Raw genomic sequence first — 72,089 nt, forward strand, 5'->3', positions numbered from 1 at the left:
GAGGATTAGTATTTTATTTTGAGGGAGAATAGTCTGGGAAATATTAGCTAGTTAGAAATAAACTAAATTGAATATCAAGGTACCTGAAGTTTATTCTTGAATCTTAAAGTGGCAATGTGACACTCATCTAGTTATTACTTTTAGATCTCCATTTTCCAATATTAAAATGAATCCATTAGACTAAGAGTGCTCCATGATCCCTTTCTACTTCTCATTCATTGAACAAAGACTGTTAAACTCTCTTCAGCATTAAAAATGCTACTTTGATTACACCCATCAAAGAAATCCAACTTGATGTTCAACTTTTCAATATTAATGACCTGGTAAAAATGTTAGTGTTTTTAATAACCAATGACACACTTTCCCAGAGACTGAGGCAATGCTACTCTGTTGGTGTATTTCTGAAGTAAGTGTGTTAGCTTAATTGTATGGTGTCAACTTTTAATGCTGATAAAGGACTATAGAAGCTAGAAGTTGGATGTTGACCCCATCCTTGCCTTTGCAGTACCATTTTCACTTCTGAGCTTTCAAGGGCAACCCCTCTTGCCAAGTCCAAGTACGCTTGCAGGCCTAGAAATCAAGACAGAGTTACTAAGCGCACTTACTTGAACACCCTTGAGTGTTTTCAAGCCAGAGTCTAGGGAGACAAAGGTGAATACCGTGGATTTGCTCCTTTTGAATGCTTGTAATCTGATGGAAACCGTGGACAAAAATATTTGTTACCATTGTGATGACAACAGAGTCCATGTGCCATAGAGGGCGGGGACACATGAAAGTCTGTCTTGTTCATCACTTGTCCTTGATGCTGGCATGAGGCCTGTCACCTAATAGACGATATGCATTGTTAAACCACAAAAATTCAACTGAGTAGATTTTAAAGATCTGAGTCTATTAATTGATTCATGAATTGGGCAGCATCCCATCTAGCAAGTAGAGGGGGCCTCCAAAGGGCCACAGAAAGGATAAAGCTTTTAAAGGCAGGACAAGGAAGTCACAAGAGAAAAAAGGTTTATTTTGGGTGAGGTCACCTTAACTTTGGGTGTAAGGGTCTTACTAGATGGATCACCCCATCTTCCTTTGGGGGATGGAGAGGGTCCATGTGACATTACCTTACTGGTTGCTAACCCGTAAGTTCCCAAATGACCAGTTTGGATCACATTTCTGGGGGAAGTTGAAACTGCCATTAGGTTAGGTATTTAGCCCTAGTTTGGTAATGTGGCTTAATATAAATGACTCTATTCTGGGCTTGTATTTTCTTTCTGACAGCGGGAAAGGAGCCCCAAATTCCAACAATGGCCAGGAAAGTCAGAGTAGCTCTTACAGAAAAGGGTGATATTTAAACTGAGCAAAGTGGTACCTGGAAATAGTGCAGGTGATCAGTGACTGGCGATCAGACTGACACACTGGGACCTGCTTATAATCCCAGCTTTCTCCCACCTGACTCCTTCCTCACCCTGGGCAAAGTACTTCCTCTCTCAGGGCCTCCTGCTTTTCACGTGGAAAAGGAGAAGGGATTGAGCAACATAATATCTGAGAGCTTTTGTTCATGTGTGTGTGTTAATTAAATGCTGTAAAGTGTGCAGGGGAAAAAAAAAATATTACACAAAAAATGCAAGTTTGCACTAAAACTGAGCCTCCTGTGGATAACAGGCAAACAACATTAACAGGAAACCAGACAAAACCAAATAGAAAAAGGTAGTGAAAGTTTTGGAAAACGGAAGGAAGAACAGTTCCAAAGCAGCTGTGGTGGCTGGGGGTACCAAGTAAAATTTGAGGAAAAACACTGAGTCGGTGTGAAGAAAGCAAGTAAGGCAGGGGGAGGCAAGAAGTAAAGGAAAGCCCCACTTGTTAGATCTTTCCCTCCCTGGGCCTTTTTCTCACCACCTGTCTCCTCCACCTCCCCACTTCTGTCAGGGTTTTCCGTCCCACCCCCCAGCCCCACGTTCAAATTCTCTCTCCTCTCACCCCCACCTCCCACCCCCACCCCAGTTACTTCTCAAGGAGGGAACTCTGGGTCGCGCGTGGAACAGCTTCGCTAGTAAACGCTACCCTGAGACGTTGCTTCGGCCGCAGATCCAGCCCCCGGGCTCGCCCAGGGCGCAAGGTCCCATTACCAGGCTTGGCGCCCCGGGCGCTCCGAGCCCCGACCTGCAGGGCGCGGCCCCGCCCGGCGCCGGCGCCCAATGCCCCGCAGCCCGTAGACACCGCCCCTCGGCCTGCTTCCGGCCCCTCCGCCTATTTTAGGGCGCGCGTTGCGGGCTGCCTCGCTGCTGCTGCTGCTACTGCTGCTTCCCGCCGGGTGCTGCTCCCTCCTCCGCCTCTCCGGCCCCGCCAGCATGGGTCCCCGGCGTCGGGGGCTTGTCGCCGCCCTCCTGCTCCTCTGCTGGGTGGGCACCGCATACTGCGACACCCCTGCCAACTGCACCTACCCCGAGCTGCTGGGCACCTGGGTCTTTCAGGTGGGCCGCAGTGGTTCCCAGCGCGACGTCAACTGCACGGCTATGGGTAAGCCGCGGGCGCTCCGGACTCCCTCTCCCCGCGCCCGCCCCCGACGCCTTCCTCCCCGGCCCTGAGCCCTGCCCCGGCGAGCCCACTCGGAGCCCCCCGCCCGCGGCCAGCGCCAGCTGCAGCCCGGCACTGCGGCTGGGTCGGAGCCCCCTGGGACGCCGTCTCCCGAGCCAGGCCTGAGAAGGCAGAACTGAGAGGCTGAGAACGTCTAACTTCACATTTTCTTGCTTGTTCTGTGGCCTGTGTACTTTTTTCAGAACTTTTTTTTGCCCCGCTTAGTTTATGTTTTTTGGTTTATGGATTGTTTTGTTTGGAAGAGAGTTGAGACCTGCAGTCTTTTTTCCCCCCATAATTTTTTGTTTTTTGGTTTTTGGCTTGTTTTCTTTGGGAGGGAATTGAGACCATACAATCTTATGATCTTCCTGTCCAATCCGCAGTTTTTTATTGTGCCAATGAAAAATGAGCCTAACGTGAGGTAGAGCAGGGACATGGGATAAGCATCATGATCAATTTTTCCTACCTATCATGAAAAATGCCAAGATAAAAGCCGTATAGGAAGAACAGGAGGGACTCCATCTTAAGGCTAAAATTACATTTTAAAAACAAGGGAGTTAGGAGGTAGTATTCCCAAAGTACCTAGCCAACAAGCAATCCTATCTTAAGGCAGAGCAAACAGTCCTAAGTGATATGTTCCTACTGCTTGAGGGTAACCACATCTTGGAGAAAAGGATCAACAAATACCTTGTGTTAAGTTTATCTTACAGAATATCTAGAGGACTGCGGGTGGTGACATAATATCTGTCCCTGGAGATAGACACCATGAGACCACATGTCAAGCCCATGCCCTCCCCCAGCGCTTTGTCCCATTCTTAAAATCGTTAAAAGACAGGAATCTAAAGCCTTTTAGCAGGCCTCCTCTATGAGGCTGCCCTCACTACCCTTAGTTGGGAAGGGCTGCTAAGATCTCTGGTTTGGGCTTGTAAGTTCCTGTCACCTGGGTGACCGGGACAGGACTGCAGCTGTAGGATCATGCTCTTTCGTAGCCTGCCCCAAAATCTCCTTTCTTTGCCTTTGGGAAGTTCTCAGAACATAACCTCACTCCACTGCTCTGCGGCTTTGTTCCCACGCTGTGCAGATTCAAGCAGGCACTGGACTGCAGGTGACCCTGGCTTTAGGAGTTGGCGAGGGATCTGCCCTATGCTGTGTAAGAGTTCAGCGAACTTTCCTTTTTTCCTCTGTTCTTCCTTTCTCTCTCTGGTCTGCATGGCTACTGCCATCCACTACTCTTGCTTTAATGAATTCCTTTCTTACCTACCTACACTCGTCCCACCTGTTCATGAATTCTTGCTCTATCAAAATTAAGCCTCCCCCGATCCCCGTTGAGATTTCACCTAGTGTGCAGGGGCTGCCCAGCCACAAAGACTCTAGAGAATATAGTTACAAAAGTTTTCTTTTATTAGGTGGTGAGAAAGAGCCCTTGTGCCCAGAAATTCTGATTTGGATGTGTGTGGAGGCTACTAGACCAAGAAAAGTTTTGTCACCACTCCACAGTTTTGTGTATCACAGGGAGGTACATAAAATTCTTCTTGTTTTTAAGTAATTCTTAGGCCAATAATTACATTTGGAAATTTCCAGAGCCCAGCACAATGCCTGGTTCATGAAAGGGTTTCAATAAATATCTAGTGTTTGAACACACTCTGATATTCTACATGTTCTCAGATAACATGGCTCTACCAAGGACAAAAAATTCAGTAAAGGAAGTAGAAAAACACACAATCTCAGGTCAAAAAAGGCTTGTTCTGCCCAAAAACTTAACCACCCTGTGGCTTGTGCAGAGTGAGTGAAGCTCTCAGATGCAATTTCCGTATCTGCAGAACAAAGATTGCCGGGTCATTCCTTACTTAAATAGATTTGTTCAACTGTCTCGACTCCAGATGACACTGCAGCATTTTGTAATCCTGGGCTTTCCAGCCATCTTCTTTTTTCTTTAAATTGAACCTGGTAGTCCAAAGTAGAGGAGAGATGAGGAATTGTACTGTTCTGTCACGTGCTGTCTCCTGCTTCAGAGTATTCATCTAAAACTTGAAAAAAAAAAACCTGTCTAAAGTATGGAAACCTCCAGAAGCGCACAGCAGAATCCTCCTCAGGCAACCTCTGCCTTTAAACCACACCTTTGACCTTAATGGAACAAAGACACCCACAGATCTGATCCCCCATCTTCTGAAGGTTAAAAGTTTAGTTCCTGTCAGCACAAACTAGCTTTATAGGACAGAAACCTAATGTCTGCTGAATAATTTGAAAGGATTCAGACTATAAGATAGTGAACTGTAGAGCCACTGAGGAGAACGATATAGTCCCATTTCTTCTCTAAGAGGGTCATTTCCTTTTTTTCTTTTTTTGACCTTAGTGGTCTTTTTCAATTACTTTTTGACTACCATTTTGTTTTCTCCCTATTTCCACCTGTTAATTTTTATTAACATCCTCATTGCTCCTTTTCTTCAATGGAAAAATTTATTTGCTGTTTGGATGCTTGAGGGGCTGTGCTTTCTGGAGTCTCTCAGCCCGCTGGGCTGCTGGACATGCACATCTCTGTCTTTGGCGCCTTGACTTCACAAGCTTGCCTGAACCTCCCCTGGAGCACAGGCAACAAGGCAGCAAGATGGAGACTGATAACTTCCCAAGCCAGACTTGCCCGATTTGGGTAGCATGAAAAGAAAGCAGCTTAAAAATAATGGAAATAAATGATAGATATTTTTCCTCCTATTGAAGTCCAAATAATTTTCCTCTGTTGTGCATTTTCTTTTATTTAGGACCACCAGAAAAAAAAGTCGTGGTGCACCTTGTGAAGTTGGATACAGCATATGATGACTTTGGCAATTCTGGCCATTTCACCATCATTTACAATCAAGGCTTTGAGATTGTGTTGAATGACTACAAGTGGTTTGCCTTTTTTAAGGTTAGTTTTGTTGGAAAGTGCATTTGTATTTTCAATGATTTGATATCTTTTAATCAGGAGGCCCTCAGAATAATAATTTTAGATTAAGAAGATGACCAATATTAACACCGCCTTCCTTAAGAGATTAGTGTAATTTTGTCACTTTATTTAAAATTATGATCTCAGTATGTTAAAAAAACAAACCTGATCTATATTTGAATATGTATAATCCATCTATATTTAAATTTACATTTTGGTAAGTATGAGTAAATTCTTAACTTATTTTCTTTCTTACCTCATAATTTCTAAATGTCTCCTAGTCACTTGGCTTTGTACTGAATCTGTAGGAAAGATAGAAATATTATAAACTTCTTTTCCTTGGAACTGCTACACTTTCTTATCGTTGGCTCTGAGAAATTAACCTAAATGACTCACTGAAGTAATCTAATGTACTAAATGTATTAATTACTAAAGTAAGATAAAGATAGAAAACTGGAGTTCCTTTTTGGGCTATTAAAGTAAATCATAGCCCAGTCAGTCTGGCTTGCTTTCTTCTGGAACTATTGTCCATTTTTATATTCTAACACATTGTTTCCATTTGCAGGCATGCTTTAGGGTAAAATAGTTTACCACAGATTATAGTCTATGCTATATATCTTTCTGAAATTGGAACTTTTCCTGTTGAAGTATTAAATGGTTTAAGTAAATTGAAGACACAAGCCTGAGACTAGCTGGTTCTTATTATAGAGTATAACTAGAGACAGGCTTTCATGGGATAGGTCTTACAGTCTTGGGAACATGTGGTAGTAGTGTCCAGTCGCTGGGTTCGTGGGAAAGTGGGGAATGACTGTCAAAGATGACAAGAGACAAAGCAATAACAGAAGACTAACATCCCAGTTTGTTGTGATTTCTCACATGGTTTGCAACTAATTAAGAGGATATGGTGTTGCATCTGAGCCAACTGTATTTATGAGAATAACTGCCTTTTTTTTGTAAGCTGTGAGGACCCTCTTTAATATGAAAAAAGAAGAGAGAGGAAAAAATTGTCTCACTTCACCTTAGATTGATTGGCTAGTCTGATAGTCAGCTGAAACCAGTCTATCCAAGCAGCTGTTGAGGGCCACCCTTCATTTCAGTAGTTGGAGCCCATACTTGTCTGGTCATTAAATATTTTAATATCACTACTGCATACTATGACTTTAAAAAAAATAATAAGAGTATCTATGTGAATTTTTAAAATTGGAGTGCATGTAATTTGATCTGAATAGAATTCTTGGTCTGCATATTGATCAGCCTACAGCTTTACAGATGTTTCATATGCTGTCTGTTTAGAGCCCTTCAAAAGTTATCTGCCTTCAGATGGAGAATCAATTGCAGAAGAAATTGGTGCACAAGAAAGAGATATTCAAGCTGATTGTTACTATGTACCTTCCTCTTTCTTCCTGTCCCCCACCTCTTCCCTCCCTTCTCCTTCCCCTCCCCCTCTTGTCCTTTCTTGCCTGACATAATAGCCGCTTCAGAAAAATGAAAGTGAATCAATGAAGTGGAATTCAGTCGAGAAACAATAAATGAATAATTTATTTAAGTGAAAGATAGGTAATAGTATATAAATAGATGAGTAAATAGTTGAACCCACTTGGCTTAGAAAACTTGTCATTCTTCACTTTTGTAGAACTGGGGAAACTGGTGGGGACACTTGGTAAGTCACCATTTAATTGCCTAAGCCATAATCAGAAATAGTAAAGGGTAATTTCCCTCCATTAATACTTTCCATCAGGTTGTCTGCTCTCAGCTTAAATCGGCGTCCAAAGCTGGTAGGGACAGGGGGAGCAGCTGGGGGCTGAAGGAGGAATCAGAACACCTCTTAGTATTTATTTTTAAATCATAGTATAAGAAGATTTGGTATTTTCCCGTAGCCTCAGAACATTAGTTTCGAGTCAATAGAAAACCACTTTTTAAAGCCAAAAAAGGTTATAAGTATTCTCAACCATGAGTAGGAAGAGTCAGTAAATACGCTGTTGTAAGGTGGAACCCTACCTAATCATGTGCACCTGGGCAGCATTCTCTCATTAGGAATAAAAATATGAAGAGTGTTCTTCCATTACCGATTTCAGTCCAGTGTTTTAAAGTGCCTATTTGACCAGAACCATCATCAGGACCGTGTTTTCTTTTCCTGCTGGAAAAATCAGCCAGTTTGATTAGTTAGACCTTGCATTAAGGATCATAATTTTAATAAGTAGAGTAGAATATACTTAAGATAATTGGTTCTAAAATCTCCGAACGTAATCAAGTAGGTCCAGATAAACATGTTTCACAGAGTGACAAAATCTATGTTCTTTTAGCAAATCCAGTGGAAGGTAATGGGGAGCAGAGTTTTAAACAATTTTAGAAAAATGACAAAGTGGTGTTGACTTCAGATAATAAGGAGGTCAAGCACTTTTGATACTTGTTGACACAAAACTCTTGCTGGATTTTACCAGAAGCATCAGTATTTCCTGCCTTCAGTAGTGCTGGAGAAACCATGCTGGTAACTCAGAAAAAATACAAACCTATTTAATGAGTATCTAACACATGAGAATTAGAAAGTATTTGTTCAATGAAAATTTATTTTTAAAAATGAAGAATCATCAAAACTTAAGTAGTATTTGTTATTCAATTTTAACTGTCTCATGTGAACTACAACATAGTTTATTCAGCCTACCACCCTTACAGGAGTATCTGACAGATTTTCCCCACATATATCTGCCATCGTTACTTTATCCATTGTTATTTCGCAAATCATCTAGATTCCCAAATCTCTCTGTGAACTCATGCCAGACCCGAGCACTTGTTTCCTCTTGCCCCTTCAGATACGCTTTTATCAGATGGTTTCTTTTTCTTCCTCTTAGAAGTTGCTGAGTGTATGATAACTGCAGGTTATTCAAAAGAAAGACACAGGCCCACCATGATGTCACTTCTGCTAGGACAAGTGACCAAACTGGGGCTTCAGCCCTAACCTAATTGCACTTTGACCTCCTTCAGAAAGGTAGTCAGTCAGGAATTTTCTGGCCAGCATCCATAATATAATCTGCCACATGTGCCCTCTCTGTCCCGAAAGAGAGATGAGGTACGCCACCTACTGAGACCCTTTTGTACAACCTTGATCCTTGCCTCCTCTCACACACATGGATAGTATTGGAACATGTATAACATGACCCTTTAGGGCACTGACTAGATAGATCCATGCTGTACTGCATGATGTATTGATAAAAGAAACCTCTTTTTGCATGTATCTCCTGCTATAGAACAGGTATTTGTCTCCAAATGAAGGGGCTTTGGAGCAGTTTACCAAAATTCCCCCTAGGTTATTTGCTGGCCATAATCCTCAGTAAGACAATGGATAAATTCTGTTTTTCTTAAACATAACAGCCGTGTTGATTTCAGTTGACAAGGTAGTCTGTTAGGCTCCTGTTCCACCTTCTGTTCCCTGCAGAGCATCCTGCATCTCAGTAGAGCAGGCAGCTCCCACATCATTCTCCCTGCATTACACCTTTGAGGCATTTGTGATACCACTCTTACTGCTAGGAACTTGCCTTATTAAAGTGTCTCCCTGGAAGATGAGCGTGTTTCAGGATTTGAAGTTTCTGAGACTTTTTTCACCTTGGTTTTAATTCCTTGAGAAATTGGGAGTGGCGTGGTGGTAATCTGTCTTTTTTTTTTTGCATGTGACTACAAGCTAGATAAAAATCTTTAAAGGAAATAATTCTTGACACTGAAAATTTTTGCATAGTTGGACAGGAAGCACTAGGTATATATTCTTAAAAGATAGTTTTTTCTACTCAACTTCCTGCAGGCATTTCAGTTATCTGAACATTTTCTGGGGTTGACAAATGTAAATGCATTTAGGGCCCACACAGGCAGATACCAAAGTATTTAAAACACTTATGTAAAACAATATGGAGTAATTAAACCTATGGCAAAATGGAAACTTTAGAGATGTGCAAATTAAATTTTCTTAAAAAAAAAATGTGCTGACCCAAACAAAGCAATGCTATCTGCAGGCCAGTTACTTAAGATCATCAAATTTTAATAGCATTTGCCATTTGGTTATAATAGGCACAATCCAACAAATGTGCACCCTTAAAAGTACCCACAGATTAAAAGTGGACAGCTTCTTACATGAAAACACAATGTCACAAAACAAAATAAGGGAAGTTTAACTGTGACTGACTTTATGTGATGTGTGGGTACATGATTTCTTTTTGTTCTTTATACTTTTATGAACTTTGTTCATTTTTATGATGAGCATTATAAAGCTCCTCTGTATGTCATCCTATCAAATTGCCCAATGAAGGAAGTCATGAAGAAACTAAGCTCTGAAGAATACCTTTAAGTTAAATAGACTTTCTAACCTTTTACTGCTTCTCATTTCACTTTCTCTGAGGCTATATGATGCCGTAGAGAAAGAATTCAGATTTGATTCTGAAGATCAAGCCACTCAAGGGCTGAAGATGTGTGGAAGGGAAATGAGATTTACTATGGCTGAAAATGTTATTTGATGATAGTCAAACAAGCCTCATTGATTTCTAATTGAGTTTTTGTTTGGGGTCCACCAGTCTTAGAAGCTCTAAGCAAAAAAACACTTACCAGGGATATTTCTGAAGTCAGTTGTTACTCAAAACAAGAACATTATGTTGGGAAGTCCATGCCAGATTTGTTTGTCCATTTTGTGTGCAAGTGACTAGAAACTCCAAGCTTGCACACAGTAAGAAATGTCTGTGTTTCTACAATGAAGGATTTGGGAATCTTGTACCATTTTTCCACTGTGCCTTATCAGTTCCCTTTTAAGATAGAACCAGCTTTAAGACTACTTGTTAATGGAATATCTACTTTTTAAAATACAGATTCAATACACCAAAATCAGGATTTCCTTTTTCTTTTTTTCTTTTAAACAAGTTGGGTTTTACTTTTAAGAGTGTTTCAATTTAGGTTAAAAATACAAGTTTAGCACTTAATGCATGCCTAATTATTTTATTTTCTTTAATGATGATGCTTAATCTCAGTATAATGACTCAGTTTACCATTGCAAACCCTTCATAGGATGTCACTGATTTTATTAGTCAGTTGTCCATGCAACTGGGAACTGTGAGAATATATGATTTGCCACATCTGAGGAACAAACTGGGTGAGCTCCACTAAAATTTTTTTAACTTTCATTGAAAGCAAGCTTCCCTCATCCCTGGTGGTTTATGCAAATTAATGTTTATTTATTCATCAGGAAGAAGGCGATAGAGGCTGGAGAGATTATGGTTTTCTCACAGATTTCTTGCTTGAGCCTGCTTATTTGCTATTTCTTACTTTCCTGCATTATTTTTTATAAGTGATTTTTCACTTTAGTATATTCTACTTCACAAATCAAATTAGCTCTCACAAGTATGATGCTGATAAGTAGACATGAACCCAAAAAGGTAAAGACATAGTTAAGAAGAGGTTGGCTCAAGTTCAGTTCAAGTTGTCTAAAACTGTGATGGAAAAGTGGATGGTTAGAGAGTAAAGTTGATAGGGACTTACTTACCCATCCTTGCAGTTTAACATAATGTTTTTTCCCCTTTCCCTTCTTCCTCCCTTACTTAGCTCTTAAGAAGTGAGATGTGAAAAATGGAATCAGGACAAGTGCTGAAAGGACAATAGCCTTATCCTAAATCAGCATTTTCCACACTGTTTAATGGACCAGCAGTGGCCCCACATCTTCCAGAAACTGGAATTGCTCACCAGTTGTGTCACTTCAGCTTGTTATAAACTTCAGTGGTTATTACAGGCAGCTGCTAATAACAGAGCAAAGTGAAAATTAGAGCTGAAACTAAAAAGTTGTTCCTTCTGAATTCTTTTCTAGTAGTTCAATAAGTATAGATTGTGTGAAATAGTTTCCTTTACCTCAAAATTTCTCAGAGTCTTGAATATACTGTATTGTATGTAGCTTAGGAAGAAGATGTAGTAGGAAACTTTCCCTTTTTTCTCACAAAAAATAAGTTATACTCAAACTGTGGTTTATGAAATCGTCTTAAAACTCTCACTCTTTCTACCTGTAGAAAACATAAATTCTAGTATTTGCTCTGTAAATGGGATAAATAGCCTTGTACCTGGAAATATGGATCAAAGCAGCATTAAGCCTACATTTAGCATATGTAAGGTATACACGTTCATGTCTCTAGGTTGCTAGTTAACCTGTTTATTACGTACATTTCAAAATTGTTCGGTTTATACATTGGCAGTTAATTTCAAATGCATCTGCATGTGCTTCTTGAGCATGTTGGCTGAACGCATGATACGTGTTGCTTAATAAGCATTCAGCTTTTGAGAATGGCAGCTTTTTGTGAATGTCTGAAGCAGCATTAAACAAATGCCAGCATCTCAAATACTAGTATTGGTACTTTTTGCTTAAATGAAATTAATACATGATTAAACATTTTTAAAAGACAGTATGATCCTTGTTGGCTTGTAACTCTAGTTTTTATTGTCTTTTAGTTATTAAATAGAACATCTGTTGAGGGGGCTCTTTTAAAACCACAGTCAAAAACAGACTTTGGGGCTGAGAGGCAGAGCAGCCTGCAGCCGTGGATCTACCTGCCTACCTATAACAGCTAGCAGAGGCCTCTGGCAGCTACCATCCCTTCTGGAGTCTTTCTGTGCATGTAGAATGCAGAGAAGTCCTGGAGACGTACCTCCAAGGCAGCTGGCCTCCCGACATTTCCTTGGAAAGCGCAACCACCATTATGGGAATGTGAACAGCCAGAGACTACGCAGGAAAAAGGAAAAAAATCTGGAAGTCTTAGGTGGCTTCACCATTCAGCCTTTGAACAAAAGGAGCAATATGGAATACAAGATTTTTTTCTCTTTTGAATACTCTTCTACTGAAATGATGTTTCCAAGTGAAAGTTTTTCCAATTTCCCAATCTATTAGGGTTTGAATTTTATGTTTTATTTTGTTCACAGTGCAAATTTTATTCACAGCAGTATATCTTCCCGGGTGCCCTGTCTTTCTCTAATTACCGTGAGGAACCCCAGCATCTATTTTAAGGAGAAAATAAGGCTCCAGGGTATCTGGAGATGCACAGATACATTATTGGTGGGAAGGTGGTCCTGTGGAGTGAGTACCTGCTTTGGGGAAAGAGGCTTTCTGAGATGACCAAAAGTGCTGAAGGGAGTCGTTTTTGCAGATATTAGGCCTGCAAGTACCCCTAACCAAAAAGACAGGCGTGATTAATACCTTTTTTTTTATGTTTGTTGATTAGGTGCCAGCCTTGTGCTAAGAACTTGACAGGTCTAACCTGACAAAAGCCCTATAAAGTAGATATTACTAGCCTCATTTTATAGGGAAAATTTCATCGAGTGCTTAAACTCAGTTTCTAATTGTAAAATATTAAGGGCTAGTCTTTCAAGCCAAGGACTTTCCTGGGGCTCAAGCGTGAAAGAAAAGGTACTTGGAGTCACATTTGGGTAGATTTCCTGGTGAATCTGTTGGTAAGTGTCACAAATGTTAGGTTAATGGAGTAGACTATGCATTACATTGGCTCCTGTTGAAATTTTAAGACATGAATTGGCTTGAAACACAGATTTCCTTATCAAGTGAGGCTACTCTGTTTCCTAAGCCAGGGTTTTTCAATTCAAGACAAAAAAAATACCTTCTCCTTCCCCTTGTAGTCCCCTAAATTGTAAGGAGAGCTTTGTAAACATGAAGTCAAGTATAAATTAAGAATCCTTGCCACACTGACTTCACTTAATTATACTATTGTTAACACTGATTGATATCTTTTAGCTCTTTCCTGATAAACAATGAACTAGTTTCCGTTTCAGTTGTAGAGCTGATTAATATCAGTCTTGGAAAACCACAAATGGGGAACTACCCCTAATCCAGATTGCCTGGGAGGACTTTTCTGCATCCCTGTTTGGATGGAGGAATCTTTCTCTAGATAGCAGGTTGCCATCATTTACTTTATTGGTTCAGGTAACTTTTTATGCTGTCTGAAGGACACCGGTCTGCTATTCTGGAAGGGTTATCTCTTTAAATATGAAGTAACATAAAGATGAAGTAACAGTGCAGCTGACTATTTCTATCTGGATACTTTCTTGCATTTCTACCTCTGGACCTGATAATTTTTCATCACTCAGGACCTTGATGCTGACTCTGTGAAACCTCGGCAACCCTCTCCATTAGTCGGGAAAAAGGCCATTATGTTGGTATCCGTTGTATTTTGCAGGTACCTCTGCTCTTGTAGTACTGACTCTGCTGTAATGAAATGATTTGTCAGCATGTCTTATATTCTTCCAGACTGAAAACTTGTTTATCTCCCTGTGTATCTATAGCACCAGATGCACACAGAACTTTTTAAGTGCTTGCAAATTTAACCATACTTTTTTTTTGTCTTTTCAAAGACTTCTCACAAGTAATTCCAGCTTACAAAGAAATAATTTCTATAGGGTTCTAGAAGTGTGAATCAGAAATGATGCTATGATTTTATTTTGGTTCTCCACTCTAAAAAAATACCAGGTCACCTGTCTCCAGACTTAAAAAGTTGTGTATTTTCAAGTTGATTTTGAGGATGTAAATACTGACAAAGCAACCAATATATATATAAGAATGTATGTAATAACAGAATTTAAAATCACCTCTACTACAGTGCTGTTGTTTTTTTCCTGTTTCTCTGAGTAACTTTGCATCTAAATATTTGCTTTGATTATAGCAGAAAAGATGTAGTGGGTACAGAATTGCTGATATATGTGTTAGAAGGTCCTCTAATACATTACTGCTTAGCACTCTCTGTCATAATTATATGTTCCTCCTCTCCTCTGGTCTTGAAGCTCCATGAGGGCAGGGATCAACCCTGTATTACTGACCATTTTTTCCCTATGTATAGTGCAATATGTGATAAATAAATAATAGGCCTTCAATAAATATTTGTAAAAGAAAGAAAATTTAGTAATATATAACCATGTTGTCCTGTTGTTTTATTGATATGTTTCCGGAAGTTTTGTTACCTATTTTCTTAGAGGCTATGGTGGACTCTCAGGGCATATTTTCTTAATGATTTAGTGGAAAACAGTTGAGACTTTTAACTTTTAATGTGTTTATTTATTTATGTTTTAATTTTATGTGTGACTGTAGAGACCAAGACAGGGCTCAAAGTTAAAAGCAGTAGAGTTCTAACTTGCAGAATTACTAAAAGCTAAATTAGCTATCAGAGGAGATAATGAGCTTTTCTGATTGCAGTGGTTCCCCAAAGACTAGAACTAGCCTGAAATCCTGTAGGCCGTGCCCCGACCCTTATTAAGTACAATGAGAAGCACCAGCTAAAAGGTTAGATTAAGTGAACTCTAAGATTTCTTCCAACCTCACAGTTTCGAGTTTATGAGCTAGTAAGTGAGGAAGGAGCTAAGGGACCTGGGCTAGTTTGCTGAGTCATAAATTGCTGTTTTCTTAACTAGTTCTGAAACATGTATTTTGGTTTAAATTGAATGTCTTTTCATCACTGGAAATAAACTTATGACCCTCCATTTCCACCTATAAGTGTAGCTGCCAATTCCTTCAGGAAAATGCTGCAAGTTAATTTGGTTGCAACCATTATAGCAATTTCTTGGCAGTTTCACAATTCATTAAAATTTAACTTCCTAAGTAAGTGATATGGTTAGTAAGCAGAAAACTAGAGCTAATCCTTGAAACTGTCAAAGGGAAGTTTGTTTCTTTCTGAGGGAAGATGTAGTAGTCTTGGGTAGGTTTAGCAAAATATCACTTCAGTAAAATGTGCTTTATTTCCTCCTGTTGCTGTCTAATGGCTGTAGTCATACTCCAGACCTGAGAGCAAATAGAAGCTATTAATGACCACTTATGTAGATATATTGTTGATCCTTGAACTGTGTAGTAGACTGTACAGGTCTACCTAATATGTGGAATTTTTTCAATAAGTATATTGGAAAAACTTGGAGATTTGCTACAATTGGGAAAAACATTTTCTCTACCTTAGTTTAATAATATAGTATATAATACCTAAAACATACAAAATATGTGTTAATCAACTGTTTATGTTGCCAGTAAGGTCAATAGCTGGCTATTAGTAGTTTTGTGGTGGGGGGGGTCAGAAGTTTTATGCTGATTTTTTTTAATGTACAGGGTTTGGTGCCTTTAACCCACCCACATTGTTCCAGGTCAACTGTATATAGTAAACAAGTGGCAAAAAAATGAAAAAGTATTCTTTGTTCTTTAGTATTTCTGGAATGTAATATGTCAAAGATACATGGTTTATCATTAAATCATTCAACTTCATGCTTTTTTCTGAAATGAATGATCCTGATGGATTAGACCTGGGTAACCAAACTTTTTATGTTTCACAATATGTACTGATACATTAAAAGTATATATACATGCATTGCTATACTAATATGTTTGGTATATTACATATGAAATAATATTAAATGATTAAATATTTGATTTATTTGTTGTAACAAAAAGGTGTCCTGCCAAAATATATTTCATGAGGATATCCTTTGAAAACAATATGAAATATGCTTTTATTATGATTTTGTTGCCAAAAGCAATATAATACTCTAGTACTGATCATTTTAATTACTGCAAATAATCAACATTTAGAAACAGAATTTTCTAATTAGGATCTTTTAAATGAAAAATTTCAGTAGTTTTGATTCATCTTGTTATAAGTATCAAAGTGTCACAAGTTTAGTTAAGAAAAAAGTACTGTTTGGTGTTAGGGATGATGACAATTTAATGGACAAATTTTTTGAAACATTTGGTTTATTGATAAATTAGATTGAAAAGTGAATACTGCAGTGATGGAACCATTCCAAAACATTTGTTTTCAAAAACTTGTTACCTTTTAATGTGGCTGACAGAACTCATACTAGGAATAGGACAGATGTAAGCTTTGTCATATTTTTAATGTTTGTTTTTTTTCATCATTTGTGTTTGTGTGTCCTGGTTTCTTTGCAAGTATTTTAAGTCACATGTTCATTTTGTGAGTTAGTTCAATTAAATCAGATAAGTGCATAAATCAGCTTAACTAGTCATGTGTGAAGAGGAATATGCTGTGTCCTAACCATCTCGAAGCACATGTACATGACAGGTGACCATCTGACATTAGAACTGCGTGGGGCTATCAGTGATGTTTTGTATATTAGATAATAGTGGAAGCTTGTTTTCAATTTTATTTCTGTATTACAAATACAAATAAGAAGTTATAATATTTTCTTTCCAATACTCCAGTTGGTCATCTTTCATCTCAGGTTGGAAACCACTGGTTGACAGGATATAGTGCTCCTATCAGCTTCTCAGGTGGCAGTTTAGGCTAGATTATAAATTCTTTGATGGCATAGATAAAGTCTTAAGTAGCTTTGTATCCCCCATCATAACAGATAGTAGTGTTTGTATTGTTTCTTGTTTAGCATTTTATAACTTTTTAAACTCTTCAAACTTAATGTCATTCTTATCCTTCATAGGATCCAGTGAAGGTCATTCCTATTAACAAACAAAGAAATCAAGGCTGCCCCGTTGTGACCTGCTTAAGGTTACATAAATGACAAGTGGCAGAACAGGAATTTAAAGGGCAAAGTCCTTTCTACTAAACTACATTTTTCTCATGGCCAATACAGTATATAAACTAAGTAACTAAACATTTGTTAATTATTAATCAGAAAAACAGTAGAACAAAATATAAGTGATTTTAACCCCTTCAGTGTCAAAAAGCAGTTGAGAAAGGGATCCAGGATAATTCAGTTCTAAAATGTTCCAACCAGTTCTGTATCAATTGGTTAATGTTATGAGGTAGGTGTAATTGGATATTTGATAAAATGAGAGGGAAATTGAAGAAAGGAGGTTGAGAATGTTTGGCTACCCAGCGGTAATTTTGAAGAAACAAATGGATAATTATTGAATCCTAGTAATTTTCTGAACTTAAGTACCAAGGTTTGGAATTTCATCAGACTTTACGAAATTATCTATTTGTCACATTAGAAATTGGCATAAATGAATAGAAACTTAAATTATCTCATTTGTGCAAGGCAGTATTCAGAAGCCAATGTTTATATAAATGAAACAAAATTCTTAGAAAAAAAGTTTTGGCTGCATTTCAAGCTGGGTAATGTTGCCAAAACTTCAACTTCTTAATTGGTAATAATGTGAGAAATCACATAAGCAATTCTCAATAGCAGGAAAAAGACAGATACCCTGAGAACCAGAAAATAATGGGCCCAGTGTATGGTCCTCTCAAGAAGGCTTCTGGAGTGATAAACGCCTCTTTTCTGCTAAATCATAGCTGTATTGCACAGTGGTATTATGACCCTGTCCTACCTTTTATAAGGTCATTTCAGGTTTTAAAAAAAAGTCCAAATTATTTTAGATTGGGTAAACTATAGAATAATATAAAATAAAATTTTTAAGTGGAAAATAATTCCATCAACTTAGTGTATCAGAAATCGTACACAAATTCATATCTTCCTTAGTACATTTATCTGCTGGAGTTATAACAATAAGAGAAACAGTCGTAGTTTTTTAGGATTATATAAATAAGGAGTATGTCTAAATTAAGAATTATTTACCTGGCTTTATGAATATCAAATAAGAAATCTACAGATGTAAGGATTGTGCATTCAGGAAGCTTAAAGAGATACTTTGGAGCATCTAAGTCAACCTAAGTTTACAGAGAGGAAACCGAGGTTTAGAAAATTGACATTTCTTAAATAATACTATGAGTCAGAATTAGGGTCTTTATGATATCTTGGAATCACCATACTTCTATTAATGATAAACTTTGTATCTTTTTCTGAATTCCTTGTGTTACTGTTGAAATAGGAGTTGACATTTGTTGCTTTTCTCTCATATTATTCATTTATTCACTCATTCAATAACTAATTGCTTCCTAGTGCCAGACAGTTTCCAAATACCAAATAAACGAAAAATCCTGTTCTCACAATGCTTATGTTTTTGTGGAAAGAACAACCTTCCGCATAGTCTGCTGTGAAAAATAAAATGGATTAGTATATTTAAAACAACCTGTGAGATGAAGTCTTATTACTATCCTCCTGGTTTTAGACGAGGACACCCCAAGTACAGAGAGAAGTAACTTGCTCAGGATCATGCAGCCAAAAAGTGTTAGAGCTGCATCCAAACTACTCATTCAAGCCTGAAGATACATGCCCTTTACCTCTGCCCTGCATTAGAAACCCTTAGCAAAATGGCAGGAAGACTGAACTAGCCACGTGAAGAGTGGGAATGGCTGTCAGGGCTGTTAGAGAATTTCAGTGGCCTTGAAGGGCCATGGGCAACAGTTTGGACCTGACTCATGTGAGGCAGTTAATCTTTTCCAACTTTTTTTTTTTTTAAGGAAACTGGGAATAAAGCAGTACTCCTTATAACCTGCGAACCCATATTTGAATTCTCTCTTCTCCATTTTATGTGGCAAAGCTGCCTTTTTAAAATATTTTTCATGAGAGGAATAGTGCCTTTTATCTCAGGGAGTCCATTGTGAGTCAAATGATACAGATGGAAACCCCTTGCAAAATGGGTTTTAAGCCTTCGCTGTGTGGTTTCTAGGTATCTTCTGTCAGTGTTTCTGGCCATTGATTGCTATGTCTGCTCCTTCAGCTCTTTGTGAGAAGACCAGGTGTGTGAAGAAGTGGTGCACAGTATTGGGAAGAATCCTTTGTTCTAGGAGTCCTTGTTTGCCTCCTCCACTACTTCTCCTTTTGTCCCCTGAGACTGTATTATCTCTATGGTCTCTGGAACTTCTCAGATTTGTGAGCAATCTGTAAAATCTTTATAAAGTGATAGATAAATATTATGGTCCTCTAGTTGTATAATATTGATGACGAAGAGTATGGAGTCCCTGAACAAATCTGAATGATAAGGGACTACAGCAAAATCAGTCATACTCCAGTGAATTTTCCCCCTGATGTCAAAATACCAAGTCAGCCTCCCCCCACCAGGGGAAGTTCATTTGATGTTAGCCATCGTGATTCTAGCCGTGGCTCTGTTCTGCCAACTAGTGAGAAAAAGCCACTCTGAGGGAAAACACGGAGCCTGTTCCTTCTGACTTGAATGCCCCTAACTCTCCTGGTGGGTTGGAAAAGCCTGTTATCTAAATTTCCACTTAGGGAAATGTCCTGGGCTTCTCCAAGCATGGTTAGGTTGCTGAACCACATGATATTGTAATGAATGATTTATAAGGTTGTTTATTTCATTGAACTCTGAACTACTCATGGGCATACCAATTTGCATGCATGCCTAGCACCTTGCATGATGCCTGGGAAATACTATATGACCAATAAGTTTTTGATAAGTAAGTGAAAGAGCTTAGCAGAATGCAAAATAGGTTATAGAAATAATGATTTTATTTTTTCAGGAAGTGTAATCATAATCTCAGACAGATTAGCATCTAGCAATACCTGGACCATCTCTCACAGGTGTCCTCTTCTATGACTCTGTAGTCTGTTTCATTCTTAGGAAATAAGAGTATTGTAAAAAGTGATGAGTATGACAAAATTTATATATCAATCTTTATTTTGTAAATAGCCAAGAAAATCCCACCCAGAGACCCATTTCACCTTTTAGTTCCATTTTTAAAAAACTATTTCATAAAAACCGTATTTCATACATATTTGCCTTCAACTTAAGTGCTATCTTATAATTTTTTTTCCTTTTAAAATATCATAGGTTTTCTGTTTCTGTGGTTCTATAAAGGGGTCAGACTTTTTCTTCTAGAGCCAGATAGTGACTGTTTTAAGGCTACTCCATTCTGTCGCCACAACACAAAACCAGCCACAGCGAATATATAAACAAGTGGGCCTGGTTGTGTTGCAATAAAACTATGTTTATAAAAGCAGGCTGCTTTCCCCAGCCTTAGTTTGCTTACCTGTCTCCTATAGAATTAATATTTGTCGTTTAAAGTGTTGTATAATATTCCTTTGAGTTACTAATTTTCTTAATCATTTTTATACATGAACCTTTAGAATATTCCTTTGTTCTTGTTTTAAACTTTTATATTGCAACGATTATCTTCCCATATCTAGCATTCTTTTTCATTTATGTACAGTTGAAAGTTTCTGTAAGGATTATCTCAAGAACTCTTAAGGCCTTGTCAGACTGCTCTCTATAAACAGTGGAGGTTGGGGCAGCCTTGGATTGGCCCAGCCTGGCCTGTGTGACTGACATGCAACAGGGGAGGAGGGAACACGGTCAGGGAGGGATCTGTGCCAAAGAGAAACACGGGATAGAACTCTGGGGTTTAGGTGGCACTATGTGAGGTTAAACGGTTTTTGATCTATAGAAATAGCAGTTTCATGTAGTTCAACATAATAAGTATCCATTTTATTACCTTTTCACACAGCACACTTCCAAGGTTGCAGCCCGATCGTATCCTAGGCTGCTGTTTCACTGTTCCTGGTCCTGAGTAGGGGCTTTAGCAGTGACATGAGGAGTCATGAGCCGAACTCATGCTAGTGAGGATGATCTTAAGCCTAGAGATAGACAGGCTTCACGGTATCACAAACCAGCAAGATGGAGGCAAAAACCACGTGTGGGTAGCCCTTAGTAACTTCTCCTGTGCTATAAGTGGGTGGTGAGTCCCAGGATTCAGATCCAGCTCTTTTGAATTCTAAGGACATATGTTTTTAACTGTACCCTAAGCATGATTTGATTTCAGAGTCAGATAAAGTAAGTTAATTTTACCTTTAAGTTGTAGTTTGTAGCCACACATTCCTCTAATTTGGGGTACAGCAAACTACAGGCCTGTTTTTGTAAGTAAAGTTGTATTGGAACACAGCCTCATTCATTTAACGTTTTCCCTGTGTACGTTTTACCCTGCAGTGGCAGAGTTGAGTGGTATGACAGGCCTAATAGCCTGCAAGCCTTAAAATTATTACTGTCTGGCTCTTAAAACAGAAGTGCCAATCCCTGCACCCAGGTATAGTATCTGCTATGTGAGATTAGGGGCCTGTGCCAGTGGGCAGAACCAACCTACTGCATACTTTGTGAAGAAGAGTATTCAAACACAGCTGATGGCTCTACTGATTTGCTTGTGTGTTGCCTTCAACTGCTTCTGGTCTTTTGTTTAACTAAGTAAGTCAAGGCCTGAAATTGTCTGTGCCCAAGTCCCCCTCATGGCAGTTTGGCACTTGCTTTTCCTTTCTGCTCCCACTCAGCATCTCCTTCAGGGTTCTGTGCCCCTCGTCCATGATGACATGTTAGAGCGCAAGGGTTCTTAGGCTCTGGAGTCAAAGCATCGCCATTCAAATCCTGGATCTGTCGCTTTATAGTTATTTTTCAGTATTGACATTGAAATAAGACAAAGGGCTATGTTTCTGAAAAAGTTGGAAAGAGTCATTTACACACAGGTTGTTTTAGCTATGCCATGATTAGAAGATCCTAATTGTGAGGTTGACAGAGGAAGGATTTTTTTAGTTCTGTTGAAAATTTGCATCATCTGTTGTTGTAGTTTGCTGAAATGCATCATCTCTCTGAGTGGAAAAGTATAGTTTGAGCAGAATTTTGTTTCTGCCACTTAACAGCTCTGCTAACTTAAAAAAGGGCTACTTACCCTCCTGAGCTAAGCCTCTACTTACTTGCTGGTAAAATGGGGTTATTGGTGGCTGCCTGCTCATAGGCTTATTGTTAGGATCAAATGAGATAACTTGTGTAAGTGCCTGGAATGTGGCAGGTGCTCTAAAAAGGTTAGTTTCTTCTGTGCCTTTCATCCCCAGAAGTGCTTTGTGATATAAACTTTGTTTGGTCATCAGTGATGCTAATCTTAGAAAAGCTTATTTCTCTTCCTTTTCTAGAGTAATTTGCAGAATGTAACCTCTCAGAGTGAAATTTTTGTTTTGGTTGACTTAGTTGACAGAGGCTGGTCCCTAAGATGAAACAAACATGGGGGGGCAGGTTCACTGTATAGGGGGGCCAGGGCAGTGGGCCTGGGAGATGAACACAGATTCATCCTGTCTTTTCCTTCCCTTGTTTGATTGCAGTATGAACAGAAGGGCAGCAACGTAACCAGTTATTGCCATGAGACCATGCCTGGGTGGGTGCATGACGTACTGGGCCGGAACTGGGCTTGTTTCACTGGAAAGAAGGTGGGAACTGCCTCTGAGAATGTGAACGTGAACACAGCACATCTTGAGACTCCCCATGAAAGGTAAGTTGTGACAAGTGAAAGACACATTGAGTTGTATTTTATAGTATGTACGTGTCTGGGTGGGTGCATGACGTACTGGGCCGGAACTGGGCTTGTTTCACTGGAAGGAAGGTGGGAACTGCCTCTGAGAATGTGAACATGAGCACAGCACATCTTGAGACTCCCCATGAAAGGTAAGTTGTGACAAGTGAAAGACACATTGAGTTGTGTTTTATAGTATGTACGTGTCTACGTTAATTCTTGGGAAATTTCATTTTGATTATATAAAGTTTATTTAACTTAGTAACATAAACCATAGTACATAGAACTTTACTGGGAAAATAAGTTGATAACTGAGAGAAGAAAGTATTTTTTCAAAGAGCTCTCAAAAATAATGGACCAAGATGGCATTAAAGAAAATTTATATTAAGGACCACAACATTTCAATGACTAATAATGAAAAATCATTTTATCATTGCCATGTAATAACATGTTGTGCAATACTCGTAGCTACATGTGTTTATGTGGCAACAAATGTATGTGATACTAATTGAACATAAATTTTAAACACGGCAAGAAGTAACTGAAATTATAATTCTTAGTATTTTTGTAGTTTAATAGTTTGCTAGGGCTGCCATAATAAAATACCACAGACTGAGTGTCTTTAGCAACAGCAATTATTTTCTCACAGTTATGGAGGCTAGAGGCCTCAGATGACAGTACCAGCAGGCCTGTTTTCTGCTGAGGCCACTTTCCCTGGCCTTCAGAGGCCATATTCCCTCACCTGCAGAGGGCCACCTCCTCACTGTATCCTCATATGTCCATCCCTCTAAAAGAAGATTATCCTTATAAATCCTCATATGTCCATCCTTATAAAAGAAGATTAGAACATCTAAAAGAAGATGTTCTAATCTTCTTTTATAAGCAGACCAGTATTGTTGGGTTGGGGCTCACCCATATGACTTCACTATACCTTAATTTCCTCTTTGAAGTCCCAATCTGCAAATTGAGTCACATTCTGAGGTATTAGAAGATAGGACATAAACTATGAATTTTGGGAGATTACAGTTCACTTATAACATGCAGGCAGTTAATGTTTTTGTTAAGATAGGTCCAGTTTAAGTAACTGTGAACTACATAAACGTGATTCAGACTTGGTTTAGAAGAAAAAGATGTATGAATATTATTGGTAGCAACATTTTCTGTTTTATTTAGTTGTGAAATCTACTGAAGGTATATACAAACAAATCTTCCAAAGCCAGGACACACCAGCAATGACTGATTCTGCCACAGAGATGGGGGGGGGGGGGTACATGAGTTCAAGGAGGACAACTTGCATGACTGGGAAAGTGCTTACTAAGATCTAGACTAATTCATCCCCTCCATTTTGAATTTACCTTTTAAATTGCTTTGCTTGGCTTGATCCTTGAGCAACAGATTTCCGAATAAGCTATTCACTTTTCACCCTATTAGGGATATACTGGGTTGGCACTCTTGCTGATATTACAAGCATTGCTTCATTTATTAAAGAAGCTACCACCTGGGTGCTGAGAATCTATGTTGCCTCACCTGTAAAATGAGCATTGTGACTAAATTGCCTTTAAGGTCCTTTTCAGCTCTGAATGATCAGTTATCCCATATTAAGTTACATTATTTTTGATCTTCCTGGATCTTAAACACTATAAATAATAATGTTTGAAGATCTACTTTGCCATTGCTGTACTCTACATATCAGAGTCTTTTGTTTTGCTAGATGTTACAATAAAACAAGGGAGGTGAGCTAGTTACTGTTTCTCAAATAATTAGTCAATGACGTAATGACTCTCCTTAGTGGAACACATTTCAAGATATACATTTACAATTTAAAACTGTATCTAAAGAAACAAACAATTATAACTTGTATTTGTTGTTGTGTTATTATTGTCAGAAATATGATACCAGCAGTTTTATAATATTTCATAAAAGCACCTCTCTGATTTCACATTTTGCAGCAAATGGGAAAGAACATTGATAAAAAACATCAGTGTGGTTCACATTTTTCTTATTATTTTCAGTGCTCCCAGGTTCACTGACTATATCAAAATACTCTCTGAACATCTAAATTAAAAGAGAACAAAAAAAGGGGAGGGAGTTAAAAAATTACAGAGAACGAAAAGTTCACAATATGCCTAGATGTTACTCAGTTTGGATATGTCTTCTTTTTCATAGCTGAATATAAGTGGAAGTCTTGGACTGTGAGCCATACTTGATTCTTAAGCCACAGAATCTTTTTAATTAGAGTGAGCATTTGGTACTAAATTACCCTCAAGTCTCTTGAAATAAGATGATGCATTCTCTAATTCCTAGCACCTGGCACATAGATTTGACACATGTTTGAATTAAATGAATAATCAACTCCTCCAATTTTTTTGCATTGTAAACAAACTCTTTTTGTATCCAAGCATTTGACATCAGGTAAACCAGTGAGTGTTTCTCAAATTTTAAAGTTAATTGTGAATCACTGGGGATACTGTTAAAATAAAAAAAAGTAGATTCTGATGCAGATAATCTAGGTTAGATACTTAGAGTCTGCATTTCTAGCAAGCTTCCAGGTGCTGCTGCTAATAATTCAGGAATCAAAGTTGAGTAACAACGATGTAAACCAAATGACCATATGGAAAACAATTATATTTTTGCATCCTGTGGTTGCTTGCCATGCTAATATACATTGTATACAGTTTCTGCTATCCTCTCCTTTTTTTATTATTGCAAATTATAAAGGTGCATTTTAGAAATTATAAGGGGCAGGGGTAAGGTGGTGATCCCATGTCACCACTCAGAGATAATCATGGTTGACGTTTTTAAAATGTACTATATACTTCCACAAAAAATGATTAATTCTAAATAAACTTCTTTGATATCCTGATTTTTAATTTTGTATAGTGTGAACAGTCTTCCATATCATGAGAATATCTTCTAGACCCTTTTACTGAATAAACTGTATAGTACATGAAGTACCAGTATTTAATTAATCCATTATCTTAGAATATATATTTAGATTGTCTATAATCTATCACTAGTACAAAAGTATTTCATTGAGCATCCTTATACATACATCTTAATTATCTTGAACTTGTATTTTTAGTGGAGACATTCCAATTCCAGACTACTGATATGTATATGCATCTCCTCAAGCAAAAATGGAGGGTGCCTTTTGGACCTTCTTCATAGGTTGTCTCTTCCTATATGACCTAAACCCAAATTTTCTTTGGTGCCAGAAAAACTGGGCTTTATTTAAACAAAGGAAGCCAACACAAACTGTACTGTAAACAACAGTTTGTTTAAATGCAAGGGGCAAGAAGGAAGATGCATTTCAAAAGCCTGATGACCTTAGAGCCAAATTAAGGGGATGTTTCATATCAAAAATTGGCTGTCATTTGTTGTTAGAATGTCTGATGCAGTCACTCACGGCTCCCAAGAATTCCTAAGCCAGGTTAATGGGGTCATGTTCTGAATGCCTCACTACAAAATGACGTGAATCTAGTGAAATCTCATTAGGGTTAAAAATATTCCAGGGATCCTTAAAATTTTTATTTTTTCTGAAACTGGCTTTTATTATGTTATAATGTCAGTTTATCTAAATTTTGTGTTCTATGCATGTGATGTTTGACTGTACCATGGACTGTTAGGGAAAGTCAGTGTTGTATGTCTCTCTTGAAACTATGATGCACTTGTAGATTTTTTATTCTAAAAATGTAGCATAATGACTCATTTGAAGATTTGAATATAGTGATGAAGTTGCATTATGAAAAAAAAAAATTCCCTTCTTGAGAATTATACCATTTTCCACTCAGGCCCAGAGTATCTGAGTGCCTATTTTAATGGAGTCTGCATCTGTAAAGAGTATATCTGAAGCTATCTTGTTTTTGTTGGCAGGTATTCTAATAGGCTTTACAAATATAACCACGACTTTGTGAAAGCTGTCAATACTATTCAGAAGTCTTGGACTGCAACCACATACTTGGAATATGAGATGCTTACCCTGAGAGAGATGATCAGGAAAGGTGGTGGCCACCATGGGAGAATCCCAAGGTAATAAAATCACATCTCCTTATCACTAATAAGGATATTTGTATTGAGTACCATCCTTCCAATGAGCTTTCGTAGCACCATTTAATTGGTCATCCCAACTTAAACTATTTATGTTACCTTTTTTCCAACTATCTCCCCCTCCTAGTCATACACTTCAAGTCCTAGTTTGGGGTTTTGCTTTCACAGCACCTGACACTTCCTTCATTTCCTGTCCATTCTCAGCACTCTGGCTTAGGGCTTTGTTGTCTCTGCTGTGTTACAGATCAACTTCCTGCCTCCTGTCTCTTTATTCTCTGCCTCCCTGTCTGCATTCTTAGCCATTCTATAGAACACTGCCTATTCATCTTCCCATACCAAGCTATGATTGTGTTACTACCTATTGCCTAATGAATAAATTTAACCTGGTAACCAAAGTCATGTAAATTTGAACATTACTGTAATTAGTATTATGACTTGATTTCTAACAGTATTACATGCAGTTACTGAAAACTCCCCTTTCATATTCCCTCCATTCATACCATTCCCTTTGTCTCAAATACCCCTCAACTTGGCTATAATAAATGTCAAATTTGCCACTTGTAAAAATTTCAAAATCCTCTCTCTGTTCTAAGGTCCAGCCAAAAAAAAAAAAGTTCCTTATTTATCAATATCCCTCTACTACTTAAGGGAGAATTGACATTGCCTGTCTTTGGTTTACATACTCTATGGTATATTTCTTACTTTGGGAAATCACATCATAATAGTTTGAATTTATATAGCCAGGACTTTGGTATATTTTTTAAGTTCCCTCAAAACTCTAGCTGGATCTATCAGAGTATATAATCCCTTAACCTTTGTTAAACAGCCAAGGGTATTCCTGTCAGGCTGTACCTTTCTTCAGGAGAAAGTGATATAACTAAAGGTCAGGGGATTGGAAACCAGTTGAGGTAATGTGAGTCAATAAAATGCATAGGTAGGTTATTTTCCCTTGTACATGGAAACGTTTTCCAATTTTCAGAGAACACAGTGATTATTTCCTTAGTATCAATAGAGTCTGTGGTTCAAATTTTATTGCTTAAACAGGCAGCTAATTGGTTAATTTCCAACTAAAATGCATTTCTAACTTTTCCATCTGCAGGCTAATAAGCCTAATGCTCTGGCATTTTTCAACTATGCAACTGAGTAGAGATTTTTCCTACCCACCTGATAGCATTCTCCAATAATTCTGCCCCCTTTTCAAAAGAATCTCATACAATTCAAAATGTATACTAAGGAATTTCTGGCCCATGAGATGCTCTGGTTAATTGAAATGGAGAAAGGGAGCATATTCTGTCCCTTCTTGATTCATCTGTGTGAGACAGGAAGTTGAGGCCTGTTGAGTAAAAGTACCCAGGAACATCAGCAGGGTGTTGTCAGCATTTCAGCCCCGGGAGACTGGGGCTCCTGCGGCACATCTGAGCCCAGGCATAGCGGCTTCGCCCTGTGTCTGAGGACCTGTGGGCATCACTCTTCTCTCCCTCCACCCGGCCACGTTTGTTTTGGAGAAGGGGCAGCTCTGTGAGGGGCTGCTTCTCAGGCTGCAGCTCCGTGGAGAGTTAAAGGTCAGGAGGTGGAACTGCAGCAGATGTGTTGGGGTCTGGCTGCCTGGTTTTCAGTAGTAGTTCGTATATAAATCAGTTCTGTTGTAAAAATCCAGTGACATCATAGAAACTCTCAGAGATGCTTAACTTGAGATCTAGGAAATCTGTTACTGCTGAAATTACAGAAAAACTTATGATTTAAGGACATCTGAGTCCAGAGCTTTCACCAGATTCTTAAACAATCTGGATGCAGATGATTAAGAGCCAGTAATGCATAATGTGTTTATAATGTTTGTACTTCTCACTCATCTATCTCCCATTTTCCTCTTCCACTTTCTTCATTTTCACACCATTGAGCCTCAGTCATCACGTGGTCTTTGTTTTGCCTGGGTGTGCATTGATGGGCAAGCACCCTACCTTACAGGATGGTAGGAAGCAGAAAGTTAGCATTTAAGTGCTTGTCTTGTGCCAGATAGTTGCTTAAATGTATCAGCGTCATGCTTAGTCGTGTTAATGTTATGGGTGATGATGATAGGTGTTAACACAATAGCTTAATCATCTACTAAGGACTCACCAGAGCCAGGTACTGTTGTAAGCACTTGTTGGACATTATTAGATTAGATTTTCATAACAGCCTTGAAGTAGATACGAATATACCCATTTTAATAGGAGTGGATTGTAGTGTTGTGACGGAAGCCCCTTGTTTAGTGGTCACACAGCTAGGGAGTGGTGAAGCCATCCGGGGGATTTTCACCAGAGCATCTCATGGGCCAGAAATTCCTTAGGTGACTCTGAGATACCTGCTCTGAAATGACATTATGCTGCCAAAATGTAATTGCTTTTTGCATCTTTCATATTACTTAGTGTGTTCTTAGGCATATACGAGACAAGTTAGTATCCCTTGATGGATTGAATCATGTGGTCTTTCAGTGTAAAATCACAGAAACTTGTTTATTTTCTTCCAAAATTTGTTTGCCTCTAGCTTTTATTTGTAAATCCCAGAAGATAAAGCCAAGGTTTGTTTGTTTTTTCACCTGCTCTATATATGAAATTTTCCACTGTGCATAGCTTTTCATGTACTTTGGTTTTATTCCATAGGCATTATCCAGCTTGTATGTTTTATAACATTATTGTAACTTCTTTGTGTTTGTTATGGTAATTTCTGTATATTTCATGTCTCAATGCTTTCTTTGTGTGGTCAAAGCCACATCATTTACATCTCTATGTCCCATAGAGCTTCTAGCAATGTCCCTGGCTTAGTTAGTACTTAGTGAAAAATTAATTGATATTTCTGTTTGGAATATGCTGTCTATACTTCTCAGGGTTAGGATTGCCAGTCATGATTGATTTTTTTTTCCCTCTATTTTGTCTCATTTCCATTTTGTCTTAGCATTAACTGACATCATCTCCACGGAAGGTGAGAGAGAGGGAACTGCTTGGAAATAGTTGGAGAGGACATAAAGAGGTCCACAAATAATCTTTCCAAGTGACTAAACTGGAGCCTAATAAAAACCAACAGGAAAGTTATAAGAGTATGGTGTGACGATACCAAATTAAATTAAAAATTCAAGTTCTGAAATTAAAATTCAGGAAAATAAATGTTACCCCAGTATTACACTAAGGCCCTAACCAAAGAACTAACAGAGCACAAAAGTGAATCTTTGTTGGGAGTTGCTAGGTGCACATAGAGCAGCCCCCAAATTTGAAGTTAGGGAAAAAACTCTAAGGGAGTTTCTACTGAACAGTGGGCCACAGACGTGTTAGATAAAAGGAGCAGCAGCACAATGGTGTGGAGTAAGTACTGAGAGCAGTTGGCAGACTCGCGGAAGCTCCAAGTCTAGTATCCAGGCTAGAATGCTTTGTTTGCTTCCTTTGAATCCCTACAGAGAAACCTGAAGAATAATTTTCTCATTTTCAGGCAATGTCTATCCATCCATCATTCATCATCCCAGGCAACCGTCCTTTTTGTGTCTTATTTTCCAACCACGTCATACAAGGTGTGATTCTATACTGATGCCGTTTTGTTTGTTGTTTATGGAGGTAGTCTGCCCACTTTATACTTAGCTCTTTCATTTCTGTGCCCATTTCACTTCTTCTATTTTACAAGCACATCACTGTTATAGCCACCACCCATCTCCTGAATCAAACATCAGTAATTCCTCTATTTTTTCCTGCATCCTTCTGTAGGCCACCTCCAACTTACCATGTCTACTTTCTATTGGTCAAAATCTGTTCAAAGTAGGTCAGTGCAGCTACTGAGACATACTAAAAATCACATCACTTGGTATACAAAACCAGTGTCATCGTATAAAGAAATTACTACATCCTTACAAAGAAATGGATAATGAAAACCAGGTACAACTTAGTTGTATAATTGACACATTGTATAGGGGACACATTATTGTGTAATTGACACACTGAAACACTGATAGAACAGTGCTCTTTGGGTCTGAATCTAGACCCTAGACAGCCAGGTGGTTGAAATCATGGAATTAGAGGTTAAGAAATAATCCTCAAATGGAAGACTATATATTGTTTTCAAATGTACATTTCCATTCTAGGCCCCAGCCTGCACCACTCACAGATGAAATACATAAACAGGTTTCACATTTGCCGACATCTTGGGACTGGAGAAATGTTCGTGGTACCAATTTTGTCACTCCTGTTCGAAACCAAGGTAAAAAAAAAGCCTGATTTTTTTCATTAATCTGTTCTGAAATGTTTATTGAACATTTACTATGTGCTAGGCTCTTGGGTAGATTTTGGGGATATAGAGATAAAGTAGACATCATTCACATCAGTAAAGAAATGGAAAATGTATGGCCAGTGAATACTCACTACATCCTTTTGTATCCGTGGCAGACTTTGTTAATAAATAATTTCTCCAGCTGAGCTCAACATATATTCTAGGTAGCTAATGAAATTATTCAGAGTAATATGTGAGACAAACTCATTTGCTTTCCTAGGAAGAGACTCATGTAGAACCAAAGAATCGCATAGAAGTACAATTGGCTTACCTTTTGCATGTGATTTGCCAGAATCCTTTGCTGGCTGTCTTCCCACACAACACACCCCACCCCCAACCTCACCCCATGTCAGTTAGTCTTTCATCCTAGAAGCCCAGAAAAATGGATCCTTAAATTTTTTCCTGATAAGGGAGTTTTTTTGAACTGGATAAGGACCTTTCAGTTCACTTTACATCAGATTATGACACATGATGGGACCCAGCTTCCTGAATGGTGGTGACCTGGGGGCAGAGCCCAGGTTTAACAAAAGTACCACTATAATTGCATTTCACCAGTTATTTTCAAAGATTTGATACAGTATGAGTAGATTTAATCACTCATCCTGTAATAGAACTTGATAGCAAATTGTTTTGTTATCCCAAATTTTAGCCAAAAGTTACTTGGAGAATCATTTATGCCATACTCAGATTTATTACTTCTAAGCCCATTTTGAAGATAATTATAGTACATTTGACTGATTTTTACTATAAAATAGATGTAGTATTTGCTCTCTGGAAATATTTCTATTAGTATCTCCTGAGAGGATTATAAAGTAATGATATCCAAAGATAAATTGTTCTTCCCCTTTACTAAATATTCAGTGATATTCAGCCTCTCATTTCTCAACATTCACTATCAACCCTTCAGTTCCATCTTCACTGACTTATTGCACAAGGTCCTGAATATACAGAGCTTTGAGCAGGTCATAGAGGATCCAGTCAGCAAGGTTCCTGCCCTTCATCTGACACCAGAGGTCTCACCCCTTTGTCTCCCTTCGTACCAGTTACTCTGGGACTCTTGAGCTCTGTCTAGCAAAGGGTCTATCTGAACTCCAGCAAAGTGTCTATCTGAAATCTTTCCCCACGTTTTCTTTGTCAATGAGGACTTCTTTGGAGAGGAGAGAGTGGAAATGAGAGAAATTTGAATGTGATTGAGAAATAAATGGAAAGTGAGATTAAAGGGCTGATGTTAGAATTAAAATTTACTCTATCATCAGAATACCTATACTAATTTGAGAAGATTAAGTAAACAATGCATATCAGATGCTGATTATTGAGGGCCTGGCACATGGTTGTTTCTTTTGTGTTGTAGTGATTTTAGAACATCTAACATGTTCAGAACTTTTTTTTAACTGCTGAGGATACTAGTCATTATATGGTCCTTGGTCCTAGAGACTTATAGTTCAGCAATATCTGCAAGCAAAATATTAAAATACAATATGATAATTGCTTTAATAAAGTGTTTTTAGAGTTCATTGGGAGCATAGGAAAAGGTCGAAAAACTGTTTAGTTCCACGCACTTCCCCAAGGATGTGACTGACCACTGATATGACAACACCTCAGGGGAAGGAAATTATAGACTTTCTAAAGCCAGATTTTCTGACACTGGTTTTCTTGTAGCTTGATAAGAGCTAGTATTGCCTCTAATGTTTCATATTCTTTGAGTGTTATAAATGTGAAGTGTACAGACATGAGCAACTTAAAAACAGAGGGCTTTAATAGATTAATTGCTTTTGAATTTGTTCTGCGTCTGGAGTATCTTGTCCAGAATTTGAGAAAATAATGTACTTAGAGGTTCCTCTTTTGACTTCCTTTGGCTTTTCTGTACTGTAGGCTGGGAAAAAATTAATGATCTTCTCTTCCTGCTAACTGGGCTACTTGGAAATTTCCACTGAAAAACCAATGTTTTATATAACCCAGAATTCAAAATTGCACGCAGTTAAGGGAATTCACAACTTTTCTCTATTCAGAAAACAAAGCAAGATAAATGAAAAAAGAAATATTGGGAGGACAAATGAGGTTTTTTTACCTTTAGCTTGAAAACATCTTTAAGCACCAGCCTTACAGATAAATTTACTTTGAAGGATGAGATGCCAAGAAATTGGAAGAGGTGGTCTTTCTTTGTTCTTCTGCCAGCCATGTGGTCTTTATTGTTGTGTCTTCAAGAGATAAGGGGAGTGTCTCTCCGTTCACATTAATTAAAAAATGCGGAGTGTTTTCCTAATGTTCAAAATGTAGTTCATTGATGTCTTGTTCTAAGTACTGTTTCTACTATTAAAGTTGGAAGGCAGAGACCTTAAACTGTCTGCTCCACCCTCAATGCCAAAATGGTCTGGTGACTGGCCCAGAGTCACAGAGCTGAGTGACAGAGGGATGGGGGCAGGGCTTGGGGGGCAGGGAGAATCCTGACTCCCTACTCCTAGTTCAGTGTGCTCTCCATGGTTGGAAGGTGCAGCTGAACATAGTTAAACCATGTGACAATCACATTATCTATTTGAGATTGTAGAAATTGGATGACTACAAAGATCTGTTTGGGCCACATACCCTTGTTCTTTATTGCACTGTAGAATTCTTAAAAGATAATGAATGGTTTGTTTAGAATCTAGATTCTGGCCTTGACCTCTGAAAAGAGGCATTAATTACCTTGGCAGCTGACACATTCTTCTGGGAAGTTGGGGCCTTGCAGAAGGTTGTCTTTCGTCATTCCCGTGATTTCTCTGTTAGCTGGCCACATTTCGAGTCACTGAACGTACATGTGACCTGTCCTCCCACAGTGCTGGATGGTCAGATGAGGAGGGTTTGGTGGTTAATACCAAGTGAGATTATTTCTGTGGCTGCTTTGGGCAAGAATGCTGGATATCCAAAAGGGGCCAGACTTACTTAGGGTGTTTATTATAAGACCCTGCTGTCCCATGAAAGGAACACTGGCTCTGGCTATTTACCATTGCTGATTAATTCTTCAAAATTCTCGTTTGAAAGAGGTCCTAAGAATAGTAAATTATTTGGATGGTTTCAAAAGCAAAACATACAAGTGAATTTTGGTCTATCTAGTAACTAGATGACAAGGAAAGAAAACTTGAAAATTCTTTAGATACAAACCTATACTGAAAAATACATTAGACCTGTGCAAGGAGACGCTTAGACACTAGTACAGGCTATCTATTAGCTTTGTGACTTCGGAAAGGCCATTGCTCTTTCTGAGTCTCAATGATGCATTGTCAGGTGAGTAAGTTGAACACAGATGAATTTCAAGGCCCCCTTCCAGTGTTTCTCTCCTAATTTTCATAATTTAGGTGATTCCTTCAACAGCAGAAGCAGTGTATAATGTGGGGATCAGATGTTTATGGGAAGAATTTGGGGAAACATTAGAAATTGTAGCAGTTAAAAAATAGTAGCACTCTAACAGACTCTAGGTCTGGGATCTGTGATATTTTTGAACTACTTGAAGAGGGTTCACCTTACAAACTAGGGCTCAGCCCTTCTTAGGCCTGCCTTAGAAACAAGTAAAAGCTGACTATTTCCACTAAAGTCATTTTCTTTCCTGGATGTAAATGTGTATCTACTGTGTATAACTTGACCCTTCTTTTAAAAACATTGAATTCCCTCATTGCATCAGGCATCTAGATGAAGAAAATACATTTCCTTGAGTGAACACATTAGGAAGTTTACAGTTTAGTTTGAGGAAAACAGTATAAATTAATGCAAGCACATTTTAGGATGTTAAAGGCTAAGCAGAGACTATCCAGCTTTCCTTACTCAGGGAGGGACGCAAGTCAACAGTACCTCGAGAAGGGAAACACAGTGCCCTGATAATAGTGCGAATGCATAATGTTCTTTTGAATACTTTCTAAGGAAGGCAGTTACTAAATTACTAAATTCAGATTTGCTTAAGAGAACAAAGGCAGTATTCTCTTTCTATAGAACGAATTCTTGGAATTGTCATATTGTCTATTCATTAATCTTATTTTATGTGCATAATGGAATGCTCATCATTCAGATATTTTGGTAACTAATATATTAGTAAATTGAAAAGCATGTTAATTGTGTTTGTTGCATTTCATGTCTTGGATTTTGTACAAGCATATCTCTGTGTAGAGTTTGCATCAATGGCAGAGGTGAAAGGTGACATAATAATAGCGATATTAAAATTATGTGTATTTCCTTCTAAAATTGTAACAAGGGGAAATCCCACTTTTGTTACATACATGCCATATTTTCTTATATGCATTTATGTCTGTTAGTCATATATGTTGAAACCACATACAGAAACATAATATTACTCTTGTAAATTACTGAATAACACATATTCCTTCTCTTGAAAGAGCAATTATATTCCCAGCATATGCCTCTTAAGCCAGTTTATTTTGTCTTTGCCAGAGCAAACAGGTATTTAATAAAGATGTTTTCTTTCCCCTTCTTCCGTGACTGCATCCAGCTGCTTCTCATGTCCCTCTTGCCTCTTGATGACACTTTTCAGAGAAACATGGATGTACTGCTGTTACCCTTTTGTCCTTAGAATTTCACTACCTCTATCTGCCTTATATCTTCACTTTCTCAGTGGCCACCTTAAATACCATGACCGTTATTATAATTACTCTCTTACCTTTCTTGGGCTTTCATATATTTTGCCTCCTTGACCCTGGTCAAATCCAGCCCTACACTATACCCATATCTGAGCTATTCTTAGGATTAGTTCTACCCAACACATTGCTTTAGAAAATTCTGCTCTGGAGATATTTACAAGTTCATCTTACAGGTATCCCTCCATAATTTTCTCTCAACTGGATGGCTCAGAATGTTGCAGATATAAATCATTGCTTTGTTATCAAGAATACTATCAAATCTTTTGCAGAAGTAGGGGTAGGGAGGTTTTTTTTTTTCCTTCTAAAATATTCTCAAGGAAAGCTCCCCCCCCCCTCCCCATATAGTAACATTTGCCTTTCAGGGGAAAAGTTGAAATCTTAATGTTTGCCTGTAAAGTCAGTAGTGTTTTTTTGATTGAATCTTCTGTATTGTGCTGATCCCCATGAACAGCAAGAGTCAATATAAATATATGAATGTATGTCATCCAGTAAGGTTTTTTGTTTCTTTGTGATGCTTCAAAGGTCTCTTGGGTTATATATTTTTCTTTTCCGTCACCAGCGTCTTGTGGAAGCTGCTACTCATTTGCTTCTGTGGGTATGCTAGAGGCAAGAATCCGTATACTGACCAACAATACCCAGACCCCAATCTTGAGTCCTCAGGAGGTTGTGTCTTGCAGCCAATATGCTCAAGGTAAGTGTTACATTTCCACTACTGTTTACCTGTTTGTAGTTGGCCATTGTTGGCAAAAGCAAAAGAATGGTACAGGAGAAAGAGCACAATGTCTGTGGTCAGAAAACCCAGGTGTGTATTCTGGCCCTATCACTTATTGATGAGTGGTTTCTCATGGAATTCACTGCACCATCCTGTAAAATGTCAGTAGTTACTGCAGTTTCAATGAGCACTGGCTCTTAGAGCCTCTTACAGACATTATCAGACGATGTTCAAAACCCTGGGAAGTAGATCTCATCTCTATTTATTGACAAGGAACAGACATGAAGTTGTTCTATAACATTTTGAAGATGCCAAATAAATGTGTATTAAATAGATGGGATAAAAGCATAAATAGCTAGATGGCTAATGGAGGGGTGAATGAAGTAATGTTTAAACTTAGAACAATTTCCGGGATTAACACAAAAAATTAATGGCGTAGAAAAGAAAAAAACAAAGCAATGGGACAATTTCTCCAGTGCCCCTTTCCAATAGAGGGGTGATAACTGTGTATGTTATTCATCCTCAGGCTGTGAAGGTGGCTTCCCATACCTCATTGCAGGAAAATACGCACAAGATTTTGGGCTGGTAGAAGAGGCTTGCTTCCCCTACACAGGCACCGATTCTCCATGCACACCGAAGAAAGACTGCTTCCGTTACTACTCCTCCGAGTATCACTACGTGGGGGGTTTCTACGGGGGCTGCAATGAAGCCCTGATGAAGCTGGAGCTGGTCCATCATGGGCCCATGGCAGTTGCTTTTGAAGTCTATGAAGACTTCTTCCACTACAGCAAGGGGATCTATTACCACACTGGTCTGAGAGACCCCTTCAACCCGTTTCAGCTGACTAATCATGCTGTTCTGCTGGTGGGCTATGGCACTGACTCAGCCTCTGGGATGGACTACTGGATTGTGAAAAACAGCTGGGGCAGGGGCTGGGGTGAAGATGGCTACTTCCGGATCCGCCGAGGAACTGATGAGTGTGCAATCGAAAGCATAGCAGTGGCAGCCACGCCAATTCCTAAATTGTAGGGTATGCCTCCCAGAATTTCATAACGACTGCCATCGGACATGAAAGGGGATTGATTTATCCAGAGACTGAGAAGCCTTTTACAGCAGCAGTTTCAGAAGATTACAAATAAATCCCTCTGAAGAATTTTTGCCTTTGAAACTAAAACTGCCCTTGATTTTAATAAACCTTCCCATCAACCACTGGCCTACTTTTTTCTAGCTACCCATTAAATGAGGTTTTTATAGCTATGAATAATGAATTCTGCTAATAATTTGTAATTCAAACATACTGTATTTTTGAAAATCTGTGTGATAGCGCAGATTTTTTAATTGTAAAAATCACAAGAAAATAATGGCAATGAGTATTAAACTTTTAAGAAGTTTTTCATAAATGTCCAGGTGATAAAAATTATATAATCTATGTGTGTGCTTGAGAGTTTCTGCCATTGGCTTCTTCGGTTAGATTCACTCATGTGACTTATGTAAGTACTTTATTAAGAAAAAGCATTTGAGGGTATTTCAATTAAAAACAAAACTGAACCTCTATGATAACGGATATGCTCAAATAATGACTAGTGAACCCTAAAATCATCTGTTGGATATTTGATGAACCAGAGGCTGTAAAGAAAAATAGTTTTGATAAAAATCTGGATAGTGGTGAAATGTTTTCATGGTATATCTTGCATTTGAATTGATTGGTTAGCCTTCACTGGGTGAGCAATACTAGGTCAGTTAAGGAATACTAGCAATTTAGATTTTGGCAGATCCTTGGGATCTCCAGGGATATTTCACAGTAGTATGAAACCTCTATGCTGAGTAAACAGATGGCATCTATTAGAAATTATGTGACTGTCCAGCAAATTAGGCAGTCAGAGCTCTAAAACATAAGCAAAAATCATAAGAACTTTGAAGCTGGAAAGAACCATAGATATGATCTAACCTCTTTGCACAGGAAAATTAGAAAGAGGGACAGTGACTTGTCCAAGGTCACCTAGGTGGTAAGGATGGAGTTGTGATTAAAACCTTGAACTAAGTCCTTCTCCTTGAGCACCTTGAGATTCTGAATCTCCACACCTTCCACCGGAGTATGCAGAACCACCAGAGGATACTAGGTCCATACTGGAAACTTTATATATCACGGTTCACTACAGGGACACTTTTGCTCTCCTTGCACTGAAGTGGCACTCCAGGAGTATGCCCCGTCTCTAAGGTGTGGGGCACCTTCATGTACTTCCTGGCACTCTGCTGCATACCTTTTACCTTTCACCACATGGTGACACAGAAGCAGACACTTGGAAAACAGGCGTAGCCAAGGCCATTATTATCTGGAAGGCCTCCAAGGAGGTATATTTTCTTTGTTATTGATTGAATGTAATCTTAGTCCTACTTTATGCCCAGCCTTGTTGCTATGTGAAAGTGTAGATAGACTTTGAAGTCAAGCGTGAATTTATTTTTTACTAAAATTTTAAAGATATTACCTATCAGCTTAACATGTTAAATAAGGTTTTATTTAACATGTACGTCACTTATCCTCTGGTTGTGTACTTGGATGGCAGTCAGCTGACACATATGAGAGAGCATGTCATGAAAATACCAAGCACCCATGCTTTTCAGTTTTATAAGGACCCTGGTTGAGCTCTTAAGGTAAATGGTTGTGATGTTATTCATTAAATACTAAAAGACTAAACAGAGGGGTGAATTTAATTGGCAATGAGAACAGGTCTCCCAAGCATGATTTCATTGAGAACAAGGAATAAATAGCTTGAAGTTGGCTCTAAATTTTCTGAGATTGCAAGAGAGAATACCCAGAATGAGAACTCAAATTACACTGCACGTCAGCCTGCTAGTATTTCTTAGCTAACCTAGTACTAATCACCCAATGAAAGCTAACCAATACTTACAAATGCAAGCCTGCATTTATCTGTTATTGGAGTCTGCTTTTCCTATTTCTGTACAACAGAAAGGTCACTATTTCATCTGCAGTAGTGAAATTCATTAGAGATGGTGACTAAATGGAACATCTTGTTTCCTTAAGCCATGAGATGAAACTGTTAAACTTTACAAAAAGCAGCAAGGTTTCATTGTTTATACTTGTTTATACTGGTGCTAATATGTAATATAATCAAAGTCTACTGACAAATTGAGCTCTGGAAAAAATGGGTTGGGAACTCTGGCTAACGTCTCCAGACATTCCCAGAAAACTACAGTGAGAAATGGGTAGATGACACCATCATTCACAAGGGGAAAATAAAGGTTAGCTGGGCAGTCAAGCATAAGCATGACTGACTGTGGTATCTTAGTGCCTGGGTAAAATTTCTGGACCTTAGTACCTGGGTAAGATTTCTGGCTCTGCCACTGGCTAACCATGAAGCCTTAGGCAGTTACCTTGATCCACCCGTGCATCAGTTTGCTCATGTGTAAAATGGAGATAACGGGATAGATATTTCTCCTTGCTATTGCAACAAAGGAACCAAATGGATTTGCACTTTTGTATGGCATTATTTGCTTTACTTAAACTCAGGCCTTTCACCATCCCAAGTCTGAGAACTAAAGTAGATTAAGATTATGCAGTTTCCGCGGCCATCCAAATTTACTCACTGAACTCTGTTTGACCTCTAGACACTAAACCTAGGAACTACATAGATTTGGATAGTAAGGAATACCCACACCTACTTCAGAGAGCTCTCTGTGAACTAAATTCTTTTATAATATGTAGAGTCTGTAAACAGTGCATGAATATAAAAATGAGTACATAAATATTAGTTATTATTCAAGTCATTTTTCTGAATTCAAATTGTAAAATAGTCTGGCTGTAGGGAAGCAGTTATGTTCTACTAATGAACAAACCCTATCCTATGTAGAGGAGGGACTTAAAAGGTTTTTTTTTTAAGGGAGAAAAGAATGTACAGAGAAACACTGGCCCAGGAAATGCAGAGCAAGCCTCCAAAACCTTGAGGCAGATGATTTTGATTTTTTGGGTTAGAGGTTTTTACAGCCTTCACTGCACTGTTGTTTTCAGTGCTGCCCGTGTGGAGGAAAGAGCAATTGTGAGATGATCAAGCTTGGAAAGCTGCAGCAGAGGCAAAAAGGCCCCAGCTGAGGGAAGGTCAAAAAAACACTAAAGTTAATCTAAAGTTAAAAACAAGTTGATCTTCCCATTCAGGGTTTTCCTAATAGGATAAAGTGAGCAAAACAGAGTCACAAAACTTTAGTGCTGCTAGAATGTCACCTCGTCCACCTCTGTCATTAAAAGTGGACTTAAATAATAAATCCGAGGTTCTAACTAACAAATATAAATCTAGATCCCAATGTGTCCAGAACTTTCTACCACACCTACTACTTCACTTTGTTCTGTAAAATCATGTTTCAGTTCCTTTCCAGGTCTCAGAAATCCTACTTCCATCTCCTGGGGGCAAGTACTCTGATCTCCAATCTGTAAGCAGTGGTTTTGGAAGGTTGAATTTAATTTAACAGTTTTCCTCTAAATACAGCAATGTTATTATTTATATTTCTTAACTATAATAAGGATGTATTTTTAGTTTAAAGTTAAGCAGAAACTTCTTGACCAAGGTTGGAAAGCTTCAGACAAAATCTGCTCTGATGGAAAGAAAGTACATGGACTGGAAATCGTGTGTTGGTGTGGGTTAGCCACTGAGCCTTAGTTTCAGTCGCTGTAATATGTTGACCTCATTGAGCTGTAGTTCTGATTCAAAGTGTGAAATTGTCTGGCCTGTAAAACGATTGAAACCTCCGCAGACTTCTTGGCTGTGCTACATAATGTCCTCATGATAACCACTACCCAGTGTCCTCAGGACAGCAAACTGAAATTTTAGGAGGTAAACTAGCCCATGGACAGAAAATGCAACACATGTCTTTGTGTCTTCCTTTTCCCTTTCAGAAGTCTGTTTATTAATATCTCTTTTCTCCAAATGCTTTTTAAGAGTTGGCGGAGGAAATTTAACCTCTCCTTTTCCAGTTTTGAGGACGTGATGCTGAGGTAGTAGTTTGATTTTGAACTTCCTGTCCTACAGGGCAGGTTGTTCCTTGAAACTCAATTCCTTAGGTAGTTTAAGTGGTGAAACACTGTGGTACACTCCAAACTCCCCAGGTTGAGAAAAATGAAAAGCAGATTTGTTCCTTCCTCTCATGCAAAAGATGTAAAGAGATCAAAATCCTAGCAATCAATTTTGAAAAGGATCAAGTTGGAGAAATAGCCTTCCCCTGCAGAAATGAGGGAAATGCATGAAGCTGAAGTTGTGCATTAAAGTAATCACTGAGATGATTCATTTTTTCCTGTAATGTATTTTCTGAACCTTCAAAAGTATTGAGTAGTTTCAGTATAGTTTAAGACAAATGAAAGAAAATGAATGCTTTTAAGGATCAGACTTTTATACCTACATTCTCTCTTTAAAGGGGTTTCTGGAGAGCTAAAAGAAAAGTCTGCTTTCCCCTTAGACTAACAATCCCTATGCAATCATAAGAAATGCACAGTATTCCCAAGAGTAGTGGATGTGATCCTAGTTCTGCAGGCTAAAATTCAGTTGAGTGACAAGGGTAAATCCATTGAGAGGAAGTAAACAAAACAGCACTGTGCTCTGAAAATATCATGGACTTTGGAATATGACAGTCCTGACTTTGAGTGTGCTCCTCCAGTGTTTGTCATTTGGACCTAAGTCACCTACCGAACAGAGATCTCTGGTTTTCAGTGTTCACCTGTTAAAAGGTGACACTGCTACTTACTTTCAAGGGTTGACTGTGGCCAGTTCTAAAAGAAGCAATAAGTGTTTATGGAGCACCTGCTCATAGAAAAAGGTTTAAAGTGCTATATAAAAGTAAAGATGCAGTACAAAATGAGTTAAAAATAAGTGGGTGAACTGAAGTAAAGGAAGATAAAGGTAGGAAAGTAGGATATGACAATGAATATAAAGTCTACAGAATCTACTCTAGCACATGACCTGATACACGGGGCTCATGCTGCAACTGTGATTCTCAGCCAGAGGTGATTTTATCCCTGTGGACATTTGAAAGTGTTAGACATTTGCATTGTTACTCTGGGAGAGGGATGCACTGCACAGTGAATAATGATCTGGCCTAAAATGTCAGTAGTATCAAGGTTGAGAAAGCCTGCTCTGTAACATGTTAACTGCCTCACACTATTTTCCTGCTACCAAATGAAGGTTACAGATTTCAGGGGAGAGAGAGAATTCTGAGGCCCAAAGCTATCCCAGAAGCTTTCTGAGAGATGTGGAACTTGAGCTGAGATACGAAGAATCAAGAGAAGTGGTAGTAAAGGCACGCTGGCCCCAGTGGGTGGGGGAAGATGGAAGTAGAGAAGATAGGGCACCTCTCCTCAGTGTCATGATGACAGTTCCAGCTCCCACCCCGCAGGAACCCGCTGTTGCAATTTCACAGAGATTTGAAACATTAAATATATGGCCACAGTCTAGAGTAATAATGAAGCTCATTAATGGACATGAAATTGAATGAATCCTTATTTTTAAACAGGCCGAGGGTGGCAAATGGGAAAATAGAAGGCCCATGTGTGTAGAAAAATCTGCCATAGAAGATGAACACAATATCTCAACTCACCGTTTGATCAAGAAACGAGGTATATTGTGGTATTTTTGCTTAAAAAGAACATTTGTTTAAAACATTGATTTTCTGCCCTTTCTAGATCAGAAGGATCATGGATCCTTTTGAGACTGATATAAAAACTATGGATACTCCCTGGAAAAATACACCTATTCGTACTAAAGTTTGCCTAAAATTTCAGCAGGCTCTTGGAGACCTAAAAGCCCCAGCATAGTAAAAGTATGCTTTTTTTTTTTCCTCCCAGCAAGCAGCCGTTGCCATGTGCAGATACTTTCACTGTTTTCTCTCAGCTATAGGCTGGGAGGAACCATTGAGAAGGCTTGGTAGGTGGGACTGGGGGGTTTGGACCACCTAGATAACTCAGCTTCCAGTCCTAATCCCCGTCTTGGTCAGACTCTGTTTGGAAACTGAGCTCCCCATTTGTTCCTGGAGACTTAGGGGGGCTCATTTCCAGCCCCTCGTCTTGGTTTCTCTGGGCTTGGGACCTAGTCTGACTCCTGCTGTCGGCATTTCGAGAGCAGAACTCTGACCAGTAAAACTCCTGGTAAGGCAGTTCCTCTACCGGGGGACAGGCTCTTCCGATGTGCCCTGTCTGTATCTGAAATGCCCCGTTTGGGGCAGCTCCTGGATCCCCCTTTGCTGTGCTCTCCCATCCACAGGAGCCACGACTTTCTCCTGCCCTTTGTCCCGCCGCACCTCCTCCTTCCGCTGACTGCCCACTGCAGCAGCTTCACCCTGCAGACACCTAGTTGGTTCACAAGCAGAGGGCAAGGAGGGACCGATGAAGGAGGCAGACCCCTCGAGGTATTAAAGGGTAGGTGGCCCCTTGAATAAGCAAGGGAACTTAGAAGGCTTGTCTTCGGCAGCTGCAACACACGTAAATCTCTCCATCTGCCCACCAGAACCTTACAGGTTTAAGTACTGGGGTCAGTCACGTATACGGTCCAGATGGTCTCAAAACTCCTCACTCTCTCAAGGCCATGTTCTTGCCACAGCTCCCACTGTGGGAATGGAGTGGTAGGCAGAGCATGCCTTCCAAGGATGGGGAGGGGGCAAGGAGCCTCCACCTGCCCAGGTCAAGCTCCGGAGTCAAGTGGCCATCATGTCCTTTCCATCGTCTCTTCCAACATACCTTTAACTGCCAAATACTTCATTTTTACACTTCGTTCAGTTTTGATTGATAATAGTAATAGCTGTCATTTATCAATGTATTACATTGTGCCAGGTGGTATGGTGAACCTTTTTACAAAAAGGCAAAGAAGAGTAAAAGGGACCAGGATCTGAAAAATCAACACACCACTGGCGAAGACACAGAAAGGACATCTTGAGGGAGGAAGTAGAGAGCCGTGGATCTAGAACACAGACACCTGGGTTCTGATCCCAAGTAAATGGACGCGCCCTGTGATTTAGGGTAAGTTACTTAACTATTCTGATTCCTAATCTGGACAATGACATCTGTACAAGGAATTGAATGACACATTGCATGGAAAGGGCTTCCTTTGTGTTTTCGTAGGTAACTATCATACCTACATTAACCCTGAGAGATAAGAAGATGCTTTCAGAGTCTTAAAACCAGATGAAGAAAAGAAGGGTGGTCTCACAGATAGAGGTTAAGTCAGGAGAGGAACAGTGAGAAACGGATGGCATACGCTATTTAAAACATGTTGAATTTCAGCTGACCATCGCTAAGCAAGCAAAGCTCTTCTTTTCTTTTTTTTTTTTTTTACCGGAAATGTGATAGCAGCTCTTAGGAAAGATTTGGCAAACCTAATATTTAGCAGATTTGCAACACTTGCTGTAAGCCAAATGAAAGATATTTTCTGGCGGTGTGCACAGACCTCCAAAGGAGAGTGGATTGTTTTACTTGGCGTGCCATGGCAATAAAAGCACTAGGGACAGCAATACTCCAATGTAAAAAATAAATAAATAAAAGAAAAAAGGTGATTGAGATCCTCTCTGATATATTCGTGTACCTCTGGATGTTGGTAGAAAAACATCAACTCAGAATGGGTTCACAGAACATCCATCTGAGCACTTGTTGATCTCTTTCTGTATATTTGAATGGCCCTCCTGTTGGGCTGAAGTTTAGGATAATAAAAGAATAAAAAAGAAAGTGGCTGTGCAGCTTTTGCATGAATTTTTATTGAATTCAGCTCAGAGCCCTGTAGTGTGAAGGGCGCTGGCTTTGGCAAGCATCCAGAAAACATCTTCTAGGAGGAACTTCTCTGTTTTTGTTTTGGAGCAACTTTGTACAATTAGTCACAGCATTATTTACATTATTTACATTATTTATGGAAAGTTGGAAACAACCTAGAGGTCCAACAAATAGGAAAGAAATCATTTATAATATGCAAGCTTGACAATGTATTACACAATGTCAAAAATAATTATGCTGCCAATATAACAACTTAAGAAATGTTTATCATATGTAGAATAATGATCTGTGTTTTGTTAGGTAAAATGCAAATAGGCATATAAGCACCTTAAAAGGATTATGAATGACTGAACAAGTTATTTCCCATATTGTTTTTGCTATAATGGCTATGTCATAAATAACAGAAAATATAATCATAATTTACATGAGCAAAAAGCCCTCATCACATAAATATGCTCAAGTCTCTCTCCCCTCATAAAATGCTGCCAACTTTTCATCCTACTGTAAATATCACATTATTTCCTTCTTTCAACAGCTAAGCTTCTTCAAAGAAGTTTCTTTCACTTCCTTGCTTTTTTTTTTTTTTTTTTACCATCTTTGAGCAAGATGTTTTCTCCTCAATCTACTGAAATCTACCTTCTCCCAGGTCCTCTTTGAAATTGTTCACACTGAGGTAAGCAAAATCACCATGTTGCTCAAAGCAGTTTTCAATCTTTAACTCAGAATTTGATGCTTGGTCATGGCCAACTTAACCTTGCAGTTCTCAGCTTTCCAATCTCTGTTTCTTTGAAATCTTCTTTTCAGATTCCTGGTCCTTCATCCATTTTTTGCTAGGGGTATTATTAATATACAGTTACATGAGCAGCACTGTGATTACTAGAATCCCCCCATTATCAAGTCCCCCCCACATACTTCATTACAGTCACTGTCCATCAGTGTAGTAAGATGCTATAGAATCACTACTTGTCTTCTCTGTGCTATACTGCCTTCCCCGTGCCCCCCGCCCGCTACATTATGTGTGCTAATCATAAATCCATTCTTTACTTGAACAATTCCTTCAGCTTTTAGACCAATCCCCTTTTCACTGTTAGTACACATTATCTCTTGTTGAGCTTTTACACTGTCAGTATATATTATCTATATGCTGGCTAATCCCAAACCTAACCTCCATCTCCAGAGCTCATGCAGTTTTCTGTTGTGGCATAAAAAATTACCCAAACACTTGAGAGCTTAAAGTGACACACCTTTAGTATCTCACACTTGCTGTGCCTCAGGAATCTAGGCACAGCCTCACTAGAGTCTTTGCTTCATGGCTTCTCACAAACTGCAATCAAGGTGTCAGCCCATGTCTGCAGTCTCTTTTGAAGGCTCATCTGGGGAAGGCTCACTCAGTGACTGTAGGCAGCATTAGGTTCCTTGCAGGCTGTTGGCCAGGGACCACCTCAATGCCTTGCCATATGGGCCTCTGCATTACAAGAGTTTGCTTCATCTCTTCAACAGTACAAGCTGAAAAAGCAACAGACAGAGTCTGTTTGCAAGACATAATTCACAGTCTGTGTAACCAAATGATGGAAGAGATATCTCCTCAATGCTGCCATGTTTCAGTGGTCAGAAGCAAAGTACTCAAGGAGAGAGTGTTACAGAAAGCCTGAATACCAGGAGGTGGAGATCATTAGGGCCATCAAAGATGCTTACTATAACTCTAAACCAGACATCTTAACTTCCAATTTGTACATTGATGTACAAGTCCCATTCACAAGAGCCAAATACACAAATCTGAATACATCATATTTTTCCCAACCCCAAAGGAAGCTCATGTCCATCCTTTTACTTTTGGCACCACCTTTCATCAAGTTTCCAAAATTAGAAATCTAGATATTATCTTTGATTTATTCTTTTTTCACCCCCCAACATTCAGTTAGCCATGACCACCTCCTGATTCTAATTTCTAAATAACAATTACGTCTGTCTTTCCACACATGTCTGCTTTATGCTATCATGATCTGTACTTCTGTCCCTACTATAGCATCCTTACCCACCTCCTCAATTCCGGCCTTGCTGTCTTCTAATTCTCACCACAACAGTGGCAACAATGTCACACCTCTGCTTAAAATCTTTAATTGGCTTCCCATAGTTCAGGAATATTTCAAGGTGCAGAAGGCTAGGAGTGTGAAAATGCACACTCAGTAAACCTGTGGTTTTTGAAATGCAGGCTACAGAAATATAACCTCAGCAAAATCTTCTTGGCTGGTAGGGTTACTTGGAAATTGAGTGACAAATATCAGGGGAATAGCTTTCATGTAATTAATATTCAAACTTCTTAATAGGATGTGAGTGGTTTAGTGTGGTATCTCAAATATAGGTGATGTAAATGCAAAGCAGTTGTATTTGTTTGCAGTAACTTCTACCATTGTTTACAAAAATACTATCTTTTTGGAGGGCTGAATCCCTTGAAGATATTTCAGTCCTATTATGTAACTTCCCAGGCATTTTCATTTATTAATGTTTCATACCAGTTCTAAGAAACTCAGGCCTATTTATTCTAATGTTTCGATCTCTGAGGGTCTCTACCAGCCCACAGGATGCAGTGTAAGAACAGGAAAATGTCCCTCTGCAGGTCCTAGAAGAAGGAGGGAACTGCACATTCAGAGCTCTAATTCCCCTGCAAACCATATTCAGTTGTAGCTGCATGGAATTTAGAGATGTTGTGGTCTGTGTTTTTTTAACAAACCTCCTCCTGTTTCTAATCTGGCCATGAGGTAGAGATGATGACAAGTGAAAATGGCATCTCCTAATTAGCTGTAACATGCTGGGTTGTCAAATATTTCAAGTATTTCCCTGACTGTTGTCCCCACAAGGTGGTGATGCCAGTTCTGTGTATTTGTCTGAGCTGTAGGGACAGAAGTAGACCTGGGTGCACCAACTATAAACTGGAGGCCAGATACCCTGTGCTTATATCAACTGTGCTGGTCATGCTTTCAAGACATAAGTCATTGGATTCCCTAAAATACTCCATATCCTGAAGTTCAGTTTAACTGGGTCAATTTCCCAGGTCTGGAAAACTGTTGATACTTGTTATCCCGAGAGTCCCATTAAAAAATGACCTATGATAAATAACATTTTCATAGGGACATATGGGCCAGAATGATAAAAACCCTTATGACATGGTTTGGCAAACATATTTTCCCATTCAAAAATGAGTAGTGTTACTGACATTTACTATAGTGCTTTGAGCTGGCAACTGAATCACCTTAGTCTTTGCCCCAAAACTCAGGATTTGAAAGCTAATCTTCAAGTCCCCTGTGTTAAAGGATTTAAAACATGTAATGGCTGTTAGACATGTCAAACATGAGACATTAACCAGATTATGAAATGCTATGCACATCCAAATGGCCATAACAATAGTCAAAATACCTACCTTTTGCATAGTAGAGTATTATTTATATTGTTCTTCAAAATAACCTATGAGATAGATAGGACAGGTTTTATATAACCCATTTTAGAGATAAAAAACTGAAGTGCAGTATAACTAAAAACCTGGTTCACAGTATTTGGAAGAACTAGAACTTAAACTCAAGGCTTTAGATTTAAGCCTGTTCTCCTGCTATTTTGCCCCATTTTCAATGTTTATTATTTGAAATGCAATATAGTAGGCACCGAGTGATTAATTCTTCCTTTAACTGTACCTTACAGAAAATTATATGCCACTAGTAGCCAATAATGACTTGGAGGATTATTTATGCATTCCTTAGCTTTAGTAATTTTATGCATTTTTGAAGGTATTTGTCCCGCTCATGACTTATCTGTTATTATAAAACAGTGGTGGGCTTGGTTGTCTACAAATATGTCCATAAGTAACTATGTCCTGGTGCAGTAAATTAGGATCACTCACATTGTTTTTTTCCTAGAAAATTTACTTAGGATGCCCTGCCTCTGTAAATCCTCCATCCTCTAATCTGTAATCTCATGTCATTTACTGTTTTGAGACCTCTAAATGGGGTCTTTGTTATGAGACAAGGGCATAACCTGATCTATTTTAAAAGCCTATAGCATTAACTCACTGCCTTTCAATTTGATAATAATTTTGGCTTATTTCAATCCTGTGCATATTGCTTCCTATCATCCTTTGTTCTTTTTTTTTTTTTTTTGAGAGGGCATCTCTCATATTTATTGATCAAACGGTTGTTAACAACAATAAAATTCTGTATAGGGGACTCAATGCACAGTCATTAATCAACCCCAAGCCTATTTCTCAAAGTCTCCAATCTTCTGAAGCATAACGAACAAGTTCTTACATAGTGAATAAGTTCTTACATGGTGAACAGTGCAAGGGCAGTCATATCACAGAAACTTTCGGTTTTGATCACGCATCATGAACTATAAATAATCAAGTCAGATTTGATTATTCGTTTGATTTTTATACTTGATTTATATGTGAATCCCACATTTCTCCCTTATTATTATTATTATTATTATTTTGTTAATAAAATGCTGAAGTGGTAGGTAGATGCAAGATAAAGGTAGAAAACATAATTTAGTGCTGTAAGAGGGCAAATGTAGATGATCAGGTGTGTGCCTGTAGACTATGTGTTAATCCAAGCTAGACCAGGGCAACAAAACATCCACGGATGCAGAAGATTTCCCTCAAAACAGGGGGCTGAGGTTCTAAGCCTCCCCTCTGTTGATCCCCAATTTCTCTCCTGATGGCCCCCCTGCGACTGTGCCTGTCTTAGGTTGTTCCTCCCTTGAGGAATCTTACCCATCTCTGGCTAACCAGTCATCTCCCGGGGCCATACAGGGAAATGTAAAGTTGGTAAGTGAGAGAGAAGCAATATTGTTTGAAAAGGTTAGCTTTTTACTTCTTTTCAGATTTATGTCCTGTGGCTTCTATGCCCAGCATTTGTCTGGAGGTGTCTTTACCACTTGGAAGAATTGTGATACTCGGTAATTTTCTATTATGAGGCACGAATTCTAATAAAAGGTTGTAATTAGGAAGGAAGAAGAAAAGCTATAGAAGTAGCAGACGGAAGAAAACATGGGAAGATTGATTATTTCTTTGACTTATCTTCTTGTAGAGTAACATAAGCATGTATAGGTTTTAAACTACTAATTAAATTGCATACATACATTAACATAATAGGAATACAGCTACATAACAAAAGCAGACCTACAATTACCAGCCATATCCAGTGAAACCAAGAAAACCAGTTAGGTACCCTAGGCATTTGTGAAAACTTATCAATGATATGATGGATATTGTCTAACTGAATTTGAATAGTTTGAGAGAAATAAGACAAATTAAAACAACACATTCCTGGGAACTGTTCACATCCCATATGTTCTTTTAACAGTAGATAGTCTATAGTCACACGATTTTGGAGCACTGCAACTTGCACTTCTCCTAATTCTTGGTTGAGTTCCGACAGTATAGATCCAGTCAAATTTGTTGTTTTACTGTATGGACAGGCCAGCTTAGATATCTCCTTCTTCATTCCAATGGCAAGTCCAGGAACCAGTGGGATGAATGCAGCTACAACTGCAGCAGCACCAGGATCTTTGTTGAAGTTTTTTGATGATCATCTTCTGGAATGACTCTTCCAGAGAATGTTGGTGTGGGAAGTTCTTCTTCATATCGTATCTTAATTCATTTTCTGTGTAGCCAAATTAGGCTTTGATCCTCTGTATAAACACAAACAAACCCTTTGTCCACACTTTGATATGACCTTTATACCATTGTGAAGAACCTATTGGAGATCACCACACAGGAACTGCTTTTTTTTTTAAGAGAAAGGAATATTATCAGAAAAATGTACTTCCATAGCTGATCATCTGACACCCTTTAAAAGATCAAAATTAAGGATATGTAAAGCATACATTAATCATTGATTTGCAGTTAGTTTTATCCTATCAGGGAGTAATCCCCCTTTTCTTTCTCTTTCTCTTTTTTTTTTTGTTTTCATTAATCTACAATTACATGAAGAATATTATGTTTACTAGGCTCTACCCTATACCAGGTCCCCCCCACAAACCCCATTACAGTCACTGTCCATCAGCATAGCAAAATGTTGTAGAATCACTACTTGTCTTCTCTGTGTTGCACAGCCCTCCCCTTTCTCCAACCCCCCACATTATGCATGCTAATCATAATACCCCCTTTCTTCTCCCCCCCCCTTATCCCTTCCTACCCACCCATCCTCCCCAGTCCCTTTCCCTTTGGTACCTGTTAGTCCATTCTTGGGTTATGTGATTCTGCTGCTGTTTTGTTCCTTCAGTTTTTCCTTTATTCTTATACTCCACAGATGAGTGAAATCATTTGGTATTTCTCTTTCTCCGCTTGGCTTATTTCACTGAGCATAATACCCTCTAGCTCCATCCATGTTGTTGCAAATGGTAGGATTTGTTTTCTTCTTATGACTGAATAATATTCCATTGTGTATATGTACCACATCTTCTTTATCCATTCATCTACTGATGAACACTTAGGTTGCTTCCAATTCTTGGCTATTGTAAATAGTGCTGCGATAAACATAGGGGTGCATCTGCCTTTTTCAAACTGGAGTGCTGCATTCTTAGGTAAATTCCTAGGAGTGGAGTTCCTGGGTTAAATGGTAAGTCTATTTTGAGCATTCTGAGGAAACTCTATACTGCTTTCCACAATGGTTGAACTAATTTATATTCCCACCAGCAGTGCAGGAGGGTTCCCCTTTTTCTCCACAACCTCACCAACATTTGTTGTTGTTTGTCTTGTGGATGGTAGCCATCCTTACTGGTGTGAGGTGATATCTCATTGTGGTTTTAATTTGCATTTCTCTGATAATTAGCAATGTGGAGCATCTTTTCATGTGTCTGTTGGCCATCTGAATTTCTTTTTTGGAGAACTTTCTGTTCAGTTCCTCTGCCCATTTTTTAATTGGATTATTTGTTTTTTGTTTGTTGAGGTGGGTGAGCTCTTTATATATTTTGGACGTCAAGCCTTTATCGAATCTGTCATTTACAAATATTTTCTCCCATACTGTAGGGTACCTTTTTGTTCTATTGATGGTGTCTTTTGCTGTACAGAAGCTTTTTAGCTTAATATAGTCCCACTTGTTCATTTTTGCTTTTGTTTTCCTTGCCTGGGGAGATATGTTCAAGAAGAGGTCACTCATGTTTATGTCTAAGAGCTTTTTGCCTCTGTTTTTTTCTAAGAGTTTTATGGTTTCATAACTTACATTCAGGTCTTTGATCCATTTCAAATTTACTTTTGTGTATGGGGTTAGGCAGTGGTCCAGTCTCATTCTCTTACATGTAGCTGTCCAGTTTTGCCAGCACCGTCTGTTGAAGAGACTGTCATTTTCCCATTGTATGTCCATGGCTCCTTTATCATATATTAATTGACCATATATGTTTGGGTTAATGTCTGGAGTCTCTAATCTTTTCCACTGGTCTGTGGCTCTGTTCTTGTGCCAGTACCAAATTGCCTTGATTACTGTGGCTTTGTAGTAGTGCTTGAAGTTGGGGAGTGAGATCCCCCCTACTTTATTCTTCTTTCTCAGGATTGCTTTGGCTATTCGGGGTCTTTGGTGTTTCCATATGAATTTTTGAACTATTTGTTCCAGTTCGTTGAAGAATGTTGCTGGTAATTTGATAGGGATTGCATCAAATCTGTGTATTGCTTTGGGCAGGATGGCCATTTTGACGATATGAATTCTTCCTAGCCATGAGCATGGGATGCGTTTCCATCTGTTAGTGTCCCCTTTAATTTCTCTTAAGAGTGATTTGTAGTTTTCAGAGTAAAAGTCTTTCACTTCTTTGGTTAGGTTTATTCCTAGGTATTTTATTTTTTTTGATGCAATTGTGAATGGAGTTGTTTTCCTGATTTCTCTTTCTATTGGTTCATTGTTAGTGTATAGGAAAGCCACAGATTTCTGTGTGTTGATTTTGTATCCTGCAACTTTGCTGTATTCTGATATCAGTTCTAGTAGTTTTGGAGTGGAGTCTTTAGGGTTTTTTATGTACAATATCATGTCATCTGCAAATAGTGACAGTTTAACTTCTTCTTTACCAATCTGGATTCCTTGTATTTCTTTGTTTTGTCTAATTGCTGTGGCTCGGACCTCCAGTACTATGTTAAATAACAATGGGGAGAGTGGGCATCCCTGTCTTGTTCCCGATCTCAGAGGAAAAGCTTTCAGCTTCTCACTGTTCAGTATGATGTTGGCTGTGGGTTTATCATAGATGGCCTTTATTATGTTGAGGTACTTGACCTCTATACTCATTTTGCTGAGAGTTTTTATCATGAATGGATGTTGAATTTTTTCAAATGCTTTTTCAGCATCTATGGAGATGATCATGTGGTTTTTGTCCTTCTTTTTGTTGATGTGGTAGATGATGTTGATGGATTTTTCTAATGTTGTACCATCCTTGCATCCCTGGGATGAATCCCACTTGGTCATGCTGTATGATCCTTTTGATATATTTTTGAATTCGGTTTGCTAATATTTTGCATCTACGTTCATCAGGCATATTGGTCTGTAGTTTTCTTTTTTGGTGGGGTCTTTGCCTGGTTTTGGTATTAGGGTGATGTTGGCTTCATAGAATGAGTTTGGGAGTATGCCCTCCTCTTCTATTTTTTGGAAAACTTTAAGGAGAATAGGTATTATGTCTTCTCTGTATGTCTGATAAAATTCAGAGGTAAATCCATCTGGCCCAGGGGTTTTGTTCTTGGGTAGTTTTTTGATTAGTATTTCAATTTCTTTGCTTGTAATTGGTTTGTTTAACTTTTGTGTTTCTTCCTTGGTCAGTCTTGGAAGGTTGTATTTTTCTAGGAAGTTGTCCATTTCTTCTAGGTTTTCCAGCTTGTTGGCATATAGGTTTTCATAGTAGTCTTTAATAGTTCTTTGTATTTCTGTGGAGTCTGTTGTGAATTTTCCATTCTCATGTCTGATTCTGTTGATGTGTGTTGATTCTCTTTTCCTCTTAATAAGTTTGGCTACAGGCTTAACTATTTTGTTTATTTTCTCAAAGAACCAGCTCTTGGTTTCACTGATTTTTTTCTATTGTTTTATTCTTCTGAATTTTGTTTATTTCTTCTCTAATCTTTATTATGTCCCTCCTTCTGCTGACTTTAGGCCTCATTTGTTCTTCTTTTTCCAGTTTCGGTAATTGTGATGTTAGACTATTCATTTGGGATTGTTCTTCCTTCTTTAAGTGTGCCTGGATCGCTATATACTTTCCTCTTAAGACTGCTTTCACTGCGTCCCACAAAAGTTGGGGCTTTGTGTTGTTCTTGTCATTTGTTTCCATATATTCCTTGATCTCTATTTTAATTTGTTCTTTGATCCATTTATTATTTAGGAGCATGTTGTTAAGCCTCCATGTGTTTGTGAGCCTTTTTGTTTTCTTTGTAGAATTTATTTCTAGTTTTATACCTTTGTGGTCTGAAAAGTTGGTTGGTAGAATTTCATTCTTATGGAATTTACTGAGGCTCTTTTTGTGAGCTAGTGTGTGTCTATTCTGGAGAATGTTCCATGTGCACTTGAGAAGAATGTATATCCTGTTGCTTTTGGATGTAGAGTTCTATAGATGTCTGTTAGGTCCATCTGTTCTAGTGTGTTGTTCAGTGCCTCCGTGTCCTTACTTATTTTCTGCCCAGTGGATCTATCCTTTGGGGTGAGTGGCATGTTGAAGTCTCCTAAAATGAATGCATTGCATTCTATTTCCCCCTTTAGTTCTGTTAGTATTTGTTTCACATATGCTGGTGCTCCTGTGTTGGGTGCATATATATTTATAATGGTTATATCCTCTTGTTGGACTGAGCCCTTTATCATTACGTAATGTCCTCCTTTATCTCTTGATACTTTCTTTGTTTTGAAGTCTATTTTGTCTGATACTAGTACTGCAACCCCTGCTTTCTTCTCTCTGTTGTTTGCCTGAAATATGTTTTCCCATCCCTTGACTTTTACTCTGTGCATATCTTTGGGTTTGAGGTGAGTTTCTTGTAAGCAGCATATAGATGGGTCTTGCTTTTTTATCCATTCTGTTACTCTGTGTCTTTTGATTGGTGCATTCAGTCCATTCACATTTAGGGTGACTATTGAAAGATATGTACTTACTGCCATTGCAGGCTTTAGATTCGTGGTTACCAGAGGTTCAAGGTTAGCTTCTTTAGTATCTTACTGCCTAACTTAGCTCACTTATTGAGCTGTTATATACACTGTTTGGAGATTCTTTTCTTCTCTCCCTTCTTATTCCTCCTCCTCCATTCTTTATATGTTGGTTGTTTTATTCTGTGATCTTTTGTGTTTCCTTTAACTGCTTTTAGTGGTTGTTTATTTTATTTTTTGCCTTTAGTTAGTATTTGGTTGATCTGCTTTCTTTGCTGTGATTTTATTTTGTCTGGTGACATCTGTTTAGTCTTAGGAGTGCTCCCTTCTATAACAGTCCCTCTAAAATACCCTGTAGAGGTGGTTTGTGGGAAGCAAATTCCCTCAACTTTTGCTTGTCTGGGAATTGTTTAATCCCTCCTTCATATTTAAATGATAATCGTGCTGGATACAGTATCCTTGGTTCAAGGCCCTTCTGTTTCATTGCATTAAATATATCATGCCATTCTCTTCTGGCCTGTAAGATTTCTGTTGAGAAGTCTGATGATAGCCTGATGGGTTTTCCTTTATAGGTGACCTTTTTCTCTCAAGCTGCCTTTAAAACTCTTTCCTTGTCCTTGATCTTTGCCATTTTAATTATTATGTGTCTTGGTGTTGTCCTCCTTGGGTCCTTTCTGTTGGGAGTTCTGTGTATTTCCATGGTCTGTTCGATTATTTCCTCCCGCAGTTTGGGAAAGTTTTCAGCAATTATTTCTTCAAAGACACTTTCTATCCCTTTTTCTCTCTCTTCTTCTTCTGGTACCCCTATAATACGGATATTGTTCCTTTTGGATTGGTCACACAGTTCTCTTAATATTGTTTCATTCCTGGAGATCCTTTTATCTCTCTCTATGTCAGCTTCTATGCGTTCCTGTTCTCTGGTTTCTATTCCATCAATGGCCTCTTGCATCCTATCCATTCTGCTTATAAACCCTTCCAGAGTTTGTTTCATTTCTGTAATCTCCTTCCTGGCATCTGTGATCTCCCTCTGGACTTCATCCCATTGCTCTTGTATATTTCTCTGCATCTCCGTCAGCATGTTTATGATTTTTATTTTGAATTCTTTTTCAGGAAGACTGGTTAGGTCTGTCTCCTTCTCTGGTGTTGTCTCTGTGATCTTGGTTTGCCTGTAATTTTGCCTTTTCATGGTGATAGAGATAGTTTGCAGAGCTGGGACGAGTGACGGCTGGAAGAACTTCCCTTCTTGTTGGTTTGTGGCCCTCCTCTCCTGGGAGAACAGCGACCTCTAGTGGCTTGTGCTGGGCAGCTGCGTGCAGACAGGGTTTCTGCTTCCTGCCCGGCTGCTATGGAGTTTATCTCCGCTGTTGCTGTGGGCGTGGCCTGTCTCTGGCTGCTGCTCCAAAATTGTGGAGCCCCGTTGGAGGGGGAGCAGCCGGGAGGCTATTTATCTCTGTGAGGGGCCTCTGTGCTCCCTGCTGCCCAGGGGGTTAGAGTGCCCAGAGATCCCCAGATTCCCTGCAGCTGGACTAAGTGTCCCAGGACACTTCCGTCCGGCTGTGGGGTCCCTCTCCCTTTAAGACTTCCAAAATGCACTCACTTTTCTTTGTCCTGGGTACACCATCTGCAGGGACCTGCTCACAGGTCTTACTGTCCTGTTTCCCTAGTTTCCAGCACCCCATGCATGCACTGTGTCTGTGCTCTGGTGCAGATGGCTAGGGCTGGGTGTTTAGCAGTCCTGGGTTCCCTCTCCCTCCCCGTTCCAACTCCTCTCCTCCCGCTGGGAGCTGGGGTGTGGGGTGCTTGGGTCCCACCGGGCCGCAGCTTGTATCTTACCCCCTTCATGAGGCCCTGGGTTCTCGCAGTTGTGGATGTAGTCTAGCTGTTGTCCTGTGTCTTCCAGTCTCTCTTTTAGGAAGAGTTGTCTTTGCTGTATTTTCGAAAATATATGTGGTTTTGGGAGGAAATTTCCGCTGCTCTACTCATGCTGCCATCTTGGCTCCGCCCGTCCTTTGTTCTTTGTCTTGGAGAAGGGGGATTAGAAGTCAGTCAGGAAAGAGTCAAATGCGACCATGTTACAAACCTATGGTGTGAAGCAGTCTAGGACCTCAGAGGCAGCTTAGTGTGGGATAAAGGGAAACTGTGGTCCAGTACATAGATTCCAGTGAAACAGGGTGGTGTGAACTGGGCAGCACTGACACGTGAGAGGGCATCTTCTAAAGCTGATGGAACATGGCTGTCGGAGTCTCCTGGGCACAAACAAGGACAGTAACATGGTACTAAGTTTTGGCAAAAGACTCCCAGTTAGTTAATGCCTGGATGAAGTAGGTAGGCATAGTGTCAGGACCCAATAAAATAATAGTTACACATAGTATCTGGACCCAGGAAAATAGTCCAAGGCTCTGGCAGGGGGAGGGAACTAGGGAATAATCTAGGAGAGCACTCAAGTTCCTGGGGAGGAAGAGAAGCTGTATAGCTTTGGGCCTGCGTTTCCTACCACAAAAATTGGATTTTACCAGTACTCAGTAGACCCACCTACTGGTGAGGTTGGGTCAGTGGGAGGAAGATTTGGGGCAGGGAAATAATATAATCATATCTTTACTTGGATATTCTTTTTATCTATTGTCAGGGAAAGTTAGAGAGAAAGGGAAGACTAGAAATAGTGAAATCAATTAGGAGACTGTTGATATATAAAAGCATTTTCTTTGTCACCTTCCTCCTTGTCTGATTTTTTCAACTATCTAGAGGAGGGAAGACCCTTATAAAATCTTTTAACACTTATTATCTGTTTCTGTATCATGTGTCCCTAATGAGATTGCAAACTTTGATAAATTTGACAAATTTAATTTCGTTTGTTTCATAGAGTTGTTTAAATTCATTATAAACAACCAGAAAAACACCTGGGTGCTTTATGATGAAAAATACAAAGTGTGACCAGTAAGGCATGGCATGAGCCCAGAAATGAAAGTGTAGTACATTCAGGGATGCAGACAGTTAAAAAGGAAAAGGTTGATTGATTCCTATAGTAACGGGTTATCAGGTGGGCAACTTTTTGAATCACAAATCACAATGACTTTCTCATGTTTAGTATTTGAAAGACGTATTAATTTAACATATCTTTTTTGTTCAACTTGTGCTTTTATGTTACTTGTAAACGATATATAGTTGGGTCATTTTAAGATCTAGCCTGACAATGCTTGGATTTTATTAGTGTGTTGAATCCATTTACACTTAATATAGTAATTGACATGGTTGGATTTAAGTCTGCCATCTTGGTGTTTAAGTTCTATTTATCCATCTGCTCTAGATTCTCCTGTTCCTTCTCTCCTGTATGCTTTGGCTGATCTTGGCCTTATTATCACTTTAGTTAGATCCTCTGAACTTCGGTCTTCAAAATTCCCCAGGGGTAGTGATGTTCCTTCATAATTAACACGAGGCCTCAGTGCGAGAAGGTTCCTTGCAGTCCTCCTGTGACTTGGGAGGCCATGTGCACCCATCTCTTAGAAAAAGTGATCTCTTTCAGCATTCCTGTCCTTTCTGCAGTTGGTAGGATGCAAGATGTAGGAAGCCATACACACTTTCACTGCAGAGAGTCTCTCTATTGCACCTGTGGTGCAAGTGTGCCTGGCTACCTAAGTCTGATGGTGAAGACAGGTAACAGAGCATCTGGGGCGCTGAGCTATGGAAGATGCTGGATAGTAATAAATAAGGGCAAAGAAGGAGTTGATGTTCTATAGGGAAGGCCTTTGTGATGATCAGAGATACTCAGGGATGACCTGTTCCAAATATGATGACAAAATGTTGTAAAAATTCCAAAATACTAGTATCTCCATAGTTCCTTTTTCAAGGGTAACAGGCTCTCTGCCTTTTCCAGACAGATCCTTACTTCATATACACACACAAAGTGTCTACCCAGTCATACTTTATCTCTGGGTCTTGGTAGTGAATCTGTGGGGAATAATTGCTAGGTAAATTTATCTCTGACACCTATACAGATATTCTGAGGTGTGAAAAAAATTCAGAGGTCATCCAGAGGTTATACAATGGGGTAATATTCCATACAATAACATATAAAAGTTAGTTCGGGGAAGTGACCAGATCACTCGGCAGTATATCTAGGTCAACAACCCCACCTCTGAAAAATAGGCTGATGCCATAGAGGGAAAGGTGAACTGCTTTCTTCTTGTGACTGGAACAGCAAGACCTTCATGTCTTATAAAAGCAAAGACAGACTAAAATATCATGAAACATACCTGGACTACTAGAAATAAAAAAGCTATTTCTTGTTGCCCTGAATCTACTACATACCTTCAGAGGCAGGCCCTGAGCAGACTTTGAGGGAATCAAGAAATATAAAAATAAATTACTAAAATTACAAGGGACTAAAGAGAAGTCTGAATTACATGAAAGGGAACAAAGAACACTCATGTCAGGAGCTGAATTTGTTTAAACAAAATATATCAAAAGAAAATTAATCAGTAAAGTATGCAGGCATATGTAGGTATTTATATAGGGATGCATGTGTGTCTGTGTGTATGTATAGATGTTGGTGTGTGACAGAGAGAGGAGAAATTGACAAGTGAAGACCAATTGACAGAAGAAATCTGAAGTTTTTATCATTAACTTACAAAAGAAAACTAGGGCTGGTCCTGTTGTGAAGATGATACCTTTTGAGTTGATTAGGCTTTCTTCCAGTTGCAATTGGTAGGGTGTAGAATTTGCTGCACATAGATATTTCCTTTTCATGCCTGTGCTTTAGAGATATTTGAGCTCAGGCCTGATGTATGCCTCCCAAGCTCCCTCTCAGTTTGATCTTAGAAAGGCTGAATACCTGACTGATCTCTTCATGAATCTGAGCCTGTTTTATCCCAAGGCTTGGCAGGCTGTCAGTAACTCAGAATTAGTCCTTCCATTAAGCTAGATTTTACAACACAAGAGAAAAGAGAGAGAACTGTGCTTTCTGAAAAACCAGCATGTAGGGTAACTTTGGTCTGAATCCAAATCATCAAATGGTTTCAGAGCTGTGATGTATTTATCTGGGTTATTTTGAGTCCCATATATTTCTAATTTCTTTGAACGTAACTATTTTTATTCTTGATATTACTATCAATCCTGAGAGCTAACCTTTGTATCATGAAGTATTCTCTATTTTATCATCTCAGTGATCTCTGCAAAAAACAAATATGTCTCCAATTATTTGTAAGACTGCATTGATTAAAACCTTTGCAAGATTACCACCGTCTTTGGGTTAAAATCCAACCTGAGAGTCAGGGTATCATAAAGGTTAAAAGCATAATCCCTTGAATCAGACTGGAAAGCTTCAATTCCAGGTTCTACTACATATTTACTCACCCATTGGTATTTCAGTTTCCTCATCTGAAAAATGAGGATAATGATAGCATCTACCTCATACAGCTGTTAAGAGTATTAAAGAAAATATTTTACCTAAAGCCATTCAAAAGTTGTAGGACACACAGTTAAGTGAAGTGTTTAAGGAATGCTAAGAAATATCACTGTTGACACACAGTGCAAGTTCCTTGTGGGCTAGACTCTCACTTGGCCTTTAATTCTCTGCATGTCAGGAACTTGGGTGGATTTCTCCACATGATTATGTGCAATATCTACACTACTTTTGGATAGGTATTACCTCTCATTTTTTGGCATAGAAAGTAGATACTTCATACTTCAGCCTTATAGATTGGAGTCTTGTATCTGTGTGGCAAGGATTTCCTTTTATCTAGGTTTCTAATAGCCAGTACTTTCTATTAATTAGCTATTCATTCCCTGTTATCTATAATTCATTGGTAATTAAAATTCTTCATAGTGAATTAAGAGCTATGTTATATCATTAAATAATAAAAAATCTACAAGATATATGATGACAGAACAATTTACCAATTTATTGTTAATATATGCTTTCATATTTTAATTACTTAAAAACTGATAACTCATATGAACTGTATTTGGAAAAATCCCCTCAATCGAAAAAAATGTTCTGGGTAAAATTGCAATATTTTCAGAATCTCTCACTTGGCCTTAGTGCATCTTCATATCAATAGGTATTTCCAAGGGGTGGAGAGAAGGAGTCCATCTCTATATCAATAGGTGATTACAAGGGTGGTGGGAGCGAGGGTATACCTGGACAGGAGAGGTTTGGGGAAGGTCCCTTTTTGCAGCCAATTCATGAGAGACACAGGCAAACACAAGTGGACAACTGCTTGTAAGCAATAAATGGGTTTCTCCCACTTTATTTCTCCCTTTGACTGACTTTGGCTTTAAAGGTAATGTGTGCTGTGCTGGGAATGTATTTTCCCCCCTGGAGTTACAAGTGTAATCAAAGAAATTGAAGCAGGAAAGTCCTGAAGTCAAGCAAGTTAAAGCCCTCCCTAAATGAAAGGTTAACCATAAAAGTAATGCTATCTTTTTTTTTTTTTTAATCAGCAAAAATGGGTTTCTTTGGGAGAGTAAGAGAGTGGCAACTCAGGACAAACAAGCTACCATGAAGCCATAGGCAAGTCCAGAGAATAAAGGAAAGGAATACTCTTTGATAGAGGAATGGATGGAGGATAGGAGGGGCTGTTATAAATAAAAAGTCCAGTGGAGTAAACAAGAGTTCGAAGAGTAGTGGCTTTTCATTGGCAGAGTTGTGATAGTCTCTCATTGGCTTGGCTGTTACCAGGAGGAAAACCTTTCTTCCTCCTGCTGGGATAGCAAAGTAATATCTAACCAATATGGTTTTGCAAGGTCTGTCTCTTCCCTTCGAGTCTGCAACTGACAAGGAGTGATAGGGTGTGAGAGCCCCCACCTCCACCCCCTGCCCCCCACTGGCCTCCAGATTCCATATTAGTGAGGTTTCCCTTTACTAATTTTCACAACACGTAAACTTCCATTTCTTGATATAAAACAACGTAGACTTAAAGAATAATTTTCTAAATTTGTGGCAAAGTCAGGATGGAAATGGACACTTCCTGTCTCTCTGCCAAGGCTCTCTCCACTTCATCCCACCACAATGCACCGCATTCCTTGACCGAACAAATAACTAAAGATCTATAGCGAATAAATCATTGAGTTATTGAGAGCAAAAAATTATGTAGATGGTCATGGCAAGCTCTTCTTCTATAGGATAATATATGAGAGATCCAATCTGCCGGTAGACCCCATGATGGGGCCCTGTCCCACTCCTCCCTGCTTGTCTCTTAACCTATTCTACCTGTAAGCTTATTAGACAGTCCTACTCCTATGTAACATTTGGATTGGGAAATAGAACAAATTATCTGGTTTAATTAAAAAAACAACAACATTGTACATATTACTAGCTAAAAGAAAAACATATTATTTTGGCTTGAAAGTTTCCTTCTGGGAGCCCAGGAGGGACTATTATGGAACATTCTAAAGGCTATGTTTGTATTCAGTGCATTTTAAGTGGAATATTTTTCACCCTTCTGAGTAGGGCAGACAAATGCTTTAATTAAACAAATGTCGCAGGGGAACTCTTGCCCCAAAAGCCTTTATTGGCCCTAATTAGCAGATGCAGCTGTAGACTCTATCAATATTAGATTGTTTGTTTGTGTCCATTTATATCACACTCATCAGGGATTGTGGAAGGCACCCCAGAATTATCAGCTGTAATTAAAACCAGCTCAAATGGTGGAGAAAAAAATTCCATGCAAAAATGGGTCAGGTAAGAAAAAGAAGGAAAAGCAGAGGCTGCATATTGGGAATATTACCAAGGTTTCTCTGGGAAAACTAAAGGAGGGTATTGGATGATGTGATTGTCAGCAACGGCCTAAAAGAAGGCACTTCAGGGCTGGGCTGAATTATACAGATAGGGAGCCGTGGAGTCAGAATGTTTCCCTCTGCTGCCCAGTTTCTGAATGACTAACAGCTCCACTAGGTTTCATTCTAAACAGCCTGGGAAGGAGAAGTGGCCCAATCATTTAGACATATTCATTGAATTCCTCACTCAAGGAATGATATAAAGCTAGATCTGGAAACTCCTAGAAAGTTATTTTATGAATCTCACATATATCTAACAAAATCTATCTATTCAATTTCTTCTGTGCTTTCACATATTGTTCTTACCCTAAAAACTGGCATTTTGCATTTCACAGATAAAGTATCTTAGGCTCAAAGATATTAAATCCTTTCTAAATTCCAGAGTTAATACACAACAGAATTAAGATCTAAACTTTTGTAAGACTCCTAAGACCCGTTACCTTTCTCTGGACTACAGGACTTCCCTACAGAAAAAGAATTTAATATTTTGGTCAATAGCTTGTTAACCTGGATAAATGAACTGTAGTTTGAAGGCCAACAAACCTGAGTTTAAATGCTTTTCCCTTCTCTTAACTTCCCTAAGCCTTGGTTTCTTTACCCATCAAATCAGGATAATCAATACATCATTAAAATTGGATTATATGAGATAAACTTTGTGTAAAGATTTTGACTTGTGGAAAATACTTGATAAATACAATTTCTCATCCTATGCTCACTTACAATTCCCCTGGACCCTATTTTGAAAGACACTTTGAGATGGAGAGTTCTTCCTATCTCTTTGGAGGATTAGGCTTTCTAACATAAAGTCCCTTTGAAGGATAAGCTATATTGTCATTCACCCTTGGTGCTCTAATAGAAACATAAGCTCCTTTATTTGTTCTAGTTCCCAAGGAAACCACTGCTAGAGTTTCCAGTATAAAACTTGTGAAGTTTGAAACAGCGATCAGCTAGTAATGGGAAAGTACTAACAGCTGAGAGCAGGCTCCTCAAACATTTCCAGTGAAGTCTGACTAAAGGCACGTCTCTATGTGCTTTGAAGGCTCTACAACAAGCATGAAATTTATTTAAAGGATATAGTTTTATGTTGAAAATGATGCACTTTTGTGTTCCCTAATACCTATGCTTTTTAAATTGAAAATCATTAAATTGTTAAGCCACCCTCCCTGCCTCTCAAGTCATCCAGTTACACCCACGCCCCAGAAGATGTGCCTTCTCTATCTTGTGTCTCCTCATGCCCCACTGGAACGTCCCTAAGAAGTTCTGGGGAATTTTATATTCCAGCCTAAGAGGTACAAGTTTAGAAAGTATTTCAACCACTTAGAAATAAACCAAACAACGATTTTTGCCTTCTAGAGCATATTTCTGATGTGATTGTCATGAAAATAAGTTCCTTTTTGGCATTAGACCAAACTTTCTGATTGTAGTCCTTGGGAGGGCAATCATTCCTAGAGGCCAGCAGAGGGAAACGAGAAAAATAATATAGGTTCTATGCCAGCTATGCATTTTTCTATAAATGTCACTGTTTATATATTAAAATATTAAACATCAAATACCTCACTTCACTTACTAATGGGAGATTGATTTAATGAGAAATAATGACAAGTCATACAGTCTGGGATCTTCCAGTTTTATGGCGTATTTGAAATTTCCTGGTTTACTTTTGAAGTGAATCTTGTGGCTGGTAGTGCTCAGATCCCTTGATCAGTCCTGAAGCTCTCGGTGCCCTGACCTCCCCGGCTGCAGTGAGTATCCTGGTGAGGGTTCTCACCTAAGTCCCTCTCCAGAGCAGCCCTGGAGGGTACTGCCCGGCCTAAGATTAGGCCTGGCTCCCTGGCCACATCTAGGACATTTCTGAAGGGCCATTCCAGCTTGAGAGCTCCCAGTGCATCACCAGTCACCTCTTCTTACCCAGTCCTACTTCCCTTGTCCCTTGGCAGGTGCTCTTCCTGCAGACACAGATTTGCTCCAGAGGCTGTTTACTGGGGAACCCCACCTAGAACATCCCACACTAACGAGTGAACTGCCTTCAAGTCTCTTTACACATGATTTCCCACATTTCATTAGACCCATCTCTGATTTAAATGTGAAAGTAAAATGAGAACTATGTGAATCTGAAACATTACTGATACGTGGATAGGTAACTGTAGTCAGCAAAGTAATTATTTCTAATTCAACTAGTTTTTGTGAGAGTGTCTGTTATGCTTCAGGCACTAAACTGTTGGAATTAACAGATTTAATCTTATTATAACCATATGGTGTAAGTATTATTATATTATTATTATATACATTTAGGAGAGAAAGAAACTGAGATTTATTTATTCATGTGGTTGAAGTCAAACAGTTAGTACACTGTGAAGTTTGAATTTTAACCCAGACTCTTTCACAAGCTCTGGTTGTTTCCAGTTTATGCTATTCACAAATATTTCTAACTTTGTGCTTCCTGAGCATATGGCAGAATTGAGCTTTCCTACCCTCCTAATGTTAAGCATTGCCACGCCACTTGCTTTGGCTAATGGGAGAAAAGCTGGTGCCTTTTTGCTTTACTGTCCTCCCGTGCCACAGGGAGCAGTGACATTGCAGAAGGTAGTGACTGCCAGTTTTCATCCCTGAGTAAATGACAACATGGAACAGAACCCCAAGCACAGCTTAAGATGGGCATGGAACATAAGGGGAAAGGAATCTGAGTTGTTTTAAGTCACTGCTCTCTAAGCATTGTTTGTTATCATAGCATAACCTAACCAACATGATTAATACATACATTTTGGCTAAGAAAAGTATTTTTTTTGTAATGTAAGTTTATTAGGTAAAATTCACAGAAAGATAATTATCCCTGTCACACACATGTGTGGGTTGCTTCCTCAGCGTCCATTCACTTCTGCTTAGATGGGCCCTGATTTCCTACTGGGTATTTACCTTCTCAGCTACTCAAAGGATGTTGAGCTAAATCCCAGCTGTAGCGATGAGCCCAGATTGGTTGAAGCCTTTTTTACGTTCCTGGCTACCATGATGGTTTAGAATTGGGCACAAGCTCTAATTGGGGCATGAGGAACAAAACCCAGGACTTAAACAAGAACTATTGGAAGAGACCTTTCTTCCTTCCTCTGAATGGGTGACAGGACTGCTGAAATATGTGGCCACATGTGGGCATTGCTCTGTCCAGAGGGCTCCTTTGTGTGGACCGAAGAGGAAGTGGACTCTGGAGAAGGGAGAGGAGGGAATCAGCAAGAAACCACATCTTTGGTGACTCCAAGCAGCTGAATCAATCCTTACTTAAAATGTAAGTAAGGATTTACTACCTCTGGCCTTAGGTTTTGAAAGACTAGATTCCTCAGGTCTGTTCAATTCTGATTTTCTGGCACTTGCAACTGAGAGATCCAACCTATAAACTCAGAATCCCATCACCCAGAGAGAACCACTGTTGACATTTTGCGTTTAATTCCTCCCATACATTTTAATGCATCTGTATATATCCAATCTGAAAATCATTGTTAAAGCACAGGCCAGACCTATTGAATTAGAATCTCAGGATGTGATCCGCTATTCTAACAAACTCCTTAGCAATACTTCACTGAGATTTGAAAATCACTGTACTGAACAAATGTTGACTATTTCTGTCATATTTATAGTTCAGAAAGCCAAAAAGCCTTCCATGAGATTCTTGAAATAACCTCAGAACCATCAACGGAAGCATCACCCACTGCACTGTAGGAACATCAAAAAGAGCTCCACAGGATTTGGGGAAATACAATACACTCTTCAGTGTAATAGCATCTAAAAGAGAAACCCTCGTGATTTCTTTGTGACTCAAGTGTCACATGAACAGTGTGTCTGCCTAAGTGATCTTAGCTGATGAGAGGGGCGGAGCTCTGGGGCTTGAAGACTGGCTGAAATCAGATGCCTGTAAAATGAGGCCGATGGCCAATCAAAGTCAAGTCAAGGACACTTCTATCAGAAACTCATATGAGTAAACCACCGTAACTACTGAAATATTCTGGTAGAATTCTAGGCCAGACATTTTATTGTTGGTGCTTTTGGTGCCTTTGATGCCTGCTGGTTCTTGAGCGGTGAGTGACTTTGGGCCTCTGTGTTACCCCCCAACCCCATATCTCCATGTCACTTCTCCCTACTTCTCTTCTATTCCTCAGTTTGTGTTTGTTTGCATATGCCTGTGAATTTATAGGCCAAAAAAGTGAAGTTGAAAATGATCAAGGAAGAAGATGCTGACTCTAGTTCCAGAGAAGCAATTCAGGTTTCTTGTTTGAGAACAGGAGATTAAAGCACACGTCTGACTTCTAGTTTTGTGGATTAAAGGGGCAGGGGGGCCACCCATACTCAGTGGGATTCTGGAGAAAAGGGCAGAGGCTTGGCATTGTGGCCAAAGACCATGTTGTCAAGAAGCACTGGGGCCGAGTTTAGCTTTGAGAGCCTGGAGTCCCCAAAAGCTGCCTTTCTGGGCAGACAACTGGGCAAGGAGACTCCGCTACAGCTTGGAGCAGAAGAGGTCAGGGGACCACCACTCCTTCAAGCCATCACATCATGGCAAGGAGCAACGACAGCAGAGGCATGCACACAATGATCTTGCTTCTTCCGTGCTCAAGACTGTGATGGCCCCATTTCAGTTCTGCCTAAACCTCACTTCCCTCCTGTCCTGCCAGAGGGACCCAAGGTCTTTAGGCATTCGTCTCTGGCACCTGATACACACATCTGCAAGTAAGGGTGACAGTGCTTATGAAAACAGGAATCCAAAACTCTTTGGAAGAAAAGCCCTCTGACCTTTCCACATTGGGAAGGTCCCCTCATGAATAGGGTTTGGAGATTAATGGCTAAATGTGAAAATCCTCCAGAAAATGCTTACATGTGGAATGCCTCCAAGATTCTTAACCCTTCCTTCTGATCCTCACATTCTTTCTTTAAATGTTAATAAATTCAATCACATATGAACCAGTTCTGCTGGATTATAAATGACTCTAATTTGTTTGATGATTTTGCATCTGTCAACCTTAATTTTAGTTTCCGAGGGGCAAACTCATTTCCCTATTATTCAGCTTGAGGAGGGCTAACAAACTACAGCCTCCACTTGCTAATACCCCCTTGCATACCCAGGCTGTATTTCATGTGTTCTCCCATCTTTGAGGTCAATGCTATTATTATTGTTTTATTCATGAGAAAATAGAGGTTCAGGTAGACCAGCTTACCTGCCCAAAGATGGAACAGAGTTGAAGCCTGGGTTTGTCTAAATTTACAACTTCTACTCTTGATGCTTTGTCCTGCTTCCCAAAGATGGTAGCAATCTTCTATATAAGAGTTGATAGGAAGAAAATCTTTCAGGGCTAGAACAAAGTCTGACACCTCCTAAGGGTCCATCTATCCCTAAGAGTGTATGATTCTTTGCCTGATTATGTTAAACCTCAGAATTGAGACCTTTTTCTAAATAATTCTGACAAAAATTATTGCTCTTGGTTATTCAAAAAACTATGTCTGAGTTAATCTTTCTGATTGCCTCAGTTTTTCAGTTCACTGATCTTAGAATTATGATATTCACCCACATACTCACCATGTCTCCTTACTAATGCACATTGCATCTGATATTGATGCTTCACAAGCATTGAGAGTAACTTTCTGAAGATTGTAAAAGATCTAATTACCTGTATTGACCCTGCCCAGAAGCAACCACAAGCAATGGGTGGCTTGTGGTTTTAATTAACTGAGTGTGGCTATAAATGGAAAACACATGGGTGATTTTTTATTACACAAGAAGAAGGGCAAGCCCAGTAAGCCGCTGGGAAACTTACTGAAATATATTCAGTGCTTCTACATCTTCCGATTTATCCTCCTGCCTCCTCTCTTTTTCTCCTCCACTTTTTCTAGTTTAAAAATGTCTATTTTTCCAATTATAAAATTAAATAGATGATCATCAAGGAAAGTTTTTAAGAATACATGAAAGTGGAAAGATAAACATATACCCATTCTTTACTATTTAGAAACGAGTACAGTTTAACCTTGCACCTTTCTTTTTTTGGGGGGGAGAGGGAATGCATCCATATGTAACATAAACTTTTTATTTTTTAAAAAAATGTCGGTGAGGATACCCTTTGAGGATTCCATCTATTTCCCAGAAGAGGTGAGTTAGGCCAAGAGGAGAGAGCAGATGAAGAAAGACAAGCATACATGCAAAGGCTGCGAGGAGTGTGAATACAGGGGAGTGTGAATACAGGGCACCAGGGAAAAAGCAAGGGCAGCAGGGGTGCAGCCGGAGATGCTGGGAAAGCACTGTCAGCACGCGAGCAGGGTCCCGATGAATACGAGCCCTGGATGCCAAGCTGGGGAAAGTGGACTCCACCAGTGAGGCCATGGGGAGGGGCTTAAGTGGGGTAACATGATCCGAGCTCTAGAACAGTACCTGGTGTGTAGCAGGAGCTCAGTACGTATTTATCAGATGAATAAACAGGAGACTGATTGGCAGCCATGTTGAAGTTGGGAGGTGAAAAAGTGAGTAGAGACAGGAAAGACAGTTAGGAAACTCTGATTTCCTAGATTGCTAAGGGTCTGAACTAAAGCTCTGAAAATGGAGATAGCAAAGATTGAATGGATTACAGGGAGATCGAATAAGGTTCCTGGATCTCACCAAATACCCCCCACTGGCAGATGTGTAGGGTACCTGTGCTTGGTGTCCTGTGCAACTCTGTATAAGCCTCTTATTATCCCACTTCTCAGAGTGAATTTAAAACTAGGAATTAGTGATTAAATTATCATGGTGGCATGAGGTAAATTTCTATCCTCTAGGCATCTACCCTTAAATTCTTACAGATCTGAGGAATCTGCCAGGTCCTTGCTATACAGCCAAATTTGGAAATTGTAAGCAAACAAAACTTTCCTCTTTGTGTGATACAGATTTTAAAACTGATTTTAAGCATTTCAAGCCATAAGGTTGTGTTGTTCCCTGTGGTTATTTAAATCCAGTTAGTGACAGAATTGTGAGTAAGGCCTAAGGACACAAACATTTGCAAAAAGAAACTAGCAGTGCAAGACTTCTCTGAACAGCTTAGGTGATACATACCCTTTTTGTGTGTGTGGTTCTATATTATTATGTGTTTTAGACAAAATACATGTGCTTGCATGTATCAGAATAAATTTAACCAGTATATCAAACTTGTGGTTTCGTGACTGATATGGCTACGTAGAACCAACTTAATAATTAAGATAATAATAGTACAGATAATTCTCAGCTATGGCAATGAGTATGGATGTAATACATGAATGATAGGGACAACCAGTTCTTAAATGCAAGGAAGGGGACTGATCTCCCTTGTATTTCTTAGTAAATTCAGCTAATTTTCCAAAGAGCCAAAGTTAATTTGTTATTGTTTTTGTTATTCTTTTACCTCAGGTAATTGGAAAGAATTTTCACCTCAAGGAATTGGGGGTGGGCAACCCTTCGGTGTGTGTCACCTATTCAGTGTTCCATTCTACGAATTACCTACTATGTATGCACAAGGAGTTCATATAATATTTCACTAGATAATTATATTTCACTTTCACATTGAACTTGTAAGAAAGGAATTGGTATTTCCATTTTAGAGATGAGGAAATTGAAGAGCAAAAATGTTAAGATACACTTCCCAATCTCATATAACTAGTAAAGAATGAAGCTGAGGTTTCTACACAAACCTTCTGAATGAAATGTGCATGTTCTTCCCACAACACACCCTGCCTCCTCACCACTAACGCTGTGGAATTTCCAGGATCTGGAAGTGGACATGCTGTAGCCAAAGTGGGGGAAAAAAAAACGACCTGAGGAAAAACCTAGCACTGGATCCATTAGAGGAAAAACAACTTTTTGTAACAGTCTTTTAAATCTGCATCATACTTCATTGTTTACAAGCCCTGCCAAATACAGTACGTTTTTAACAACATAATGTGACATACACACCGGGGTTACCAGTCCCCTTATAGATGAAACAGAATATTCTCAGGAAAATTGCATGCAGAAACTTGCCCAAGCTCACAGGCTAATTTAAGGCAGAATTCTGTTTAAGCATTTAAGGCAGGATTCTTCTGAGAAGCACAATCCAGGAGTCCCAGATGACACTAGGTGGCCCTCCTATGCACCGAGCAAGCTCTAGTCAGCTCCTACCTTAGTAGAAAGCTGGACTGCAGGTGCTGCTGGAGCAGCCACTCTAGAGGAAGTGGGCAGAGGGCTTGCATACAAGCCCTACAGGGCCCCACAGTGGATTTTTGGTTGGTGGAACTTCAAACATCTTACCTGTTGTTGATGTAAACCCTCTCATTTTATTGATCCACTCATCTACTCATCATATCATCAGTACAGCTATTGAAGAGCTATTTTGTGGAGATACTGTGCTGGGATATGAAGCTATAAAGTCAAACACGACTGGGCCTTTGCTTTTGAGGATCTCAGAGTCCAAGGAAGAGATATAGATAGATATATAAACAATTACATTATCAAATAGAGAATCTAAGAGCAGTAGAAAGAGATTACCAAGACCTAGGCATGGAACAAACAATGGGGAAGGAAAGTATAATTTAGGGAAAACTCCTTTGAGGAGGAATCACCTGAAGAATGAGCAGTTTGGGGTGAGGAAATAGAAAGGGCTCTTAAGAGGTTGAGGCACAGTGTTCCTGAACATTCTGGTAATGTTTGGAAAAAATGCATGTTTCTAAATTACTGGAGTAGAAAGTGTGAGGAAAGAAGCATAAAAATCAGGGTACAGGTAAGAGGTAGTCTAGGGCCAGAACAAATCTCACAAAGAAGGAATCTAGATGAAAAGCCAGTTCTAGAGGTACAAAGTCCAGTTTGAATGTGCACCATTAAATAGAGAGCAATGGAAAGAAAATAAATATGGCAATATTTGTGTGTGTGTGTGTGTGTGTGTGTGTGTGTGTGTGTGTGTGTGTGTGTATGTGGTCAGAGCTCTAGATACTGAGAATGGAGGTACAGGGGAAAAAGGGCCTCAAGCCTATTGGGAATTTGAAAGATAAGTTGCTGGCTCTTTCGAGATTCTTAGGTCCTTTTAATATTAGCTGCTCTCCATTTTCCTTAAAGCTCTTCTTTTAAAGAAAGTTTTAAAGTAACATAACTACATATGAAAAACAGAATAACAGAAAGAGGTATATATAAATACACATATAATCAGTGATCCTGTTCTTCTGGA

At 39.1% G+C, this 72,089-nt stretch overlaps 1 protein-coding gene across 3 annotated transcripts; it reads left to right on the forward strand.

Moving 5' to 3' along the window:
* The first annotated feature begins 2,224 nt into the window (after window positions 1–2,224).
* CTSC (cathepsin C) lies at window positions 2,225–37,561 on the forward strand. Of its 3 annotated transcripts, XM_036924690.2 has the most exons (7): window positions 2,248–2,505; window positions 5,319–5,464; window positions 22,448–22,614; window positions 26,509–26,664; window positions 30,785–30,900; window positions 36,151–36,282; window positions 36,830–37,561. In XM_036924690.2, the coding sequence occupies exons 1-7, from the start codon at window positions 2,337–2,339 to the stop codon at window positions 37,330–37,332; spliced, it is 1,389 nt and encodes a 462-aa protein (XP_036780585.2). In that variant the 5' UTR covers window positions 2,248–2,336; the 3' UTR covers window positions 37,333–37,561. The 3 variants fall into 3 exon arrangements, with proteins under 3 accessions (XP_036780587.2, XP_036780589.2, XP_036780585.2); XM_036924692.2 differs by lacking the exons at window positions 22,448–22,614; window positions 26,509–26,664; window positions 30,785–30,900; window positions 36,151–36,282; window positions 36,830–37,561 and adding exons at window positions 10,523–10,607; window positions 11,057–16,686 and having other exon boundaries at window positions 2,225–2,505; XM_036924694.2 differs by lacking the exons at window positions 22,448–22,614; window positions 26,509–26,664; window positions 30,785–30,900; window positions 36,151–36,282; window positions 36,830–37,561 and adding exons at window positions 10,523–10,607; window positions 11,948–16,686 and having other exon boundaries at window positions 2,225–2,505.
* The last annotated feature ends 34,528 nt before the right edge of the window (window positions 37,562–72,089 follow it).

The sequence above is a fragment of the Manis pentadactyla genome, chromosome 9, assembly GCF_030020395.1.
Source record: "Manis pentadactyla isolate mManPen7 chromosome 9, mManPen7.hap1, whole genome shotgun sequence".
NCBI classification, from domain to species: Eukaryota; Metazoa; Chordata; class Mammalia; order Pholidota; family Manidae; genus Manis; species Manis pentadactyla.

Bases quoted from the DNA above. Each gene is read 5' to 3' on its own strand.
- CTSC (XM_036924690.2), top strand. From the start codon at position 2,337: ATGGGTCCCCGGCGTCGGGGGCTTGTCGCCGCCCTCCTGCTCCTCTGC. The intron at 22,615-26,508 runs GTAAGTTGTGAC...TTTTGTTGGCAG, and splicing joins CTTGAGACTCCCCATGAAAG to GTATTCTAATAGGCTTTACA. The intron at 30,901-36,150 runs GTAAAAAAAAAG...TTCCGTCACCAG, and splicing joins CACTCCTGTTCGAAACCAAG to CGTCTTGTGGAAGCTGCTAC.